This window comes from Chiloscyllium plagiosum, unplaced genomic scaffold (genome assembly GCF_037043375.1).
Source record: "Chiloscyllium plagiosum isolate Xiang-an unplaced genomic scaffold, Cpla_swu_hap1 HiC_scaffold_17, whole genome shotgun sequence".
NCBI classification, from domain to species: Eukaryota; Metazoa; Chordata; class Chondrichthyes; order Orectolobiformes; family Hemiscylliidae; genus Chiloscyllium; species Chiloscyllium plagiosum.
Window position 1 is genome coordinate 23323265 of NW_028270155.1, and position 72089 is coordinate 23395353.

Here is a 72089-nt window from a genome sequence, read left to right on the forward strand (position 1 = left end):
ATTGAGGATGAGGACCAGTTCACTCAAACAAATGAAAGTGTCAGTGGAATGGTGCTGGTGGGGATGTTGGGAGAGGAAGAAACAGAGGGCTTGGAGGCCTTCGACATGGCGAATAGAGGTGTATAGAGATTGGATGTCCATGGTGAAGATGAGGCATTGGGGGCCAGGGCAACAAAAGTCTTAGAGGAGGTGGAGGGCTTGGGTGGTGTCCTGAACATATGTGGAGCTCCTGGATGAGGAGGGATAGGACAGTATCAAAGTAAGTGGTGATGAGTTCGGTGGGGCAGGAGCAGGCTGAGACGATGGGTCAGCTGGGGCAGTCAGACTTGTGGATCTTGGTAGGAGGTAGAACCAGGCGGTGCAGGGTTCCCGACCATTGGTTCTAACCAGTCCATGCCAACCATGATCCCAAACTTGTCTCACCTTCCTATGCTTGGTCCATATCAATCCAAACCTTTCTTGTTCATGAACATCTCCAAATGTCTTTCAAATGTTGTAACTGTACCTGCATCCACCCATTTCTCTGTCAGCTCATTCCACACACAAATTACTCTCAACTTAAAACTAAGCCACCTAGTTTAGAACTCCTCCATCCTGGGGAAAGACCCTTGTCATTCACTTTATCCAAACCACTCATGATTTTATAAATATCAATAAAATAAACCCTCAACCTCTTACGTTCCAGTGAAAATGTCCCAGGCTATCCAATCAATGGAATCCTCCATTCCCAGCAACAGCCTGGTAAATCTTTTCTGAACCCTCTCCAGTTTAACAATAGCCTTCCTACAACAGGATGACCAGAACTGCACACAGTACTCTACAAGAGGCCTTTCCAACGTTCTGTACAACCTAAACATGATGGCCCAACTCCTAAGCTCAAAAAGTCTAGTAATGAAGGCAAGTGTGCTAAATGCCTTCTTAACTATCCTGTCTACCTGTAATGCAAATTTCAAAGAATTATGTAGCTGAGCCCTTAGGTCTCTCTGTTCAATGCAGTAGTGACCAAACCTATGATTAGTGGATCCAAATTGTAGAACAAACTGCAATAAGAATGTGTCTCACAAGTGGGTAATTGATTCAAATCTGTTTATAAAGCAAGTTAATTCAGCAAAAAGGGGTCGTTTCACTAAGATCTTTATGCGAGAAAGTTGATGTAAAGCCAGAGAGACAATGGGAACTTGCTGCTGGGGTAGGACACCGAATATCAAAGTCTGTGGAGAGAAGGGTAGGGCAGGTCAGAAGGGTAGGGAGCAGTAGTGAATCCTCCACAGATGAAAGGTATCAGAGGTGAAAAGGTAACTGGAATGTTAGAAGGTAAAATTGCCTGAGAGCATTATGTGGTGTAACGTCCTCTTCTATACTTTGTTGATACTTGAAGAGTAATATATATTGATATTAAATTTGATGCTTAAAATACTTGCTGTGTAAACTATGTATGGTATCTCTGTGATGACACCACCTATTTCAGCGTACATGGTGTTGTTAAAACCTTGTGAGTTGCAAAGTTCATGAGATACAGGTATTGGTGGGACACCTAAACTGCTACGAAATAGTGAGTTAGCTCAAATATCAATGGATTTCTTGAGCGGTACTTTGGTGAATAAATGAGCAATGTCAAAAGAGCACATGGACACACTGTTGCTGACAATATGTAGACCTTGTCATGGTTGTTATGAAAGTAAAGGAATTCTTCACAGTGGATGTGGAAAACACATTTAGAAATGGTTGCAATATTTCACACAACCATTTGGCCAAAACATATTGTATGGAAGCAGACTGATAGGATATGGTGTAAAAGGGGCATCAATTCATGTATCTTGGGTGGTCCATTCATAGAATCACAGAGTCACAGAGTCATAGAGAAGTACCACATGAAAACAGACCCTTCGGTCCAACTCGTCCATGCCGATCAGATATCCTAACCTAATCTAGTCCCATTTGCCAGCACTTGGCCCATATACCGGTAAACCCTTCCTATTCATATACCCATCCAAATGCCTTTTACATGCTGCAATTGTACTAGCCGCCACCACTTCCTCTGGCAGCTCATTCCATACACACACCACTCTCTGTGTGAAAAAAGTTGCCCCTTAGATCCCTTTTATTATCTTTCCCCTCTTACCCTAAACCTATGCCTCCTAGTTCTGGACTTCCCCCACCCCAGTGAAAAGACCTTTTATATTTATCCTATCCATGTCCTTCATGATTTAAAAAAACCTCTATAAGGTCACTCCTCAGCCTTTGATGCTCCAGGGAAAACAGCCCCAGCTTATTCAGCCTCCTTAGGACCTTACCATTAAGTGTGTAAGTCCTGCTCTGATTTGCTTTTCCAAAATGCAGCACCTCACATTTATCTAAATTAAACACCACCTGGCACTCCTCATCCCATTGGCCCATCTGATCAAGATCCCATTGTACTCTGAGGTAACTGTCTTTGCTGTCCACTACACCTCCAATTTTGGTGTCATATGCAAACATACTAACTATACCTTCTATGTTCACATCCAAATCATCTATATAAATTATAAAAAGTTTTGGACCCAGCACTGATCCTTGTGGCACTCCACTGGTCACAGGCCTCCAGTCTGAAAAACAACCCTCCAACACCACCCTCTGTCTTCTACTCTGAGCCAGTTCTGTATCCAAATGGCTAGTTCTCCTTGTATTCTATGAAATCTAACCTTGTTAACCAGTCTCCCATGGGGAGTATTGTCGAACGCCTTACTGAAGTCCATATAGATCATGTCCACCGCTCTGCCCTCATCAATCCTCTTTGTTACTTCTTCAAAAAACACAATCAAGTTTGTGAGGCATGATTTCCTGCATGGAGGACAGCCTTGAAGACCAGGCATGTTATTACCTTATATAAATGCCTCTGTATTTTTCCCTTGCATGTGGCAGTGTGGTTGTATGTAGTGGAACACCTTTTTAATATAATCTTGGAATTGTCATTGAGCATATTGTTGAAGCAGCCTTATTTGTTAAGTGTGAGCAGTCCCTTTGTTGGTTTACATATATCCATAATGGCTTGTCTTGAGATTACATAATGCTACCAGAAGTTTGTATTACAGATGAAAATCCACAATGTGCATTTATCAGATCTGCTTCACAACCATAAACATGGTGTTGCGCTGGGATCAGTTCGAGGCCTAGCCCTTGCAAACTTTATTATTGTTCTCAGTGAAAAACCCATCTTTGCAGTAGTGACCACCAATCTCCTACATAAAGTCATAGAGATGTACAGCATGGAAACAGTTCAACTCATCCATGCCAACCAGTTATCCTCAATTAATCTAGTCCCATTTGCCAACATTTGGCCTATATCTATCTCTCTAAACCCTTCCTATTCATGTACCTATCCAGATGCCTTTCAAATGTTGTAATTGTACCCACCTATATAACTTCCTCTGCTAGCTCATTCCATACAAACATCACTCTCTGCATGAAAAAGTTGCCTCTTATCCTTGACATTTATTGGTTTTACCATCACTGAACTCCCACTATCAACATTGCCGAGGGTTGTCATTGACGAGAAACTTAACTGGACTTGCCGCAAAAACACAGTGCCAGTTCAGAGACGAGGAATACTGTGGTGAATAACTCACCTCCTGAATCCCCAAACCCTGTTCACATCATCTACAAGGCACAAGTCAGGAGTATGATGGAATACTCCCCACTTTCCTGGATGGATGTAGCTTCATCAAGATCCAAGAAGCTTGACACCATCCAGGAACAAAGCAGCCTGTTTGATTGGCACCACATCCACAAGCATCCACTCCTTCCATCGCCAACACTCAGTAGCAGCAGTGTGTATTACCTAAAAGATGCACTGCAGAAGATCCTTAGACAGCACCTTCCAAACCCATGATCATGTTAATCTAGAAGGACAAAGGCAGTAGATACATGGTAACACCACCACTTGTAAGTTTCCCTTTAAGCTGCTCATTATCCTGCCTTGGAGATATATCGCTGTTCCTTCACTATTGTTGTGTCAAAATCCTGGTTTTCCATCCCTAAGAGCATTATAAGTCTGGACTGCAGTGGTTCAAAGGACAGCTCACCACTACCTTCTCAAGGGCAACTAGGGATGTGCAATAAAAGCTGCCCAGCCAGTAACACTCATGTCCCACAAGTGAATTTAAACAAAAACCTTGTTACTTATTTCAGTACTATTTGTGGATTCTCATTGCATACAAATAAATGACTATATTTTCTGCATTTACAAGAATGTCTACACTTTAAATGCTTTATTGGCTGTAAAACATGAAACCATAGGCACTATATATACTGCACTGTTTGTCCCTTTCATTTTATTCTTTCTTAGTTGAGGTTTTGATTAATTCGTTTTATGGCAACAACGCATATTAAAATCACATTATTGAAATTTCATGATTTGGCTAACAGTTTCTGTAAATAGTGCTATACTTTCCATGAAGGACAAATTTTTTTTTTGCAATTTAATTCTAATTTCCACCACTGTAAAGTAGTCAAACCCGAATATAACCAATAACAAAATAAAAGAAACACAGAATTGAAGGCAAACTGATATGTTTATGGTTCCCATATAGATAAGAGAACTACATTGTTGATGAAACTGCACCCAAGATATCAAACAAACGACTGACACTTCCATCAGCAAAAAGAGCTCACTTTGCTATTTGATAATATTTTCAGTGTTATGGATTAATTTATTTCGGTCAACTTGTAAATATATATGGGAAGTCGTGTTGAGGTTGTACAGGACATTGGCGAGGCCTTTTCTGCAATACTGTGTCCAATTCTGGTCGCGCAGTTATAGGAAGGATATTATTGAGGTGGAGAGGGTTCAAAAGAGATTTACCAGGATGTTTTTGGATATGGATGGTTTGAGTTATAAAGAAAAGCTGAATAGGCTGGATCAACTGTTTTCACTGAGCTGAGGATGCTTATCGAAATTCATAAAATAATGAGTCGTAAAAATAGAGTTAATGGTAGTTGCCTTTTCCCTAAGTTGGGGGATTTCAAGACTGGGGGCACATTTATAAGGTGAGAGGAGAGAGATTTAAAAAAGACATGAGGGGCAAATCTTTTTACACGGAAGGTGTGGAATGAACTTTCTGAGGAAGTGGTGGGTGTTGGTACAAATACAACATATCAAAAAAACATTTGGATAAGTACATGAATAGGAAAGGTTTGAAGGGATATGACCCAGGAGTAGGCAGGTGGGACTACTTTATTTTGGGATTGTGTTTGAAAGTTGGACTGAAGGGTCTGTTTCTATGCTGTATGACTCTGACTCTATGACGCTATGAAGGAACTGATATCAATGCAGTATATTGTACCAGAGATATGAATTATTAGCCTGCTACCATGTGTAGCCAGTATATGGTCTCAATTCATACATAAGTAGGGACGAGCTTTAGTGATAGAACTAATACATGTCTCAACCTGTTAAACAAAAAAAAATGAAGTGATCAAAGTGATTTAAAGGATGGAAACCAGAAATGAGTAAATAAATAGGGATAGAAGATTGAATGTAAACTACAAGATCAGAGAAGGATAACAAAAGTTGAGTTAATGAATATGATTAAGAGCAAAATATGACTTGAAGGAAAGATTGAAAAATTAACACATTTAGATTGTATCTGTTGTCTGCTCCATGAATTCATCATCCATTATACCATTCAAAATAACACAATGATTACACATGCTTCCCATTGATATATGAATGGTTGGCTACATACACTTTGTATTCAAAATCCCTGGGTGTGCAAAGCTACAGCACATGAACATTGTATATATTTATTTCCCATGGGACAAATGGAAATTTATATTTTGTGTATCACCAGTCTGAAAGAAATGAATAAATGTTCAACATTGTTTCCTAGACATGATAATGTTATCAACAAATCTCACAATGTATTCAGACAAACATTTGGAATATAAGCAGTGAAAGATTTATTGTAGTCATATATGTGAGTGTGATTTGGACATTCAATCTCTGTTCTTTTGACTAATAGTTAGCATGTATTGTGCACCATCTGCTGCAAAAGCTAGTCAATGCATTCAGCTTGTATGAAATATTTTGGTACAATATCAGGTATAGTGCTTATAGTGCAATAAGAAGGGAGAATTGTATTAATCCAGATTAGTTCAAGATTATACCACATTCTTTATCAACTAAATTCTGCCTCATGTTGTAATAATTGTCCTTTAGATAATGGAAAAACAAATCATTCGTTGTTTAATTTTATTTATAGTTTCTCCGAGTTTAATTCTTCTTTTTAAGAAATAGTTAATTACATGTCATTATTAGATGCCATTAGAAGTGCCAATGAACTTCATTTGATATGACTAAACTGTTATTAAATGTAACAAATGATTTATTCAACTGTGTCGGTTTGTTTCAGATCAATTGTCAAAATGTAGGGAAATTGAGTATTTTTTCTGTTTCCAATATGCATTGTTCAAGATTCAAAAGCTGAATAAAGCCTCGGCCATACCTACAAAGCTTCTATACATGCTAGAATGCCAAACTCAGCAGTACACCAATTATTATATTGTGTTATTTCAATTTCCTACAGCAGCTATGCTGCAATATCTGAGTGAAATCCAAATAGTTTTAAAGTTGTATTTGCCTATTTTGCTTAGACTCTGTTAGCCATGAGCTGCCAAAGAGATGAGGCTTTGGAAGCTCTCAGAGGGAGCAAACAGCATTGTAGAAAACCTCTTGAAATATAATGATAAAAACCTGGACTGATATCAATGTAGCTATAAGAACACAACCTTGTGCATACCACAACAGATTTCAATTGCACATAAACGTACCGCTTACATTTTTCTCTTCGATCACAATGTGATTGCAGTATATGTTGACTCATCACTACTTCAGTATAAGGTCATTTTCTTTATTCATAGTTAATAAAGTATTAAGAGAATCCCAACATATGCAGCATAAGGTAATTTTCTTTATTCATAGTTTATCAAATATTAAGAGAATCCCAACATATGCATTATATGGCTTTTTCCATATCTCAGTAACTAGCTGAGCCTTAAGCATCAAGAAAATCCTGGATTCAATCTCTCCAGTATGTGCCAAGGTCAAATTATAGTAGGATACCAACTTAGACTCCTTAGTAAGGGGAGAGAAAATTGACCAACAATTCCAGCCATCCTTGGCTTCTTGTCCGTGCTTATGATATTGGGTAACAGCCAGGATATGTTCTGTTGTGGAGAACTTCACTATTAAGTAGCCAACAATGATCATTTATCAATAATTATAACTTATGCACTGAATCGAAGGGTGACCAGTTCTTATGCACCTCCATTTTTAAATTGTCAGCCAGGGAGCCAGCAATTATTCTAGGAGAAAGTGAGGACTGCAGATGCTGGAGATCAGGGCTGAAAAAGTGTTGCTGGAAAAGAAGGAAAAACCCTTCTTTAGGAAGGGCTCATGCCCGAAACGTTGATTCACCTGCTCCTTGGATGCTGCCTGACCTGCCACGCTTTTCCAGCAACACATTTTCAGCCAACAATTATTGGCCAGTGAACAGATATGTCATTCATTTAAAAATTCCTGATGAAGGGCTCCTGCCTGAAACATCGAATTTCCTGCTCCTTGGATTCTGCCTGACCTGCTGTGCATTTTCAGCACCACTCTAATCTTGACTCTAATCTCCAGCATCTGCAGTCCTCACTTTTGCCTATTCATTTAAAAATGACAGGTGGACAGGATCCCAAGGCTGAAGGGCTCCTCAACATGATGGTGCCTTTTGAAAGCAAGATTGGACTTTTCATTATACTCAAAATGGATACTGCTGTCTTAGCTGGGTGGTGGCAGACAGTCACCATGAGGCAGGTAACAGCCTCAGGTGTGCCCTTCCAGCCATGACAGGTGTGGGTGGGGGCATGCCCTATCGGATTAATCACAGTCACTCTACTTTCCTGTCACATGATTGCATTGATATCCTGGCCTTGTTTGAGCCAGTGTTTAAAGCCCACATATGCTGACAGGAAATCACAGTCAATATTGCTACCCACCATTTGCAGGTTGTTGTTGTTCTAATCCTGACCTGGCCTCTTTAATATGAGCTTAGGTTTGAAATGATGGCACTGAACCAGCATAATGACTGGCAGCCTGTGATTGTTGGCCTGACTGCCTTTAATCTTTAATTCCATGCTCAACTAAAAATTCCACCCAATAGGTTCATCCTCTCTCTCCACAGATGCTGACTTGCTGCAGTACTTTCAGTATTTTATTATGTTTGGGTTAGGTTTTGCACTTGATTTATTACTTCCCTTTGCAATCATGAAGAATTCACTTCAGTGTATTGAACAGATCCTGTTTTCACAGGTTGCATTTATATTACTAGTCCCAGAATCATTTTACTTATACAGAAGCTGTTCCCACTCATAAAAAGAACAAGTACACAACATTATTGAAAACAAAAAGTTCTGGCGATCACAGTCAGTCAGGTAGCATCCATGGAGAGAAAGCAACTGAACGTTTTGAGTCTAGGTGATTTTTCATCAGAGCTCATCAGGTTTAGCTCTGATAAAGAGTCATCTAGACTTGAAAGGTTATCTTGCTTTCTCTCCATGGATCCATTGTGATCGCCAGCAGTTTTTGTTTTTGTTTTTGTTTTTAGTTCAGCTGCTCGTACATGACATTATTGATTTGAAATGCTGTGCAAAATAGGAGAGAGTTGTGTGAGAAGAAACCTTTTCACTCAGTGAGAGTTAGGGTATGGAATGCACTGCATGAAAGTGTGTGGACACTGGTTCAATTGAAAGATTCAAGAGAGCATTGCATGATTATTTGGTTAGACATAGTGTGCAAGGGTATGGGGGATAAGCAAGGGGTTGGCACTGATTAATGGTGGTCATTTGAACTCTTGGTGTAGGACTCCTTCTGTGCCATAATAATTCTGTGATTGACTGATCCTTTGATGTCTGCACCTCTGGATAATGTCTTCAATGAAGTGTAACCTGTGCCATACAATCCTCAGGATATCTTGGATCAATAACTTACATAACATTAGTCCTCTTATTGGAAGATGGGGCAAAGTAAAATCAATTTAAAGATGCCCTATGCCAGTGGTTTACAAAACATTGCAATGATCTTCTAACATTGTAAATAGCCAGCTTAAAACAAAGCCCCAGAAATTATTATCCTGTAGAATCATCTGGTATCCATAGAATTCTTGCAAAAAATTAATTTTATCTTGCTACAAATTTAACTTTAAATTTGCAAATGTTGCTTTTTTTAATCTTCCAGTGTGAACGAAACCAACATCTGTCTGATGAGTCTACAAAGTTTTCATCGAGTTGGGACTATGTCCTTTCAGATATTCAATCTGTCTTAATGCTGGGATGTGCTGATTATCTTTCCTCTTTGAACATATTGGAATCAATCAATTCAGAAGTGGAAAGGTTTATTTACAAACTGTGGGTCCATGACATTTAGATAGTTGACAGTGAGAAAGAACCCTGTATTGAACAATAGCGAAAGCAAGGACAAAATCTCAGGAGATTTGGTAAATTTAAATTCTTTAAGAGATACCAAACAAAAGATCTTTCCAGCGGTTTTAAAGTGGATGGCAAATACGCATTGGAAGTTATGCTGCGTGAATGTTAAATGATTTTAGTTCCTTTGAACTTTCAACAAATATGCCATGCATGTCTCACTCATAGATACAGAACCAGAATATTAACTTTTGTTAGTGTATTAGTTTTCAGTAAGAATGTATATTACATAAAGCAGAGAACAAACGTGTCAATCTGAACTAAAGATTCTTTAAACTATTTTCTCATTTCAAATACAATGGAGTCTGACATCAATCAGCATTAATCCTCAAAATCAAAAGAATGGATGGCCTTACTATATAAAAAGAAATACAAGCTGCATGTCAAAGGGCTACATCTCTAATCCTGGGATTTAGCTGTTGAAATTCACTCTCATCATTTCTGATGTAATCTGATTCTCCTCCCCCTTAACCCCTTGATAAACTCATCCTCTTGTAGTCTAATACAAGCTATACTTCAACAGGATTGCTTGGAATGTTGGACTGAAGATTAGCAGATGCATCACCAGGATGTGCATTGGGAACTGATGATGAAGAGAAAATTCATGCCAAATTGATGAGCAGCTGCAAAATCCACACAAGCATCACATGCCTGAGTAAAGGAGGTTTATAACATGCTATGATCCAGATATCAACATATTTAAATCTGTACTTTGTTATAAATATGACTTTTGTAGGATAATTATGTTTCGGAGCTTTGATAATTATAAAAGGAGGAATGAAAGGACCTGTCCTGCATCTTGCCTGATCAGGGTGGTTTGATAATTTAACAAGAGCTCAGCTTATTTTAGTTTTATTTCTTTTCTATTTAACCTATTATTCTAATCAACCTGTTCAAAGATGATAATACACACCTCTGGAGCAGGTTGGACTCAAACCCAGCCCTAGGCGAAAGTGAGGACTGCAGATGCTGGAGATCAGAATCAAGATTAGAGTCATGCTGGAAAGGCACAGCAGGTCAGGCAGCATCCGAGGAGCAGGAAAATCGACGTTTTGGGCAAAAGCCTTTCATCATGAGGCCTCATTCCTGATGAAGGGCTTTTGCCTCGGATTCTGCCTGACCTGCTGTGTTTTCCAGCACCATTCTAATCTTGACTTAAACCCAGACGTCCAAGTGCAGGGTAGGGACAACACTACCACTGTGCCACAAGAGGGTCCAACCCAGCTTATTTTACTCAAAGGAAGGTACAAGGCATCCACACCCACAGAAAATATCAGAATTATCTGTGCTGATATGGTGAGACTATGTTAACCTCCAAGTTGCAAAGGAAAGGTTTGAAGAAGGGGCAGTGAACCTGAAATGTTAACCCTGCTTTCCCTTCCCAGATGCTGCCAGATCTGCTGAGTTTCTCCAGCAATTTATTTTTGTTTCATAAAGGAGAGTGTTAGGAACATCATAGAGTCATAGAGATGTACAGCATGGAAACAGACCCTTCGGTCCAACTCGTCCATGCCGACCAGATATCCCAACCCAATCCAGTCCAACCTGCCAGCACCTGGTCCATATCCCTCCAAACCCTTCCTATTCATTTACACATCCAAATGCCTCTTAAATGTTGCAATTGTACCAGCCTCCTCCACTTCCTCTGGCAGCTCATTCCATACCCGTACCACACTGTGTGCAAAAATTGCCCCTTAGGTCTCTTTTATATCTTTCCCCTCTCTAAACCTATGCTCTCTAGTTCTGGACTCCCCACCCTGGGGAAAAGATTTTGCCTATTTATCTTATCCAGGCCCCTCATAATTTTGTAAACCTCTATAAGGTCACCCCTCAGCCTCCGACGCTCCAGAGAAAAAAGCCCCAGCCTGTTCAGCCTCTCCCTATAGCTCAAATCCTCCAACCCTCGCAACATCCTTGTAAATCTTTTCTGAACTCTTTCAAGTTTCACAACATCTTTCCGATAGGAAGGAGACCAGATTGCACGCAGTATTCCAACAGTGGCCTAACTAATGTCCTGTACAGCTGCAACATGACTTCCCAACTCCTGTACTCAATACTCTGACCAATAAAGGAAAGCATACCAAATGCCTTCTTCACTATCCTATCTACCTGCGACTGCACTTTCAAGGAGCTATGAACCTGCACTCCAAGGTCTCTTTGTTCAGCAACACTCCCTAGGACCTTCCCATTAAGTGTATAAGTCCTGCTAAGATTTGCTTTCCCAAAATGCAGCACCTTGCATTTATTTGAATTAAACTCCATCTGCCACTTCTCAGCCCATTGACCCATCTGGTCAAGATCCTGTTGTAATCTGAGGTAACCCTCTTAGCTCCAGAAAAAGTTATACTTTAAACCGTCTATTTAATTTCATGATAGAATGGAGCTGGGGGATCTAAAGGATGACTAATGAGCATTTCTACCTGCCTAAAAGACTATCTGATTAAAGTTGCCATGGAGATAGATTGTGAATGAAAAATAATTTGCATGAAGTCTTTACAGTATTGGGTTGTGGGTTTTTAACTAAAGTGTCTTCGAACCTCACAGGCACAGTCAGTCTGCAAACGGTGGAGGGATGGTGAGCAAAGAGATAGCAGCAGTCAGGCTGGATTGCTCACCAAGCAGAATGTGAATTGGAGCTCACATTTGGATTGAAGATACAAGGAATTTAAGGTAAGATGGATGGTTTACTTAATTTGGAATAGAGAAGGAATGTCTCTAGGGTAACTCAAACTGTATAAGTCAGTCTGGGGATTAGAAGTTAACCAGTTATATAAGAAAAACATGAAGCAAACCACGGGGGTTAAGAATAGCTTTAAACTAATTTTTAGGGAATAAAATGTTCTTTTTATTTTTAGTATTCATTTATAGCATGTGGGCCTCATTGCCTGGACCAGCATTTATTGCCCGTCCCAAGTTCATAGAATCATAGAGTACAGAGAAAACCCATTGGTCCAATGAGTCAAAAACTCTACTAGTCCTACTTTCCAATGTTTTGCTCATAGCCTTGAATGTTATGGCATTCCAAATGCTCATCCAAGTATTTCAAAGTTTGTGAAGGCTCCTGCCTCAATTACCCACCCAGGCAAAGCATTCCAGATTCCAACCATCCTCTGGGTGAAAAAGATTTGCTTAAAATCGTTTCTTGCCTTTCCCTTTAAAATTATATTCCTCCTAGTTATTGACCCTTTAACTAATGGGAAGAGCTGCTTCTTATCCAGCCTACCCATGCGTCTTTGTAATCTTAAAACACCTCAAACAGATCCTCTCTCAGCCTTCTCTGCTCCACAGAAAACAATCCAAGCTTATCCAGCCTCTCTTCATTGCAAAAGTGCTACATCCCGGATAATCTTCTCTGCACTCTTTACAGTGCAATGGCATCCTTCCCATGGTATAGATACCAGAACTGGAAACAAAGCAATAAATAAATCTACCAACATATTGGAAATCCAAAATAACACCACAACACCACACTGAAGATCAGGCAACATTTCTAGAGCAAATTGTCAGCTTGCCTTCTTTGCTGAGACCTTTGAGTATAGGTGCTGGAATGTTATACTGAAGATGTACAGGATGGCAGTGAGGCCCCTTCTGGAGTACGTTGTCCAGCTCTGGTCACCCTGTTATAGGAAGGATGTTATTAAGCTGGACAGGGTTCAGAAGAGATTCACCAGGATGTTGCTAGGAATGGAGTGTTCGAGGTAAAAAGAGAGGATCGGATTTCTTTCACTGGAGTGTAGGAGGTTGAGAGGGGACCTTATAGAGGTTGATAAAATAATGGTGGGTATAGATAAAGTGAATGGCAGGAGTCTTTTTCCTAGTGTGAGGGATTTCAAGACTTGGGGCCATATTTTAAGATGAGAGGAGAAAGTTTTAAAAAGCATGAGAGGCAATTTTTTGATACAGAATGTGCGTCATGTGTAGAATGAACTTCCAGAGGAAGTGGCAGGTGTAGGTACAGTTACAATGTTTAAAAGCATTTAGATAAGTACATCAATAAGAAATGTTTGGAGGGATATGGGCCAAGCGCAGGCAGGTGGGACTAGTTTAGTTTATGGTCAGCATGGACTGGTTGGACTGGTGGATCTATTTCTGTGCAGTAGGACTCTGTGACTCTATGATCCTGTGGCAAGTCCACATTTCAACTCTGAGACGTCATGGTCCTCAGCATTTTAAGTCTGCTGATAGACTTGTGTGTTTCTAGAATTTTATTTCTTCAACTCAGTTTAGACCATTATGTTAATTAAATTTTAAAACAAAATGTGGAAGTAGCTAGAAGCCAACAAAATTTAAGTTTCTTTGTGCTGAGTGAAGCTACTCTATTGTGCTGTAAATTAAGAAATTTATCCCATTGTACAGATATTCAGAGTTATACTGTATTGGAGCATGGGTAGGGCCATGCTTGTATGTTAAAAATTACAATGATTATATTGTATTAGCCACATTCCTATTTACAAAATTCAATAGGTGTCCAGCTCTATACTTAACTTGCTTTGATATACTATCTAATGTTCACTATCTATTATTAATTTCATTAATGTGCATCCACCCACTTCATTTATTTTCTCTCTTTCCATAATGAAAGAGTAACAGGACTAGATGTCCTCAGTACAACTCAGCCCTACTTATAATAATTAGAAATTTCAGTGTTCTGGAGGAACTGCTTCCAATAATAGATCTTTGTGCTATGAGACTGGCAAACAATGTATGAAAATTAATGTGCCGGCTGTGAAAGAAGCTACTATATATTCAACAACATGAAGACCAATTCGTTAATTGTGAAATGCTTATTCCATGCCTGCATCTACCCTCTCCAATAGTCTGAAAGAGAAGCAGGAATTAACTCCACAAGCAGGGTGGGATTAGTATTTTGTTTTGATGTAATGAAACCTTAACAAAAAATTATGGCTTGTTTGCAGTTGTGACACTTACAATAACATGATCAAAGGACTGCAAGGTTTTATAAGCTTAAGAGAAACCCAAATTTTGAAACAGTAAGCTACATTTCTCAGAAGAGCTTTCGTGTGTAAGTATAAAGAAACATAGCATGAGTGTTGGTGCATTCAGATGAAGGAACTCTACAGAAGATTAATAACATGCCCGAGAAGACACAAACCAAGGGCAGGGTTAGTCAGAAAAAAGGGACAAAGGAGAGAAATTAACCTATGCTATACCTAACATTTAAGTTACTCTTGGTGGATGAAATTTAAATTGTGCCTGTGCTTTAGCAGCTGCTTGAATCAAGCATAATATGCTCATGCACTTGGCTTTATGTAAATAGGACTTCGATTACAGGAAGATACAGATGGGCTGGTCAGATGGACTGATCAGTGGAAAATGGAATTCAAGCCAGATAAATGTGGGTGATGCACATGGGCAGGACAAAAAAGGAAGAGGAAATACAGGATTAAAAGCAGGATCTTGAGAAGCGCTGTGCAAGTTCACCAACCCCTTAGGGTAGTAGATAGGCAGAAGGCATATGGAATATTTGTCTTTATTAGATGAGGGATACAGTTTAAGAGTGTGAGGTTATGCTGGAAGTGAATAAAATGTTGTTTAGGTCACAGCTAGAGTATTGTATGCATTTCTGGAATCCAGAGGAGGGGTATGGTTACACTGGAGAGGGTGCAGAGAAGATTGACAAGGATGTTGCCCAGGCTGGAGAATTTTAGTTGTGAAGTGAAATTGGATGGACCAGTGTTGTTTTCCTTGGGGCAAAGGACACTGAGAGGGGACATGATTGAGATGGACACAATGAGGAGGGACATAAACAGGTAGATAGGAATAACAAACAAAAACCAAAATTGATGGAAAAGCTCAGCAGGACTGGTGGCATCTTTGGAGAGAAAAGCAGAGTTAATATTTTGTGTCCAGTGACCCTCCTTCAGAACTGTTTGGGAAAGGTTGGAATTTATGCAGAAGGGGGGTGGTGGGAGGGGGGTGAAGTAAATGATAGGTGGGGACAGAGCCCAAAAAGAGTGGAAAACATTTAGACAGACAAAGAAGTGGGCAAACATCAGCCTGGAAGAATGAATAGCTGCGAATGGGGACTATTAGTAGTTGACAATGAGTTGTTTATTGTAGCAGTCAATATGGTGACAAGGCCTGGTGTATGGGAGTGGGGGAAAGACATGGGAGAAGGTACTCAAGCCCTAAACGTTTTGAACTCAATATTGAGCCCAGAAGGCTGCAGAGTTCCTAAGTGGAAAATGAGATGCTGCTCTTCCAGCTTGCACTGAGCTTCACTGGAGCACTGCAGCAGAGCTGAGTGAGAAATGTTGACGAGGCAATATAGTGGGATGTTGAAGTGGCAGGCAACAGGAAGCTCAGGGTCATTTTTGTGACAAAACGTAGGTATTCTGCAATGCAGTCACTCAGTCTGTGGTTTGTTTTCCCAAAGTAGTTGAGACCATATTGTGAGCAGCGAATATAGTAGACTAGATTGACTGAGACATAGAGTCAGAGAGATGTACAGCATGGAAACAGACCCTTCGGTTCAACTCATCCATGCTGACCAGATATCCCAACCTAATCTAATCCCACCTGCCAGCACCCGGTCCATATCCTTCCAAACCCTTCCTATTCATATACCCATCCAGATGCCTTTTAAATGTTGCAATTGTACCAGCCTCCACCACTTCCTCTGGCAGCTCATTCCATACGTATACCATCCTCTGCGTGAAAAGGTTGCTCCTTAGATTTCTTTTATATCTTTCCCCTCTCACGCTGGACTCTAGTTCTAGACTCCCCTAACCCAGGGAAAAGACTTTATCTTATCCATGCCCCTCATGATTTATAAACCTCTATAAGGTCACCTCTCAGCCTCCAATGCTCCAGCAAAAACAGCCTATTCAACCTCTCCCTATAGCACAAATCCTCTAACCCTGGCAACATCCTTGAAGTGCAGATAAATCACTTCTTCACTTGCAAGCTGAGTTTGGGGCCTTGGATGGTGAGGACAGAGGATGTAAATAGGCAAGTATTACACCTCATGTGATTGCAGGAGAAACACTGTGGGGGTGTTGGAATATGTTGGAAGTGAAGGAGGAGTGGACCAGAGTGTCCCAGAGGGAATGGTTCCTGTAGAAGGCTGACTGGGGAGAGAAGAAAGGAGATGAGGGCTGAAGTGCGGGCCATGGGTCAGACCCAGCTGAGGGCCCTGTTCAACATGATGCTGAAAAATCCTCGATTCTGGACGAAGGTGGACATTTTGGAGCTTCCCTGGTCGAAGTTGGCATCATCAGAATCGATGTGACCGAGACAGAGGAACTGGAAGAATGGTGTACAGTCTTTACAGGAAGCAAGGTGTGAGGATGTATAGTCAAGGTAACAGTGGGAGTTGTTAGGTTTGTAGTGGGCCTTGGCAGCTAGCCTATCCCCAGAAATGGAAACACATGTCAAGGAAGGGAAGGGAGTTGTCGGATATGGATCAGTCAGGGTGAGATGGGGTGGAAATTGGAAAGGAAATCAATAAACTTTTCCAATTCCAGATGAGAGAGAAGCAGCACTGATGATGTCATTGATACTGGAGAAGGAATTGTGGGTCAAGGCTGGAGTAGGAGTGGAATAAGGGAATGTTCGATGTTCGAGGCCAATATAACTGTGGCCCATGCCGGTACCCTGGCCACCCGTCTGACCTGAAGCAAGTGAGAGGAGTTAAAAGAGAAATAGTTCAGAGTGAGGATTAGCTCAGCCACAGGGAGGAGGGCGGTGGTGAATAGAAATTGTTCAGACCTTTTTTCAGCAATTTCTGTTTTTGTTCCTGATTTCCAACATCTGCAGTTCTTTTGGTTTTTTGAGACAATCACTTTGATGGAGGGATCAATGAGCAGGGGGCATAGATTTAACGTAAGAGGCAGGAGGTATGGAGTGGTTGTGAGGAACTTCTTTTTCATCCAAAGTGTGTGGGAATGAAAACCTCACTGCCTGGAAGAGTGGTAGAGGCAGACCCCTCATAAGAAGCATTTAAGAAGCATTTCGATGCCAAAGCATACAAAGCTATGGAGCAAGTGGGATTAGAATAGATTTGTTTCAAATTTTCAACATCTGCATTTCTTTGTTTTGTATTGGAATAGTTAGATGGTTCTTTTTGACTTGTACAGACTCTATGGGCCAAATGGTCTTTTTCTGAGCCGTTGGCCTCTCAAGATTGAAAGACCTAAGGCTCAATACAGTAAACAAGCAATAGGCCAACATCATTGGGCAGGGTAGTTTTGATCTGCAATTTGAACTGTCTAAGTTTCCAACATCACACCAATTTCTCAGGCAAAAGAATCTCTGACATAGCTGCAAGAGAAAACATAGCTGGTATATTGTCCAGAAAGGGAGATACCCCACTTAAGAAACCAATGCATCCAGTAATCTAAGGGAATCAAAAGTGCTGAATTAAGGTCAAAGAGTGTTCTAATAATATTACAACTTATTAATTCAGTAACACTTGAGAGAAGAAAACCCAACAATCCAGAAATAAAAATTAATTATAGAGACTTCAGCATTGGCATAGCTTAAATGGCATTCATAAATATGACAACATATATTAAACTCTAGACATGCACTGGTGAATTCCAATAAATTTTCTGTCAGTGAAGGGCACCATCAAATCAGGAATCTCCAGTGAATTATTCCTCCCTGGATATAAACTCAAGTCAAAATTTAGATTTCTCCCTTTGATCAGAGATACACATAACGTATTCCAACAGCGTGAAGCTCAGCAGGCTAGATGAGAAGGGTTGACTTGCTATTAGAATTCACCCCCGCCCCCCACCCCATCAATAGTGCAATGAAGTATGCTATCAGCACTCTGCAAGATCATGACTTGGCAGCACTACAGGAGTTGCTGCTACAGATGCCAATAACTCAAGAACTGCTGCAGCTGTCCCTTTATATCTTAACGCAGCCCAAATATTCAAAATCAGCATTCAAACATTATGCAGCAGCTTCATCTGGCTGTGAAACTATTTTTCAATAGTATTATTGGCTAGAACGATGTGTTTTCAAAGTTCAATGCACTGATCATAATTTTGTGAAGTGGGTTTATTGAAGTTTATATCAGGTTTCATGAAGGTTCTGTTTTTGTCCATTGGTTCCATATCAAAAATATCTTTGGTCTCTCAAAAACCCGATGTCTAATTGTCAACCCTGTAAATTTGTCCTTTCTTTCAAACAACTCATTATTTTTCATCTAGCATAAGTTTGTTGTAAGAGTACAGGGCAATCATAGTTTTCTGTAATAATAGATGCAGTCTCTTAAAACTCACTATAGAATATAAACTATTGTTATGAAGATGAATTAGAATTCACAAGTGTTTTGTGGGTGTTTTTACCTTTCAAATCCAAAGCTGAAGATGACTACCAAACAGACAAAATAACTGCAGGTGTAGATTTAGTAGCTGGTTGGCAACAGAACACCAATATGATGTAATATGTAACATTGTCAAAGAAACTTCATGTAGTCAGGGCCATGATTGCTTGTGACTATAAAGATAACAAGTAGCTGGCAGTCCCCTGTTCATCTGTAGAGCACACCTAATGGATTGCATCTCAATCAGCAGATAAATTTTGTATTTTTCTGTTTGATGAATGCATAAGACCAAGGGTTAAACAGTCATCTTCAGCTCTACTGACGTCTGGTAGTGGAACTGAACATTCCTCTGTATACCAGCTTGGGTTCGGGGGTCAACGTACTGTGAAGTTCATTGTCAAAGAATGACCCTCTATTCACTCTTGCATTCTAGGTGAAGATTATCCCTCACTCTGACTGCAAGATGCCAACTATTTAGTGACTAAACAAAAGGGAAACAGTACAACGTAAGGACTTTGTTTCATCCTGAATGCTGTAATTCAATCACATACGAAAGGAATGAGAAATATAGAATCTTAAGCAATCTGCAAAAGTAAGACTCATGAAACATGCTCTACTGCATCAGCTGCTCTGTCTGTGAGCATATCTGTTTCCTAATCTTTCTTCAGCTGGAGTCAACTCTTATTTATAATCTGTTTATATGTGTTCTTTTAGCATTTAGTAATAAATAATAGTAATATCACACTTGTTAACTCAAAAAAGCCTATCTAAACTGGCCGCTTTTAAACATAAGTTTATTGATGTTTGGGAGAAAGGTAGCCACAAGGGAAGGGATTTTCTTTTAAATTAACCATTTTGCAATCAAGAAAGGAGGCAGGTGATACAAAAAGGGGAGCCAGTTCCTCTCTCCTCACTTGAGAAGAATTCAGCATGTCCTGTAACAATTAGGGAATCTCACCTGCAGTTGGGCATAACACTTTACACATTTCTCCAACAGGCTATTTATTAGAATTTATCTTAACTGTTCAGGATTCAGCAAAGGATTTCATAGAGAACAGCAGGTTCTTTTGCCTTCAGAAAATCTCAAAGCTGATGCATTCATACAGATCATAAAAATGTTCAGGTTCTCTCAATGATCAAAGTTGGAGAGAATGAACTAGATATCAAAAACTCCAGGATAGTTGTGTTGCCAGGGTAGCTGAAGCTAAGACCTTTTCCTATTTTATGGTGCCAATCAGTTTAAAAAGAGCTCCTCTTAATGGAAGTAAAACGTAATGTTTTTTGATTCAAATCAGTACCTTGCAACAGTATCTCCTTTGGGAATATGTTAATGGATTCTGAGCATATTGTACATCTTGCGTGAACACTCTTCACAATGGTAAAGGCCTATTGACATTCTGGGAGAAAATTGAAATGATACAGATGTTTAGTTGTGTAATTTAATTTTGGAGTCTCACAAGGTTGAACTCTCTTGCACTATACTAGGCAAGGTTTAACTATGAAGCCAGTTAGTCCAATCCCGCACCAAGACGGTTACAAAATCTGATGGTTTCTTGTCAGCTCAATCATTATAGCTCACACATTTCAATGGGAGATGAATCAGAGGATTTAAGTGGCTTCTTTGATAGATTCTAATTCAGAATTTTAACATCAAATCTGATGTGCAAACCCCAACCCTTTTTCTGGGAGCACACCTTAATGATTTATGATTGGTTTTTGCTGTTTGTTTGGGAAGGGGAAATGGGTAAAAGTCAATGTTCTGCAAATGACCACTAGATGGAACTGAACTGTCAGTATTTAGCTTTATTGTTTTTTCCTCATGTTGCCAGGAAAGAAATATTTACATTAATATAGTGCCATTCATGTCCACCAGGCATCCCAAAATGCTTTACAATGAATTAAGTACTTTGAGTGCAGTATGTAAAGTAATTAGGATTAACCCTTATCTAAGGCACAGTTTCCAGGAGCATACATACATGAAAGACATTACTGCTGTCCTTGGTAGATATTTATTGCAGTTGCTGAGTACAATGGTTCCTACACTGAAGACTGTAAAATGGATTAACTTCACAGCCAATGTATTTTCACTACAGTCAGGCACTGTTTGAATCACATAGTTTTATTTTATTATGGTGAAGTATTATCTTGTTGAACATTTTGGTTTTGTACACCCAGTAAAGGACTTGATTGAAGACAGTGCAGTATTTTGTAGCAGAACAGTTTGTAGCTTGATTTCCTCAGTGTAACAGAGTGAAATAGAATTACCTGGTATGTTACTGATCTGATGGTGTCAAATGCAACACATGAACTATGCACCTTTCACATTATATTGGTTCATGTGGAAAGTGCTGCCATGATTTAAGATTTGAGTCCCATTCTAGAGACTTAAGCCCAGCAATCTAGGTTTACATTACATGACAGAATTGAGGGAGTATTGCATTACCAGGGGCACTGTCTTTGAGATAAGACATTAAACAAAGGGCCCTTTTGCTTTCTTAGGCAGGACATAAATGATCCCGTGTCACTATTTCAAAGAAGAGTTGGAAAATACTGCATAGTATCCCGGTCAAGGCCTAACCCTTAATTAGCTTCTATTTTTCATTCTGTCCTCACATTGCACTTTTTAAGAATCAAATTGTCTGGTCACCATCACAAAGCTTTCCTTTGTACCATGTCCATATTTTACTACAACATAGTGACTACAAAATTATTATTTTTTGTTTGCAAAGGGTTTTGGTTTGTCCAGAGATGGAGGAAGGCATTACACAAATGAATGTCTTTTTAATTATAGCTTCTGTATTCCTGTTTACTCATTTTTCTATCTTACCTGTTGACAATGATCATTCCCCACCCCACCATTGCTGGATGTATTTTATTCCTTCCTTCTCTCTCTGAGCTGTGCACTGTTCATTGACTTTAATTATGTCCCACATTTTTTCTGCCTATACTGAGAGAATTTGCACTTCCATGGAGGCTATAGTGATTGGTATCTGATTATATCTTCAAAGGGACAGACACATTCTCTTCTACAACTGCTAGATATCACAATCATGACCAGTGTCATGGACCAGATCAAACCCTCTCAAAATTTGATAAGAAGATTGCCTAAACCTAAACATTTTATTTAAAATAATGCGTAGATGCAAATTAATTAGCAAAACTACATGACTTTAAATAAAACATGCATTATTTTTGCACTACAGTTAAAATATAGACAAATTAAAAATAAAAGAATTGGCTTAACTGTAACTCTATTGAAATGCTTAACAAAATAGTATATTATGTATGTCATATATACTACAAATTAACTGTTCCAATATTGTAACTTCCCATAAACACACCGTAGGCAAAGGCAAATTCAATAAAATAGATTTTCATATACAATTCTAGCAGTAGGAGTAGAACTCCAGCTTTAAGCTGTAACAGAGAGAAGGATAAAAACGTCTACATCTAGCTTCAAGCCCTCAACAATTGCAGAATGCTAAAACTTAAAAATCCTGGTTCAGTGGGAGCTTGATCCCACCCATTCAGGCTGCTTCTATTGTTACAACATTTAAAAAAACAAAAACCAAGGCCTCACAAGCTGTTTACTTTATTGGCTTTAAGTAGACTGCTCATACTTCTGTCTCAACTTTTGTGGCTCAGTGGTTAGCACTGCTGCCTCACAGTGCCAGGGACCCAGTTTGATTCCAGCCTCGGGTGATTGTCAGTGTGGAGTTTAAGCATTCTTCCTGTGTCTGCGTGGGTTTCCTCCCACAATCCAAAAATATGCAGGTTAGGGGAATTGGCCATGCTAAATTGCCCATAATGTTTAGGGATGTATAGATTAGGTGCTTTAGTCAGGGATAAATGTAGAGTAATGGGGAATGGGTTTGGGTGGGATAATCTGCAAAGGGTCGGTGTGGATTTGTTGGGCCAAAAAGCCTGTTTCCACAGTGTAGGGATTCTATGGATTCTAGGACAAAATACACCTTTTACAGCCATAGTATTGTCACATCAGAAACCTGCTGCATTGAAGTATTTTAGTTGCCAGATTAGATTTTACCACTCCATACACAATACGTCTAGGAACAACATTTCACCCCTCCTGCACTTCTTGTTACAAATAAAGTTTCCACTTTGGCTTTGAAACTAAACAGCATCTTAAAATATTTCTTAGGGAGAGGGTGGAGTCACGCAAAAGTAAGATTAGGTTAAAGAGAAATGGTTGCAGCAAGATTTGCCTGATAATAGGAGCCCGATGGGGTTAAGCCTTTTGTGGCAGAATTCACAATTTAATATGTAGGCCAGATTGGCTCGCACCCTCTAGGGTGTTGTTGATGACTCACCAATCAACCTGCCTCATTGATCACATCTGAAAAGGGAACCTGTCACAAGAGGCTGGCATACTTCCCACTCAACTTCTGAGCCTTCTTAACAGCTGGGAGGCTCCACCTGGTTATTCTACCTACTCTCATCAGTAGGCCCTCTATATCTTGGCTTATGTTACCTATCTTAGCTCAGTGAAGTGTCCTGTTTTCTGTAGTGCAGAGTTCCTCAGCCTGTACAGATACCTTCCTTGTACGGATTCCTTTGCAGATTATGCTTGGCAAAGATGGTTTTAACATGTTAGGCACCTGACTGATGAAAAAGAATACCTTTACTTCAAAATAAATAGAACAGAAATTTTCTCTTATTGTGAGGATAATTGCTGTCAAGAAGGACATCAGCCTTAGTTTGCATATGGAAGTCTTCCAGAAATTTCACAAACGTCTGTGCAACATCTGTTCACATGTCTGTGCCAAAACAATTTAAGAAAAAAAAACTGCTCTGTGGTGCTACAATGCATGAAAAACAAAATAGACTATTTTATCATTGAAACATTGCCAACCATTTCCAATCAAAAGCAGGACAGCTTCAAGCTAATGACAAGAGGGTAATGCCAACTCCACTGATCCTGAGAACCTGAACTGAGATAAAGACGAAGCATTAAATTTCTTCTGGTGAGTCAATGGGGTTATCAAGTAACGAACTGTTATTTCCCCTGGTAATTGAGCAGACTGGAAGTGTTCATTGCTAACATTCTTTGGCATAGTCCTGGAGATTACCTGACACCCCCAGATTAAGTCCAGGTAGGAGCAGGAGTAAGTAGAGAAAAATATTCAGATTTTTAAAAAAAATCCAGATATTACAGCAGCAGATTTCTTCTGAACATCCACATCAATTACTTCCTAGTTTGCTCAGTGTAATAAAGTCGACTTATCAATAGGCTGATAACAAGCAAATATATTTATTTTGATGGATTATCTGCTATTCCAGACAAGCATCTTTTGGATTGTGACAAAAATGCAGCTCCATTAAGGTTTCTCAAGCATTAACTTTCCAGTGTACCTACAAAATTACAATACTATAATGTGATGCCACACAGTGGAGGTGGGTGGGCTTGAATGGTGGGCTAAAATGGTTGGGAAATTGGACAAAGTGATGGGAATGGGAGCTTTGAAAGGTTTGCAGGTTCATCATAGTTGGGTCTTGGGTGGTGTGGGGTGGAACTTGATCAGTTTCAAAGAAGTTACAAGTTTGGGAAGGAGGTGAGGAGGCTGAGTACAAGAAAAGTTTACCAATTCCTTGAGGAGCCTTTTGTCCCAATAATCGATCAGCTTCTGGCAGGCAGATTACAAAATCTTTCTCCGCTTTGACCAAAGTTAAATCGATAGTCTGGTCTGAATGAAATCCTTTGAATTCAGTCTGCATGTTGATGAGAGGCACCCTGCTGTCTTTGATAGTGTCCGTTTGGCAAGACATAAAGTATAGAGGCCAGTAGGCAATTCACCTGATCCACTTTAACAAATTCCTCTCCTGCATTTTTGTCAGTAAAGAGGAGCTTTAATGCCCTATTCTCCCACCCTAGTCTGTACATTTGTCTGCGATTGGTGTCAATCACAGTCTGAGAATTGAACTTGTACTTTGCCTCTGATTTTGAAAATAGTTGCTTGGATGTGGAAATATAAGGCACTTCCCATTGATAAGGGGAAGAATAGCCGAGGTTTAACATCATACCACTACAAGTCATAAGCAAGGGGTTTTTGTTCATCTTCCAGTGAAGCTGAGGTAGTTTCAAGAAATTTCCCCAGTCCTTTGTTTTTAAGATTGAGTTTTAAATATCTTATCCACATTGGTCTTTTCCTTTTCCTCACTGATTTTTATTGAGGCCCAATCTTCAAACACAGTAGGTGAGACCAAACGATTCAGTTTGAAAACATAGTGGCTTGCTTAGCTTTGGACAAGTAGCTTAGGGCATGATATTCAACGCAATGCCATTAAGTCATCGTTCTGTGTTCTTTCTCATTTACCAAAGTGTTTTGCATCTACCAAATGCTGACAAATAATTGGAATATACAACTGAATTGGCACATTATTTATTAATGATATTTCAGAATATAATGAATTTCATAGTGACAGAGCAGAAAGCTCTAGATCAAGGTTACACTTCAGCTTTTTGGCAGGTAAGCTTTTGTCTTCATTACCCTCTTAATGGGTTCACGTCAGAAATGATAATCCACATCTGTCTTTGTGATCACCCATGCAAACTTAGTAGATTGCTTTTTGTTGTCCTCTCCCAAGCTGCACATCATATCTTTTATATTTTAAATGAGCAAAAAATATATACTTTTGAAATAGTTTAAAGCTGATAAACAGATGCATCTTTTTTTTTCTGAATGCCACCAATTTACATTTTAAGGTCTCTTTTATATATAGATAGAAAATTATTTTGAAGTACAGTTAAGGGGCATAAATGTTTTCATTTGATGCACAAAAAAATAGTGAGGCCAGATTTTCTACTCTAAACCCATTATCAACACGCTATCTGAAAGCCAATCCGCAGCTGGCAAAGTTCATCCCATTTAGAAGCTATTCTCACAATCTCAGCAGAAATTGAGCCTCTCACCACCTTTTGAAGTGAGCACTTATATTCACAGAGCAGGTAAATATTAAAGTACACATCCAGGACAATTCTATGTGCTCTCTTAGGCATACAGGGTTTGGATAAACAGAATAAAACATGGTTAATCCTCTCACCAGAAAGAACCTGTACTAAAGGTTGATCAAAGCATTTCAGAAATGGCAGGAAGCAGAATAGAATATTGCTTTGCTTAGCTGTCTGCTTACAGTTGTATGATCTATGGCATTCCTGACATCTGATGAATAATGTGCAAATGAATAGGATGCAATTCATTGAAAATTCCTCACCAGTTTAGAAAAAAAATGTCAGCTTGTGACACATTTATCAAATGTAATTTTTCAGGAATGATTTCTAAGCATCATGAGATTTTGCACCTATGCTTGTTGGCAGAGTGATCATAGAGCAGACAATTAATCTTCAACACTCAGAGATAAATGCAATCAATTATATAGACAACAAGTCAGGCCACAACTATAGGCTACAACTTACTGCGTTCATCAAGACACACAATAGTTAGTACAATGAAGGAAAATGTAAAGGCTGCATGTAGGTTTTCAACATTTTCATAATTATTTTAATTCAATTTATCCTTTCCCGTTTGAAGGCATTTTTCGTGATTTTTTTTTCCTAAATGCATTTTTTTATGAAGACAGGATAAGCAACTTTCAGCCAGGCATTAGAAGTAGAATAATAACAAAAATTAAAAATGCTAGAAATACTTAGCAGGATCTGTGGAGAGAGAAACAACTTAATGGTCACAAGATTTGGCTTTGTTGGGTCAGTAGTTTTGTGATATTGTTGCCAGGAGAAAGTGAGGACTGCAAATGCTGGAGATCAGAGTCTCGAGTGTGGTGCTGGAAAAGCACAGCAGGTCAGGCAGCATCCGAGCAGCAGGAGGATCGACGGCATAAGCTCAATGAAGGGCTGATGAAGGGCTTATGCCCGAAACCTTGATTCGCCTGCTCCTCGGATGCTGCCTGATATTGTTGCCAGTTTACAAGAAAATGATGCCTCAGCCACTTCTGCCCATTGGTTGATCATCAACTTAATGGTGGGGATTAGTGCAGGCATTACAAGCGTAGCTGGACGTTATGCAGAGTTGGCAGATCGTGACATCAGTCAGCAATTAGATTAACCTGATACCATTTTTGGCCTCACTATCCATCATAGAGAGGGTTTGAACACCATTTCCATTCAAATGGATGAGCTGCAAACGTTATGCAAAGCCCTGTGCTGGATGTCCATGCTGTTTAGCAGTTACAACAGGACTACCGATGCGCTATGCACTTCTGTAGGCCTATGGCCCTTTTCTCTGTGCCACCTCATCAAAGACCTCATTTGAGTTCTCTTGTGAGAACCCGTGTGTGATATGTCTCTCTGAGGACCTCTGAGAGCTATGAGATGCTTCCTTCGCTTTAACTGGCTGTAGGCCATTCATGGGAATTCAACACTTGCAGGCAGCCTTCCTTCCATGACTCTGTCTATACTTTCCACTGTCTTGGGAAAGCAGCCAACATCATCAAAAAGCCCTCCTGTTCTGTTAAATTCGCTTCCACCCTCTTCCTTCAGGCAGAAGATACAAAAGTCTGAAACCATCAGCTTCTTCCCTGCTGCTATCAGACTTATGAATGGACCCCTCATGTATTAGAGTTGATCTTTCTCTGCATCTTCTCTGTAGCTGTAACACTATGTTCTGCATTCTATCCTGTTACCCTGATATATTTATGTAAGGTATGATTTGTCTGGATAGCATGCAAAGCAATACTTTTCACTGTATCTTGGTTTATGTGACAATAATAAATCAGATCAAAATGTCATCCTACACAATGCGGTACCAATATGTGCACTACTGGTATCCTGTCAGACCAACTACTTCTTTCTTTCTGCTCTCTCTCTCTCTCTCTCGTGTATCTAAGACTGACCAGATGGCAGTTCTTGGGCATCTGAAAAGATAAAGACACAATGGCAGGGTTAGGTTGAGAAAAGTAGGGAAAAAAAGCAGCCCATGCAGCTTGGGTAGTAAAACAAATGACTCAATAAGAATGAATTGGAATTTGAAAAGGTGCATTAGGCAGCAAGATGTTGAAAACCTACATGCAGCTCCTTTACATTTTCCTTCATTGTACTAACTATAGTTTGTCTATATCTTGATGGTTTCAGCCCTAATGGTATCCGTAGCCTTACTGATAGATATCGTAAAGTTCCATCATTTGTGCATTTGCAAAATATTAGGTACAACACTTCACCCACTGCTGGATCAGTGTTTCCTTTTCTGTGATTTTTAGAATCAAAGAAAGAAACATTGGAGAAAAAGCCAAGCGTGAAAAAGTATCAAAATTCATTTAAAAAATACTAAGTGGCAAGTATCCATGATATACTGTATTGTAATTCCTGAACGGGAAAGTGTGCACTGTGTGGGTGTCATCTGTTATGATGGCTGTTAGAATACTCACACAAGTGTTCATTATTATTATCATCACACTCTGTTGGACATCCTTATAATAGGAGAAAGTGTGACACATGAGAAATGCTTCTTGTTATGCTATTTTACTAGTTGGGTCAGGGGGTCAGTTAGTTCAGATTCAAAAAATGTGGTGCTGAGAAAGCACAGTTGGTCAGGCAACATCCGAGGAGCAGGAGAGTTGACGTTTTGAGCCTAAGCTCTTCCTGATGAAGAGCTCAAACTCAAACGTCAACTCTCCTGCTCCTCAGATGCTGCCTGACCGACTGTGCTTTTCCAGCACCACACTTTTTGACTCTGATCTCCAGCAACTACACTCTTCACTTTTTCCTGGTCAGTTAATTCAGTTAGCTGGGTGGCTGGTTTGCATTACAGGTTGATACCAACTATGTGGGTTTAATTCCTGCACTGGCTAAGGTTACCATAAAGGACGCTTTTTCTCAATCTCTCCCTCATGTGAGGTGTGGTGACATTCAGGTTAAACCATCACCAGTCATGTCTCTCACTCTAACAGAAGATCAGCTCTATGCTCATTTGGCATGCTGGCATCTTTTGTTTATATATGCATTAAAATATTGTTTTTTTATTGTATTTCATTTTCTTTGGTTTCCTGTTTGTATCAAATCTTTTTAATAGTTGGAACTTATGCATTTCATCCAATTATAAAATCAGTTGTGAATTCAGCAATGTTTAAAAGAAAGTGACCCTTCCTGTGAATAATAGAACTTAACCATACTTCAATTATGGAAATGTGTTGCTGGAAAAGCGCAGCAGGTCAGGCAGCATCTAGGGAACAGGAGAATCGACGTTTCGGGCATTAGCCCTTCTTCAGGAATGAGGAAAGTTGGTCCAGCAGGCTAAGATAAAAGATAGGGAGGAGGGACTTGGGGGAGGGGCGTCGGAAATGTGATAGGCGTGATAGATACTTCAATTATTCCCAGTACCCTCTCTCCCATGGGAGTCAGTGAATGCAGCAATGCCTGAACGTACTGTTGAACTGCTCCCCATGACCTCCCCCCCTCCACTGTTAACTGTTGCTGACTATTGGGGCTCACTTTAACATGCAAAAGAAAGGGAAGTGACAGTGGGCTGTCATGCAATATGTTTGTGTGGTGACACAGTTGGCAGTTCTGTGCAAGCTGTAGTCTGTGAATGTGAGGCTAACAGCAACACTGTGTATATGAGGGTGAAGCAAGGGCATGTATTTGAAATTTGAAGCCCGGTTGACAGAATTATTGTTGGGCAAGTGAAATGAGTGTGGCAATTAGAGCAATGTGTGAGACAAGTGATGTTATCAGTAGGATCATTGACCTGACCACTATCCATCTGGAGATGAAATAAAAGAAGTCAGCCACTGGGAGCAGAGAATGGCTTCGGACCGGTTCCTGGAAATTGAAATGTTCACCTACGGGACAGATAAAGTATAAACATAGGGGAGGACTTTTGAATATTATAAAAGATAAATGATAGATTTTTTTCTGTAGTTCAGAGTATAATTTCTCTACTAAAGGATGTTTTTGGTACATTCCTTACATTAAAAGTCTGACAACTGGAAATCTTATCTAATCTCTTCAGTCGTTTGCTAAAAACTTAATTACTTCTTAAAAAGATTATTGGCCTCTTTGGGGATCATAACACAACATCCAGATCAAAGGGGTCGAACTGCTGATCCCACCTGCTCATGACTTCTTGTATCAGTGAAGAAAGAGAACCATGTCCCCCCCCTGTCCATGTTTGAAACTAAATCTTCCAGAATAACATCTGAAACGACTGGGGAATGCTTTGTGTTGCATCATTCCTCTCATCTTTAATGTATCAACAATTCTTGCAGCTGGAGCACATCTTTCCTGTTATGAGTTTAAGCAGTGGCTTTAAGCAGTGCAGGATAGTTTTAAGTGCTGTCTTACTTATTTGGCTCCTTGTTGAGGTGTAAAGCCTCTCATTGTATGCTGAAAAGCACACTGCAATCATTACAATTCACAAGCAGCATGATGCTTGAATACTGCTTGCACCACTTTGAAAGGTGCAGGGAAATTATGAACCACAGTCTGCATTATCAATCCCAGTTACGATCCAAATAACCCTCTGAGGTTTCAGATTAATGACCTTTCATTGGAAGGATCAGTAAAACTGTAAAAGGTTAGATGTCTAAGTTTTTATAGAGTACAGAGACTGAGAAACAGAAAAGGATAGGAGAGAACAAAAGGGGAGGTCTTTAATGGAACAGAAGACGATTGTGACTGTATTACAAAAAAAAGAGATGATGGCACAAGGCATTGGGTCTGTACAACCGTTAACCGTAAGAGTAAAATTAGGCCATTCAGCCCATTGTGCCTACTCATCGTTTATTGAGATCATGAAAGATCTGATAATCCACTTTTCTGCCCTTTCCTCATAATCCTTGATTCCCTTACAGATTAAAAATCTGTTTATCTCGGCTTCGGATATACTTACTAACCTAACCTCGACAGCTGTCTGTGGTAAAGAATTCAATAGACAATAGACAATGGACAACAGGTGCAGGAGTAGGCCATTCAGCCCTTTGAACCAGCACCACCATTCATTATGATCATGACTGATCATCCACAATCAGTATCCTGTTCCTGCCTTATCCCCACATCCCTTGGTTCCACTATCTTTAAGAGCTCTATCCATCGCTTTCTTGAAAGTATCCAGAGACTTGACCTCCACTTCCTTCTGGGGGCAGAGCATTCCATACACCCACCACTCTCTGGGTGAAGAAGTTTTTCCTCAACTCTGTTCTAAGTGGCTTACCCCTTATTTTTAAACTGTGTCCTCTGGTTCGGGACTCACCCATCAGCAGAAACATGCTTCCTGCCTCCAGAGTGTCCAATCCTTTAATAGTCTTATACGTCTCAATCAGATCCCCTCTCAGCCTTCTAAACTCCAGCGTATACAAGCCCAGTCACTCCAATCTTTCAACATAAGATAGTCCTACCTTTCTGGGAACTGACCTTGTGAACCTATGCTGCACTCCCTCAATAGCCAGAATGTCCTTCCTCAAATTTGGAGACCAAATCTGCACACAATACTCCAGGTACGGTCTCACCAGGGCCCTGCATAGCTGCAGAAGGACCTCTTTGCTCCTATACTCAATTCCTCTTGTTATGAAAAGCAGCATGCCATTAGCTTTCTTCACTGCCTGCTATACTTGCATGCTTGCTTTCATTGACTGATGTACAAGAACACCTAGATCATGTTGTACTTCCCCTTTACCTAACTTGACTCCATTTAGATAGTAAACTGCCTTCCTGTTCTTGCCACCAAAGTGGATAACCACACACTTATCCACATTAAACTGCATCTGCCATGCATCCGTCCACTCACCCAGACTGTCCAAGTCACCCTGTATTCTCATAACATCCTCCTCACATTTCACCCTGCCACCCAGCTTTGTGTCATCAGCAAATTTGCTAATATTACTGTTAATGTCTTCATCTATATCATTGATGTGTATTGTAAACAGCTGCAGTCCCAGCATCAAACCTTGTGGTACCCCACTGGTCACCGCCTGCCATTCTGAAAGGGACCCGTTTATCACTACTCTTTGCTTCCTGTGAATCAGCCAATTTTCAATCCAAGTCAGTACTTTGCCCCAATACCATGTGCCCTACTTTTGTTCACTAATCTCCTTGTGGGACTTTATCAAAGGCTTTCTGAAAGTCCAGGTATACTACATCCACTGGCTCTCCCTTATCAATTTTCATAGCTACATCCTCAAAAAATTTCAGAAGATTAGTCAAGCACGATTTCCCCTTCGTAAATCCATGCTGACTCTGACCTATCCTATTACTGCTATCCAAATGAGTCGTAATTTCATCTTTTATAATTGACTCCAGCATCTTTCCCACCACTGACATCAGGCTAACCGGTCTATAATTCCCTGTTTTCTCTCTCCTTCCCTTCTTGAAAAGTGGGACAACATTATTCACCCTCCAGTCCGCAGGAACTGATCCTGAATCGATAGAACATTGGAAAATGATCACCAATGCGTCCATGATTTCTAGAGCCACCTCCTTCAGTACCCTGGGATGCAGACCATCAGGTACCTGGGACTTATCAGCCTTCAGACCTAACAGTCTCTCCAACACCATTTCCTGCCTAATATAAATTCCCTTTAGTTCATCCATTACCCTAGGTCCTTCAGCCGCTATCTAGGAGATTACTTGTGTCTTCCCTAGTGAAGACAGATCCAAAGTACCTATTCAAATCTTCTACCATTTCCTTGTTCCCCATAATAAATTCCCCTGTTTCTGTCTTCAAGGGCCCAATTTTAGTCTTAACCATTTTTTTTCTTTTCACATACCTAAAAAAAGCTTTTACTATCCTCCTTTATATTTTTGGCCAGTTTGCCTTCGTACCTCATTTTTTTCTACACATATTGCCTTTTTAGTTATCCTCTGTTGCTCTTTAAAAGTTTCCCAGTCCTCCGGCTTCCTACTCATCTTTGCTATGTTATACTTCTTTTTTATACAGTCCTTAACTTTCTTCGTCAGCCACGGCTGCCCCTGCCTCCCCTTAGGATCTTTCTTCCTCTTTGAAATGAGCTGATCCTGCACCTTCTGCATTTTATCCAGAAATACCTGCCATTGTTGTTCCACTGCCATCTCTGCTAGGGTATTGAACCATTGAACTTTGGCCAGTTTCTCCCTCATAGCTCCATAGTCCCCTTTGTTCAACTGCAATACTGACACTTCCGATTCTCCCTTCTCCCTCTCATATTGCAGATTAAAACTTATCATATTATTGTCATCACTTCCAAATGGCTCCTTTACTTCGAGGTCCCTAATCAAATCCGGTTTGTTGCACAACACCAGATCCAGAATTGCCTTCTCCCTGGTAGGCTCCAGCACAAGTTGTTCTTAGAATCCATCTCCGAGGCACTCCACAAACTCCCTTTCTTGGGGTCCAGTACCATTCTGATTCTCCCAGTCTACCTCCATGTTGAAATCTCCCATAACAACTGTAGTAATACATTTGCAACAGGCCAATTTTAACTCCTTATTCAACTTACACCCTACATTCAGACTATTGTTTGGGTGCCTGTAGATAACTCCCAAAAGGGTCTTTCTCCCCTTAGAATTTCTCAGCTCTATCCATACTGACTCTACGTCTCCTGATTCTATGTCCCCCCTTGCAAGGGACTGAATATTATTTCTCACCAACAGGGCCCCCTTTGCCCGTCAGTTTGTCCTTACGATAGCACGTATAGCCTTGAATATTCATTTCCCAGGCCCTGTCCACTTGAAGCCACGTCTCAGTTATTGCCACAACATCGTACCTGCCAATTTCCAACTGAGCCTCAAGTTCATCCACCTTATTTCTTTTGCTTCATGTATTCACATATAATATTCTTAATTTGTTACTCCCCGCACCCTTCCTATCAATCCCGATATCACTTGACCATACTGTATGATCCCTACTTGAGATTTCTGCTCCATTGATTCTGTTGTCTTTCTTAACTTCTCTTATTCTCACTCTCCCTTTAACTTCCTTTTTGAATTTCCAGTTTGCCCCCTCCCCCCCACTACTTAGTTTAAACATACCTGTGTTGCAGTGGCAAACCTGCCTGCCAGAATGCTGGTCCCCCACCAGTTAAGGTGCAACCAGTCCCTCATGTATAATTTATCCTTATCGCAAAACATACCCCAGTGATCCTCGAATTAAAATCCTTGCTTCCTGCACCAGTTCCTCAGCCACACATTAAAGTCCATTATCTCCCTATTCCTGCCCTCTCCAGCCCAAGGAACTGGAAGCAAACTGGAGATAACCACCCTGGAAGTCCTGCTTTTCAGCCTTTCTCCGAGTTCTCTGAAGTCCCGCTGTAGAATGTCCCTCCTCTTCTTCCCAATGTCATTTATGCCGATATGCACCACCACCTCTGGCTTTTCACCTTCGACCTTGAGGATTCCCTCCACTCTGTTGGTGACGTCCTGGATCCGGGCACCAGGAAGGCAGCACACCATCCTCAAATCCCACCTGTTGTCACAGAAGTCCCTTTCAATCCCTTGGGGGCGGCACAGTAGCTCAGTGGTTAGCACTGCTGCCTCGCAGCACCAGGGTCCCAGATTCGATTCCAGCCTTGGGCAACTGTCTGTGTGGAGTTTGCACGTTCTCCATGTGTCTGCGTGGGTTTCCTCCGGGTGCTCTGGTTTCCTTCCACAGTCCAAAGATGAGCAGGTTAGGTGAATTGGCCATGCTAAATTGCCCATAGTCAGAGAGATTGTATTAGTTCGAGGGAAATGGGTCTGGGTGGGTTACTCTTTGGAGGGTCGGTGTGGACTAGTTGGGCCGAAGGGCCTGTTTCCACACTGTAGGGAATCTTATCTGATCTAATTTAATCCCTCTCACTATGGAGTCCCCTATTACCACGACTCTGCATGATATCTGACTCCTCGACTGTGCCTCTACGCCAATTTTCAATTGGCAGATCTGTCTGCCTCTTGGACTGGCAGTGTCGTCGGTCTCGACAGTTTCCAAGAGATTCAACTTGTTCACGAGAGGCACTTCTCCTGGGGTCTCTTGTACTTGAATCATCGTCATCTCCCTTCTCTCTTCTGGTATGCTTGGCGTAATGACCTCGCAGAAGGTCCTGTCCAGAAAATTCTCATTCTCTCGGATGAGCCTGAGATCACCTAGTTCTTTCTTCAGTGCTGCAACACGCTTCTTCAGAAGCTGAATGTGTACACATTTTCCACAGCTATGGGAGCCAGAGACATCATCAGTGTCCCTGACCTCCCACAACATGCACGCAGCATATTAAATCAGCTTGGCAGTCTTGTCTGCACCCTCTTCAACTGTGGCATAATCTCCTCACTCAGCCTCTTTGCCGAAGACTCTTGAGCCAACGATTTGCACATTTCTCACCAGACACTTCTCTCAACCCCCTTTTTTTTGCTGCGAGTCTGTGGACTCTTAATTAGGTTAGAGGAGGCCCTACTGTGTAGGACCTAGAACACACCTAATTACATAGAACTCACTAACCTTCCCAACAGCCTCTGTGCTCCGACCTTACTTCCGCCCAGCTCCCGCCGCTCTCTGCTACAAATTCCACCTCTAAAGAGTGAGGTGAAGAATTAAAATAGGAAGTGATGGGAATCTCACATCATACCTGTAGACTGAATGGAGGTGTTTGTGGAATAAAGGGTTAACTAAACCTTTCTGATTTAAGAATGGCATGTAAGCATGTGAATAGGAGCATGTATATATTATCATGTCAGATCACGTAGAACTTGAGTTTGAGTTTGTAGGGTTCCAGAAGAAGTCCTCTCCTGCCTTTTCTTTCTGTAAGGTTACTTTTAACAAAGTCTGTTAATGTTCACTCACCTGAATGTAGAACTAATCTTATAACAGACTGGCTCTAGTGCCCAGATCCACAGCACTGGAGGCTAAGCTGCAGGGAGTGTCTGATGTGAAGCCCAGCAACAGAACACTTTGGTCAGTTAATGATGATGCCAGCCTAGAAATCTCCCCCTAATGGGAGAAAAGGTAAAAGAGAAACTCAGCAGAAATAGGGTCAAATCTGCAATAGTGTGGAGTAAATGTGAGTCGATCAGAAATCTTTACAGGAAAGGATAATGGTACTTACATTACCACAGCTGTTATGAAGATGTGGGTGTACTGTACTTTTAAGAGAGTTAAAAGCTAGCGATGGAGGCACCAAGTGTTCTCAATAAGACGCAATGTAACATGTGCTCCATCTACTGGGGTAGCTGGTTGCCTGGAAACGATTCAAATTCAGCCAATCAGCTGTTTGTTACATTATGACTTATTGAGAGTACTTAGGGCTGTCACTGCTAGCTTTTAACTCTCTTAAAAGGTATAGTTTACCCACATCTTCATAACACAGCTATGGTCCAAAATCTAGAGAATTAAATTAGTATAGTCAGATCTTTGTTGACTGGCATAAACACGATAGGCCTAATGGCCTCTTTCTGTGCTGTAAATGCCTATAAGTCTGAGACTGATGTACAAGAGAAGAAACTCTCACAATTCTAGGAAAAGGGTAGGGAGCAAAGCATGATGTTCATCATAGCCCTCAAGACAAATACACTCATGACGGGAAAAGTCTGACATTTACCAGGACCTATGGACCATATGGTGTGCGCTGACTAGTCTGAGTGTCTGGTACATCAGCACTGATTATTTGGCAAATACTATACTGCTGCAGGCCGTGATAGAAAGTTGGACCAAGATTAGGGTCAAAGTATTGTTGCATGCAATCAGCATTGATGCCATTCTCGCTAGAAAAGGTATGACAGGAGAAACCAAAACTAAAGGTAATGCAATTAAAACTTTCAATTCCTATTTCAGTTTAAGACAGAACCTAATTATAGAAAATGTTTAATGAGCACAACTAGGAACTAAAAATAAACATTGGTTCCTTTACAGAGAATTGCCAAATGGATTCTTGAAAGATGCTCTCATACGGGATTCATTTTAGTGGGCTCCAGGATGAAACTCTATAAGAATTCTGGCTGTCTAAAGAAGACTTTACATTGTCACAAACAGTGCAGTCCACCAGATAGGCTGAACTTCACAAGCAGATCCAGGATTTTTCCAAAGAGGACTGAGAATTTTGCTGATACCAGCCCATTGACTGTGACTCAGTCTACTTTGTTAATAGTTAAAAATCACACAACACCAGGTTATAGTCCAACAGGTTTAATTGGAAGCACACTAGCTTTCGGAGCAACGCTCCTTCATCAGGTGATTGTGGAGGGTTCAATTGTAACACAGAATTTATAGCAAAAATTTGCAGTGTGATGTAACTGAAATTATACATTGAAAAATTGTTTGTCTGTTAAGCCTATCATCTGTTAGAATACAGTGATAGTTTCACTTCTTTCATGTGTAAATCACAAAACCCTTTTTTTTAAAGTTGCATTCTCGGGTTAGCTGTTAACAATGGTGATAGCTAGACAATATGTTGAAGGTTCTGGATTAGTGGTGCTGGAAGAGCACAGCAGTTCAGGCAGCATCCAAGGAGCTTCGAAATCGACGTTTCGGGCAAAAGCCCTTCAGGATGCTGCCTGAACTGCTGTGCTCTTCCAGCACCACTAATCCAGAATCTGGTTTCCAGCATCTGCAGTCATTGTTTTTACCTATGTTGAAGGTGTTAGCCCCCTGGGTTCTCTGTCTCCTGATGTTTAGATTGATTCTAATCTAGTCTAAAAAGTGAGATAACAGAGTTTTACATAAATTCATGCAGTTTTTGAGCTCAGAGTTCTACATAAATGTATGCAGTTTTTGAGCAAAGTGTAATGTAACTCTGCAAGTACAAATTCACCACACAAAATATATGTGTGCATGTGGGTCTTTGTCTGTGTGTGTCTGTCTGGGGTGGGGGTTGTGAGTGTGAGAAAATGTGTGTTTCTGTGTGTGTGTGTGTAGTGAGTGCAGAGTGTCTTAAGTCTGTGAGGGGGTGCATGTGTGGGAGTGTGTGTGTCTATAAGGGTGTGTGTGGGTGTCTGTGTGCGCGTCTGTGTGTACCTGTGTCCGTGTGTATGTGAGAGTGTGTGTGTAGGAATATCTGTGTGGGTGTGTAGTGCAATGGTGATCACCTGTAATGTGACATGAACCCAAGGTCCCAGTTGAGGCCCTCCCTATGGGTACCGAACTTAGCTATCAGCCTCTGCTCGGCCACTTTCCTCTGCTGCCTGTCCCGAAGTCCACCTTGGAGGATGGTCACCCGAAGGTCCGAGGCTGAATATTCCAGTTTAATAACATCCTTCCTATAGCAAGGTGACCAAAACTGAATACAGTACTTTAAATGTAGCCCACCAACGTCCTGTAAAACTACAACACAACTTCCCATTCTCTATACTCAACGCCCTGACTGATGAAGGCCAGTGTGCCAAAAACCTTCTTCATTGCCCTGTCTACCTGTGACTCCACTTTCAGAGAATCGTGCACCTGAACTCCAAGGTCCTTCTGTTCTTGTACACTCATACCATTCGCCATGAAACTCCAACCTTGCTTGGACTTTCCAAAATGCAAGACTTTACACTTATTTATATTAAACTCCATTTGCCATTTCTCGGCCCACTCCCCCAGCTGATCAAGGTCCTGCTGCAATTTCTGATAACTTTCTTCACTGGCACAATACCACCTATTTTACTGTCATCTGCAAACTTACTAATCACACCTTATACATTCTCATCTAAACCATAACAAACAGCAATGTGCCAGCACCAACCCCTGAGGCACTCCACTTGCCACAGGACTCCAGTCCAACAAGCATCCTTCCACTATTACCCTCTGCTTCCTACCATCAAGCCAATTGTGTATTCAATTTGCCAGCTCTCCTGGAATCCATGCGATCTAATCTTCCAGAGCAGCCTACCATGTGGAACCTTATCAAAGACCTGAGTAAAATCTATATAGACCACGTCTACTGCCCTGCCCTCATCAATCATCCTGGTGACTTTATCAAAGAACTCTAACAAATTTGTGAGGCATGATCCTCCATGCACAAAACTATGCTGACTACTCCTCAAATCTTGACTTGTTCAATCTCTGTAATTATCCAGCACATTGATACTACTGAGCACCAGGAGATATTCTTCTTAGGAGAAGTGATAGATTCTCAAGATGGTTACAGAGGTCATGCTTAATGATCTAATTTTAATGGTTTAATTGGGTACAGGAGAAACGGCATCACGTTTTTCATGCTCTGGTTAAAGTTTCAATTTCTCCAACCATCATCCATTAAACTTTTAGGTGCAGAAGGAAACACAGTAAGGGCACAAGGCCAGGTACAAGCTAATCTTCACTTCAATGGTAGAGAATTTATGTATGCCTTGCAAGCCATTTCCAACCAGCGTGATTCTTTATTAAGTAGAGATGCCTACGTCCCTTTGGGCCAGCTGTAGCAAATTGACTCGTTACCCAGTGAGTCAGACCTCATTGAAGATGCCCAGTTGGAAGGAGAACAGGGATGGGAATGGTGAAGGTGAGGGAGGTGAAGTATTACAGATTTTTCACTTCCCTTTGAAGAAAGGCTAAAGGAAATGAGCACCAAAATGCACCAGGGGTGATAGTGACCAGCTCCTGGAAATGGTTCTAGTCTTTAACTTGCTCCTTTAGGAGGAGAAAGAGAATGATATGGCCACAGAAGCAGATGATTTACTGGATGATGAGATCCTGGACCTTGGTACACCTTTCCTCTATCACACCAATGATAATAAAGTTTCTGCTGTCTCTTTTGATGAATCACACTCTTTTAATGGAAACAATGCGGAAGAATTCGATTTATCTTTTCATTCCACTGCACCTATTAGTGACATAAACCAACAATTGGTAGCTACCAGTAGAAAAACTACTCTCAAAGGGAAAAGCCCAAACTTTCGAACTTCTATAACTGAGAAATACTTTAGAGTCCAGCATCAAATAGATCAGAACATATCAGAATCAAGCAAGAATAGGAGAATTAATTAGATTACTAACAACGGAACATTTAGTTCAACAATCACACAATAGAATTAAACTATACAGACAACATTTGAGGACATTCTCACACAACACATTCTTTCTCTCACATGTATGGTCTAAAAAAAGGCTGATGTTACAGTTCATCATTCTAGCAAGTTAAAATGTGAGAACTTCCTATTGCTCCTGATCCAGAATTTTATTTGATTTTATTGATGATGGTTCGGTGCTATGTTCTGATAAAGTTTTCGATTTGCTGGGAATTCTACTCCACAAATGCCTCTGACTGAAGCAACTGAAAATGTACTACCGCCATTACTGGAAGAGCAATTTTCTTGAAATCATATGAAATCATCATTTCCTCACCTCCCAGAACAGGTTATGATCATTCAAGCTCTGGGCTGTCCTTTCTTGAGTTGGGCCTTCTCTGCTATATCCCCAGGAGCTAGCTGTTGTGAGAAACTACCATCCCATTCTCCCCAGAGTGATAAGGTTATGTTCTACATATCCTCCAAGATTTCTGGGAATGTTGTTAGACATTTAACACCCTTAGTAAAAAGGGACATGGGAGCTGGGAATAAAATGTTCAATGCTAAGGAGGGATTTAGAGATATTGAATCTAGATTTATTTTTACCTGTACTCTTTAAGAATAGCTACTGAGCATGTGTATTAGGACTAATGTTATAGCAACTGGGATTGGACCATAAGTCTGTAGGGTTCCAGAAGGAGTCTCTTTTCAACATCCCTTTTGTATAGTTATGGTCAATAAATTATATTAATGTAGATTTGATCATAGAAATGTATAACCATTCAACCCAAAGAGGCCACACTGGCTGAATTCATGTTCAAAATTAATTAATTATTTCTTTGTTGAAGTCCACTCCCCTGGTCTTACTGCAGTATTCAGTAAATCAATTAGTAATCTGGGAAAGTGCACCATTTTCTCTCTGGAAAGACAACAATCATACTATCTCTGATATTTTACCCATTCCGCAACATGGCTCATGGTCTCTCACAACTGCATTCAAAACGTTCCTTCACTCACTCCCAATCATCCAATCCATCCACATTACTAACCCTGTATGCTATCTGTGCTGTCAACGTACTAACTCAGAAAACCTCATTCCCTTTCCCCCTCAAATGCACCAACACTAACAGTAGTGTCAGCCACGTTCATCTCATTCAATACCTCCCTCTGTCTCATTCCAGGGGAAAAGAGTCTACAATAGGCAGAAAGAACCAAAGTGAGTTATGGGGCTCCCAACATTTAGCTCCTCACCCCCAATGAAAGAGGATCCAAGTCTGGCTGGTGAGGCCCATGACTGTTCATTGGCTAATGCTGAAACATCTAAGTCCCATCAATCAGGTAAGAAACATTGTCCATTGCTGTGTTACTGTCTCATGACTGGCGTTAAGAATGGTCTTCACCCCTTGTGCACAATGCATTCTCTCTCCTGACTCTCAAGGTACCATTGGAATCTGCACATTTCCAGTGACCAAAAAGGCCAGCCCCACAGCACATCTCTTCCTCCACCACTAAGGAAGAAGCCACAGATCCCTCAGAGGATGCATTACCAAAGCTGCCTGCTGCACCCTTACCAGCTCAAATACTGCCACCATGGTGGATAGTTTTGCTAAATTAGATTTGGCCGCATCTACTGTTGGTCACATCTCTGTAGCTGGTCAAAGAAGAGACACTGCAGGTTGCTGACTCTCTGAGGACTATTGGGAACTAGGCACCAACTCAGCCCTAGGCAAGAGAAGACCTCCATGGTGTCGGCAATTAGCAAATATATTCAACTGCTTAAGCAGATGCAGGAGTAGTGGGACGTTTATTGGAGACTTTGGGCAAGTGATACAAAAGTTGCCCCAATACCATTGGCACTAGGTTGCCTGTGGCATGCGAGTATCTGTCAGCCTCCATGAATAGGTTATTGACTGTAATGGAGAGCTAGGTTCAATGGCCTCCGTGTATGCTGGATAAACACATGGATTGAGCATTACATCCCCTTAGCTTGTCCTTGTGCAGCAATTGTCCTTGTAGCAGCATTCCAATGAAAGATATCTGTGAACTCCAAACTGCAGCATAAAAGTGCACAACCGTTTTCTTAGTAGAACAGTGATGAACTGTGCGGGTGCGGTGAGGTTGATATGATAGATGGCACCATTCAAAGACGCGGGTAGAGGAGGGTGGGGATATTTGTAATTGCTGCCCATGGGGAGTCCCCTGAGATGTTGGTGTCTAGTGTCCAAGTTGAAGGCAAACTGGAGTTGCTAAATAACCACTCTGACTTTAATGTGGGAATTGTTGCCATTTGGTTTCTATCTAGTAGGTGGGAGATGGGCAACTTCATGCAAATAAGAAAGGAATTAATGTTGTGTGTTTGTATAAATATGGTAACTTTAAGAGGCCAGTCATGTGATGGAATGAAGATATTTTTGCTCATTTTGGGCTGGAAATAGTTTAGCCTAACCTTGATGCCTGTAGAATAAACATCTCCATAATAAAGCTCCTGCTGTCAAACACTTCAGCCTCCTGGTCCTTCTTGGAATATGACAATTAACTAATAATGAGGTGTTAATGCATACAAATTAGCCTCTCACTGCTCACTAGTAAAAATCTCATTTTAGTGATCAACACTTGGGTGGAAAATGGAGCTTCTTTTGCTCTCCACATTGTGAATCTCCTCACTGCTGATCTCTTTCGATTTCCCCAACTCTCTCACCAATGCCCATGTCATTCAATGCCTGGAAGATTCTGCCCTATGCTTTCACAGGGTAATGATGAAGAACCAACACTCAAGACCTGCTTAAGACTATTTTGTAAACGTTATCTTCAAAGAAATCATAATACTCCTGTCTTTTCTGGACTTCACATATTAATCAACAGAAATGTACATTGAAAGCTGGTTTGGCGTGCTTGATTTTTTATTTGAATGTTTTCCATTCTGTTCACTAAAACAGGAAGATTATTATTCTGCATAAGGTGATTTTAAATATTTCATCTTCACTATTCCTACTGATGCTTGTACATTCCTAGTATTAGAGATGAATTTGAATGCAGCCTGCAATAAACATTAGAATTTAATAGGACATCTGAAGTGTGAAATTTCATTTTTGGTTTTTGTATTCAGGACCATGTGAATGAAGAAAACTGTAACAAAAATAAATGCCACAAAAAATAGAGCTTAACATTGCTGGTAGCACAGTGCATTGAAACTTGTGCAATATGAACAATGAACACCTTAAACTCCTATGTGTGAGATTACTTTCTCTACTCTTGTAACAAAATCATAATTTTTTTGAAAAGGTGGAATTATACACACAAACGTGAATACCATAATCAGTTCAATATTCCAAAGGTAACACCTTATCACAGGACAGAAAACAACAGCCATTGCATTCACAAGAATACTTTTGTTAAACTCCAACGTTGTTAACTATGCACATTGACTATGGTTTGGAGGAGCTGGTGTTGCATTGGAGTGGATAAAGTTAAAAATCACACATCACCAGGTTATAGTCCAACATTTTGGAAGCACTAGCTTTCAGAGCTTCGATCCTTCATCAGGTGATAATGGAGGTTAAGATCATGATCACGATCACAAATTGTGTGATCACGATCTTATACTCCACAACTACTGGATGAAGTTGCGGCGGTCCAAAAGCTAGTGCTTTCAAATAAACCTGCTGGACTATAACTTGCTGTTGTGTGATTTTTCACATTGACTGTGTTATTTAATGGATTCACTGGGCAAATCTGTTAAAATGCCAGTTGCTTGGGGGACTAAAGTAATCTCAACTGTTTATAATCTCAGATTCTGACCAATGCTGTATTGAACACTTAGTATCCATTAGGACTGATTTACAATATATTACCTCTGTAACCTTTGCTAGTCATTCTTTTAAGTAATTTGATCATTAATCATTTGCTGGATTGCTGTTATTATATTTATGTGTATCTATGAAGTGTTTATGCACCTCAAAACTATGATTTATGACCAATAAATAATGCTTAGTGCTTGACCTCTGGTCTGGTTTCTTCCTTGATGACTTGTCAATAAAGAGTGGTTCACTTAATTGACAACTTTTGAGTAATATTATCAAGAGTTCTCTGCTCCTCTTTCATTTTTTCCCATTTTACATGGATTTGCTACAATGCTAGCTGTTTATGCTTCTCCCCTTGTTAAGTCCTCCATTCCCCTTTCTGTTGGGCTTAAGTTTCACAACATCACATCTTTCCATTCAATCTTCAGCCTTTCTCCCCTCTTCATTTTTCTGCTGTCCCATCTCTGTCACCACATTTCCTCTTTCTCTCTATGACAGATGACAATGCAATTTCATCTCTTTTCAGCTACTTTCTTTCATCTTCCCACAATCAACACTGGCCTCCTCATGTGCTGGCTTCTGACTTTGTCCTTTCTTGTTAATCTAAAATCTCAGCATCCACATCTCAAAAGCATCCATAAGACTACAAAGTCATAAAACGTAGGAGCAAAAGTAGGTCATTCGACCCATCAAGTCTGCTTCACCATTCAATGAGATCACAGCTGATCTGATGGTTCCCCAACTCCACCTTCCTGCCTTTCCCTGTAATCCTTGATTCCCTTCCTATTTAAAACTCTGTCTATCTCAGTCTTGAATATACTTAATGACCCAGTCTCAACAGCCTCCTGCGGTAAAGAATGGAGGCTGTTGGGTTGTTGATCCTCTTCTATTGATATTGCTCAAATTTCTGTATTCGGTAATAAGGGTGGTTTCATAACTATTTTACTCCAACCAGAGGATATCTGTTGCTTAATTTCTATTTCCATACTTCTGTCTGCTGCTATCACTGACACTAAATATTTGAAGCCATTCACTTTTTCTCAAACTAACTTAATCAAGAGTTAATAAATTAAATATATTTCTGATCATCCTGTTCAGGGATAGTATGACACACTTCTGGAGTGGGACTTCAGTCCAGGCCTCCTGGCTCAGAGATAGGGACATTGCCACTGCACAACAAAAGCCCTCAGCTTATTTATTAAATTAAATTAGTTTAAAAGTAAGACCATATGTGTCATGATAATTGTCTAATCATCTATTGTTCATTGGGGATCAATTAACTCATTGGATTTGTTTATTTAAAACAGTAAAACAAGTTGCAAGTTCTGAGGCAGGCATGAGGCATTTGCACAGCAAGTTCATTGAATTCTGTGTGTGTTTAGTTTCCAGGCCCACAGTGGGCTTGCTGTTCGGCAGAATTGTAACATTGAATACAGATATCACACAGAGTCCTTAAGGGTGAATCACATTAAATGCAATGTATATACACAACTGTCTGAAATGTATTGGGTATCAGCCTCTCCTAGATCTAGTCTGAGAGGTAAATCCCAATTGAATTGTGAAGATTTAAAGGAAGGTATTGGGCATTTGTGAGTTTCATTCATGTACAGTTGTGAAACTATCAATCAAAAGCCCACTTGCCAGAGCAGACACAACAGCTGGGAGTACAGCACTAATGTGCACAATCCACCACCACGTGGATATACCAGATGCAGGAAAAGTCATGAGCTTCTGTCAGGAGTTGGTTGAGTGCAACCTGCGCATGACTCAAAAGGGCCACTGGGTGAGAGGATAGATTGATGAAAGGGATTCGCCAAAAATGTCATTTCCACAGTTTTGATGTCTCTGTTATTCAGCAATTTCAAAGCAGGAATAGATTTGGAGTATATGCCATTAGAGTCACAGAACTGGGATCCACTGGGGATATAGGTCTGGACTGTGACTCAGACTGCATTCCCAGTAATACCATCTTTCCCCACTGATTGAACAGTTTATCTAATTGTCAGCCTTCATAAAGAATTGGAAGCAGGAATGAACTTGAGTTTTGCAACCTGTTTCCTGAAAGCCAAGTCTACCTTTGAAATGTCCAATTGTTTTCTTCAGCATCAATCCAGGGATGAAGTCAACTTTTTTTGTATTCAGCCTGATTTTAAAGGTTTGCTCGGAAACGGAAATCTAGTTTTTTTTTTCTTCAGTAACTTTACAAGTAAAGCATTATTTTAAGTGTAAATGATAAGATATAACTGATTAAAAAATCCTGATGGAACTGCCATAGTTATAATAAATCATCAAGCAGCTCTAGGTCATAAAACTGGTCTCGGTTAGAGGATTTGCTTTGGCTTTAATTTTGCGAGTTGCCAATATCAATTCAAGTCATACAGCATAGAAACAGACCCTTCAGCCCACTCTGTCTATGCCAATCCACAAATACCACACTACACAAGTCCCATTTACTTGCACTTGGTCCATAGCCTATAACACCCTAGCATTTTAAGTACTCATCCATTCTGAGGTAGATTAAGGTAAATAAAAAGCTTAATAGAAATTTGTAGTTTTGAAAGAATGGATTGCATCTGGATTTTGATTTCACCTAATACTCTGACTCCTGTTTTTATGGGGTGTTTGTACACAACCACTTTAAGATAATGGGTGCATGAAGGGAAGAGAACACGGTTCATTGCCTGTCTTCTGTTGAAGAGATAACTTGCACTATGAGGCTATGTACCTCGGAGCAAGGAAGATTTCAAAACAATTAACTCAATTATGGCCTGATTTCCACAGGTTTCAGGAAACCCAGCAGAATAAAAGAGCCAATCTGACATGACCCTAAGGTCAGTTACAACACTGTTTATGGGTCAGGAGGAGCAGTCATGATTCCACCACACTTGAATAGGCTTACTTGAGTCCAGCTCTATTGTTGCTGACTGTAGTCAATCTCCAGCCTTTAGTCTTCCCCAACCTGACTATTATGTCTCCCAATCCCCATGATCTCTAAACTTTCCACCATGATCTACCTCCCCATGATCTTCACCCCTTCCTTCATCTCCCATCTTTGTCTCTCACCATCTCTTTCCCTCCCCCCCCCTCACACATGACTATTATCTTACCTCACCCCCTCACGTGATCAATACTACCCTGCCCCAATCTACTGTCTACCCCTTGGCTGCAGTTAGGTATCACAACACTCCCACCTTTCTGGCAGGCAGACTGCCAGTTAGATGGAGTTTAATCCAAACAAATGTAATTGGGAAAATCTAATCCAGGAGGGAAATATACAGTAAATGGTAGAACCCTTGGTTGCATCAACATACAGAGGGATCTAAGTGTACAGGCGAACACCCTGAAAGTGGCAATGCAAATGGATAAGGTGATCAAGAAGGCATATAGCATGCTTGCCTTCATTGGTCGGGGCAGAGAGTATAAAATTGACAAGTTATGTTGCAGCCATGCAGAGGCCTCACCTTCATTCCCCTACGCTCCCGGATTAATGAATTCAACACGCGGCGTGACATCGAACAATTCTTCCGCCGCCTTCGCCTCCGTGCCTTCTTCTTCAATCAAGACTCTCGCCCACCCTCTGACGACCCCTTCTCCCACCTCCAACACACCCCGTCCACCTGGACACCCCGTGCTGGCCTCCTACCTGCCCTCGACCTCTTCATAGCAAACTGCCGCCGCGATATTAACCGCTACCTGAACTCCCCCACCCCTCCCACCCACTCCAACCTCTCACCCTCGGAACGCGCAGCCCTCCACTCCCTCCGTTCCAACCCCAACCTCACCATCAAACCAGCTGACAAGGGAGGCGCAGTAGTAGTTTGGCGCACTGACCTTTACACCGCTGAGGCCAAACGCCAGCTCACAGATATCTCCTCCTACCGTCCCCTTGACCATGACCCCACCCCCCACCACCAAACCATCATCTCCCAGACCGTCCATAACCTCATCACCTCAGGGGACCTCCCATCCACCGCCTCCAACCTCATAGTCCCACAACCCCGAACCGCCCGTTTCTACCTCCTGCCCAAAATCCACAAACCTGACTGCCCCGGACGACCCATCGTCTCAGCCTGCTCCTGCCCAACCGAACTCATCTCGGCATACCTCGACACGGTCCTGTCCCCATTAGTCCAAGAACTCCCCACCTACGTTCGTGACACCACCCACGCCCTCCACCTCCTCCAGGATTTCCGCTTCCCCGGTCCCCAACGCCTCATCTTCACCATGGACATCCAGTCCCTGTACACCTCCATCCCCCATCACGAAGGACTCAAAGCACTCCGCTTCTTCCTTTCCCGCCGTACCACCCAGTACCCTTCCACCGACACCCTCCTTCGACTAACCGAACTGGTCCTCACCCTGAACAACTTTTCTTTCCAATCCTCCCACTTTCTCCAAACAAAAGGAGTAGCCATGGGCACCCGCATGGGCCCCAGCTATGCCTGCCTCTTCGTAGGGTATGTGGAACAATCCATCTTCCGCAACTACACTGGCCCCACCCCCCATCTTTTTCTTCGCTACATTGATGACTGTATCGGCGCTACCTCGTGCTCCCACGAGGAGGTTGAACAGTTCATCCACTACACCAACACCTTCCACCCCGACCTCAAATTCACCTGGACAGTCTCGGACTCCTCCCTCCCCTTCCTAGACCTTTCTGTTTCTATCTCAGGCGACCGAATCAACACGGACATCTACTACAAACCTACCGACTCCCACAGCTACCTGGACTACACCTCCTCCCATCCTGCCCCCTGTAAAAACGCTATCCCATTCTCCCAATTCCTTCGTCTCCGCCGCATCTGCTCCCAGGAGGACCAGTTCAAAATACGTACGACACAGATGGCCTCCTTCTTCAAGGACCGCAATTTCCCCCCCGACGTGGTCGACGGTGCCCTCCACCGCATCTCCTCCACTTCCCGCTCCTCCGCCCTTGAGCCCCGCCCCTCCAACCGCCACCAGGACAGAACCCCACTGGTCCTCACCTACCACCCCACCAATCTCCATGTACAGCGCATCATCCGCCGTCACTTCCGCCACCTCCAAACAGACCCCAGCACCAAGGATATATTTCCCTCCCCTCCCCTATCAGCTTTCCGTAGAGACCACTCCCTCCGCGACTCCCTTGTCAGATCCACACCCCCCACCGACCCAACCACCACTCCCGGCACCTTCCCTTGCAACCGCAGGAGGTGCAACACTTGCGCCCACACCTCCCCCCTCACTTCTCTCCAAGGCCCCAAGGGAAACTTCCATATCCGCCACAGATTCACCTGCACCTCCACCCACATCATCTACTGCATCCGCTGCAGCCGGTGTGGCCTCCTCTATATTGGGGAGACAGGCCGCCTACTTGCGGAGCGATTCAGGGAGCACCTCTGGGCCACCCGGACGAACCAACCCAACCAACCTGTGGCACAGCATTTCAACTCCCCCTCCCACTCCACCGAGGATATGCAGGTCATTGGACTCATCCACCGCCAAACCACAACAACCCGACGGTCGGAGGAGGAGCGTCTTATCTTCCGACTGGGAACCCTCCAACCGCAGGGGATGAACTTGGACTTCACCAGCTTCTTCATCCCCCCTCCCCCCACCTTGTCTCAGCCGGATCCTTCCAGCCCGGCACCGCCTTCCTGACCTGCAGTCTTCTTCTTGACCTCTCCGCCTCCACCCTACTCCGACCTATCACCCTCACCTTGACCTCTTTCCACCTATCACATTTCCAACTCCCCTCCTCCAAGTCCCTCCTCCCTACCTTTTATCTTCTCCTGCTGAACACTCTCTGCTCATTCCTGAAGAAGGGCCTGTGCCCGAAACGTCGAATCTCCTGTTCCCTGGATGCTGCCTGACCTGCTGTGCTGTTCCAGCAATAAAGTTTCAACTTTGATCTCCAGCATCTGCAGACCTCACTTTCTCCCCTAATCAACACTTCAGCCTTGAATCAATTTACTGACCCAATCTCTACCACATTCTGGAGAGAACAATTCCACAAATTCTCCTGATCTCTGTCTCAAAATGGAAACCTCTCCTTTTCTTGAGTCACAGAATTTTGCAACATGGAAAGAGACCCTTCGATCCATCATGTCTGTGCCGGCCATCAAACATCCATTAGTTCTAATCCTTTCAATCCATCAAAATCCTGTCTTGAACTATGATTCTTAGGTTAAGCCTCATCCACAAGAAAAAAATGTTCTGAGTATTCACCTTTTCAGGTCTCCTCAAGATTTTTATATGTTTCAACAATATCATTTCTCAATCTTTGTGTATACAATCAATGTGTATACAGAGGAACCTTGATTATCCAAACGACACGGGTGAGGATTTTTTTTTTCTGATAATTGAATGCCAGGTAAGACAGTTTAGCCAATCTTGTTCGGATAATCCAAAATTTGTATAATCGATGTTTGGATAATTGAGGTTCCTCTGTACACCCAATCTGTTCAGCATTTCTGCATGAGATAATTCTCTCATCCATCAAAGAGTTCAGTGCACCTTTTCTAAATGGCTTAAAAGTAACCACAATGAGTCTTCACTTCCAGTTGTAGTTGTGTTTCTAACTTTATGTGAAACAGCATTGTGAATCATAAGTTCCCTTGGGAATCAATGCTAAAGTCAGAGTTAGGTACCTTCTGATATTTCTCACCTGGAAAAACAATGCACTGGTTGAAATATTGCACCAAACATATGCAGTACCTTGTATTCTTAGCTGAAGTAACTTGAAAAATAAAATAAGTCACTAAATATTAAAGAAATAAAGTATTGATTGAAAGGGAAACATTGTAAAGCCAAAGGAACAGAGCAAGGAATTGGGACTACATATAATTGGATCATTATTTCAAAGTGACAGCAAAATTGTGAAGAGCCAAATAGCTCCCTTCTGTGCTGTAAATAGTAATTTGATTACAACTCTATAATTAACAGCTGAGGAAAGGCCATTAGTCTGACCATCTGACCCTTTCTCAAATCTCCAAAGGGAATCTTTGCCGTCTTCTTCTTTGCAAGGTTCAGAAAACTTTATTCATTAAGTGGTTTCATCTGCAGCTCTTCTAGTCTTACCCTCAATGCACTTTTTAAATAAAAGTCTTTGTTAGCCTTTCAATCAAGAAATGCTGTATGTATTTTCAATTCTGTTTTTCTCTCTGCACATTAGCAATTAGTTGGCCCAAAGATTTTCTTTTAGAATATTCTTTACATTTTGATGAAAACATTTAATCCTGCACCACTAATGGTCATCAATTTACACTCATACACACACACACACATCAGTGAGTCCAAAAAGGTAAAAGTTGGAAAAAACAGATATCCCGATCAGTCTTGGATTTGTGAATTAGGATTGTTGCAGTGGAGATTGGTTGTAGGATTGATGTTGCTAGTTGAATAGTTGAAGGTACTCCTTTTTTGTAGGCTGATTGAAGTTTATTTGTCCTGATCCTTTTTAAAACTCGTTTGTGGCAGAGAAGGTCTTTATCTGCAACACAGGGGTAACTCGGGATAGTCATTTGTCTGTGACCGTCACAGATACTAATGCTCAAAATCAAACAGATACACGAAATCAAGCAGCTAGTCCCACTAATCCACTTCAGTAGAGTTGAAACTGGTTTTTGATCCCATCCTTGTGTATATCTGGAGGATAAAATGGACCTTTGTTGGAGGTTAGTTTTATTGAGAAGGGAGAGATAGTTTCCACATTGTCTCTTCTTGTTAAATCTCTCCCTTTTTAAGGTTTTTCCGATGTGTGTGAAACTCAGTAGTTTACCAGACAAACACTAATTAAAATCCACAGTTTTTCTGTCATAGTCCTCCCTTTAAAAACAACATACTTTGAAATTTAAAGTTAAAAAGTCTAAAATACTTTAGGGTTCTAATCCATCAGGATATATTGAATTTACTGATGAAGACTGCCATTATTGTCTCTCAACTTGACGAGAGATTTAAAGAAACAATTTAATTCCACAGCTGTATCTCCAGGAGAACAACAAAGCCAATCATTTATCTCTTTAAATGGGAAGCATTAAGACCGCTGGATTTAGCCAGAAGCCAGTGGAGTTACAAACTACAAACCATATACTCTACTACTTTTTTTTCAGTACTCTCATTTGGATAACCCATCTTATTCCTTTCTATAATCCATGTGTTAGTGTGTGTGAGTGCATTGATGCATAGCTTACTATTTTACTTAGATCAGTTTAAATATAATGACACTAACCGTTTTCTTTGATAAATGCAAGAAAACTTGTTTGATTAGCTCTTGTATGACCACAGCATTCAACAGTCAGGTAGTTGAACTAGCAAAACTCTGCTTCAAACATAATCCTGTTGGGGTCGATCAGGGAGAGGAAAAAGAATGGAGCCATTCAACCACTTTTCACCTGGTGATAACAGTATAACAAACTATCAAATTGCCGAGAGTAAATGTGTAATAATTTGCCTTTGTGTGATTTCTTAACTAATATTTAAAGTGTTGATATATTCAAAGTTTGTGACACACAATAGGTTTCAAAATATTGCAACTAGTATACTGACTTTCATATAGGCAAGATGGTAGAAACGGTTCCTAGGCTGTATTTCATAAACATAACCTGCTAAACTTTGAGAAGAAAGTAAAGGATTTAAAGTTGGATCTGTCAACTTATTTAGCTAATTATAGTGTTGGGAAACGCTTTCCTTGTTCTGTTAATTGCCTCAGTGCTTAACATCAAGCCAAGCAGCATGTGCTTATTGTACTTGATGCAGTCAGGCTTCAGTCTCAGGGGCTGTATGGTTTACACCTGCTTCTATTCCTTTTCTGTTTGTATATTTCTCTATCTACCTCCTATGATGTTCATTGCAACACATTGTCGTTAATCACTTACTGCCAATTCTTGGATTCACACTGAGCATCATGACACATACATTCTAATGCCATGACCCTTAAACCTACCTTTCCTTGTCTCCAAATACTTTTAAGTTTTTCACCTGCAGCAGGCGCAACACCAAAGCACAGTGCAGCACAATCAAATCAATTCTGCCTTCTTTCTTGAAGAACAAGAGGAGGGAGAAAAGTAGAACTGGTAAGGGGCAGGTTTTAATTTTACTAATTCGTGAGGTGTGGGCATCATTAACAAGTCCAGCGTGATTTGTCTTTGATAAGGCGTTGGTGAACTTGAACTGTTAAAAATATAGGAATTGTGCGTGTCCTTGGCCCCTCTTAATATCCATCTACATGCTATCTCTTAGAAATAATATCTGAAACCATTTATGCTAACGAATGTAGCTCTACCTCATCACCATCTCTCAGGTCTACTCCACCGTTATTAACTCATTGGACTACTTGTCCAACATCCATTACTGGATGAGAGAAAATCACACAACTAAAACTTGGGAATACCATTGTCTTTGGAATCCAAACTCTGTCCCCTAGATATTAACTCTATCCCTCTAATTAACAATTGTCTAAGACATAGCCAGACAGTGCAAAACTTTAACATTATATTTAACCCAAGGATCAATTTCCAAACAAGAATCTAGGCCATTTCTAATACTAATTATTTCCATCCCCAAAACGTTGCTTGATTCTGTGCCTGCCTTAGATCATTTATGCTGAAATGCTCATTCAGCATTTTGATACCTCTACATTTGACAATTTCAACACTCTTCTGGTAAACTCACATTCTTCATGTTGTATAAACTTCAGGTCATCCAAAACTTTGTTGTCCATCTCCACATTTACACCAAATTGCATTTTCCTAGCAACCCTGAACTCACTAACCTGTTTTGGCTCCCAAATGAACAGCACCTTGGTTTTAAAATGCTAATTCTCAATTTCAAATCCATCAACTTCTCACCCTTTGATTATCTCTGCAATTTCTTGCTTTACCACAACCATCATTAAAGCTGAAGAATTGTTCTCCATGCCTTCAGCTAAGCTGTTCCAATACTATTACATTACTGGCATCTCCCTGAAATGTGCAAACTTGTCTGGGAAAGTTGTGTCCACAAAGATCAGGACAAATCCTCAGTCTCCTCTCTATCATCAATATAGTGATGGAAAGTGATGCCAACTGTTCTATCAAGAAACACTTTCTTCACAATGTTAAAAATCACACAACACCAAGTCATAGTGTCCACAACCACTTGATGAAGGAGCAATGCTCCGAAAGCTAGTGCTTCCAAATAAACCTGTTGGTCTTTAACCTGATGTTGTGTGTTTTTTTTTTAACTTTGTATATTCCAGTCCAACACTGGCACCTCCAAATAATTTCTTCACAATAGCTTGCTCACTTGTTCAGTTTGAGTCCTTCTAGGTCCACTCAGCTTCTTATTATATGGACAAAAGAGCTGAACTCAAGAAGTGAGATTAGAATGACTGCCTATGACATCAATATTGCATTTCACTAAGTGTGGCATCAAGGAGCCTTAGCAAAACTAGAATCAATGATACCTAGGGGGAAATTGTGCTGTCTGGAGTCATATGTAGCACAAAGGAAGATGACTGTTAGCGAGTTTTGTAAGTATCCTTACATACAGATGAGGAAGGACACTACTTCAACTGGGACAACACATCCATCCTCAGATAAGCAAAACAGAGACACGCTTGAGAATTCCTGGAAGCATGGCATTCAAACTGGCATTCTATCAACAAACACATTGACTTGGATCCCATTTACCACTCCCTGAGAGAAATAACCAGAAATGACATCACCACAGGAAATGATATCACCAACCCAAGGAAACCCAAACACATAAATAGAAAGCAGGCTACATCATCATTGCTTCATCTGGAGGTTCACTGAAGATGTTACCTAGTATAGTGACGAAATGTCTGAAAACAAGCCTTCCAGCTCAGTGAGCAAACCTACATCCAGAAGATGATTGTGGTTATTAAATGGTCACCTTAGTGTCAAAGAATCACAGTAGGAGTTCCTCAGGGTAGTCTCCTATGCCCGACCATCTTCAGTTGCTTCATCAATGACCTTCCTTCTATTATATGTTCAAGAATGTTTGCTGATGATTACATAGTGTTCAGTTCAATTCACAGGTTTTCAAACAATGAACAAACCCATACACGCAGTTAATGTTGACTGACAAGTGGCAAGTGACATTCACACTATACAAGTACCAGGCACTCACCATCTCCAACAAAAACTAAGTTAACCACTTTCTTTTGTCATTCAAAGACACTTATGAACCCCCCATTATCAATATCATGGAGGTTCTATCGAACACAAACTGACCAATGAGCTCAAAGGGCCTGAGCCAAAAGCTGAAACAGGGGACTAAGTAGGATGATCAGCCACAATCATATGGAATCATGACAGACTCAAAGGGCTGAATGGCCTACTCTTGTTCATATTTTCTATGTTTCTATGACCTGGAACAACCATATAACCAATGTGCCTGAAACAGTAAGTCAGATGTTATGAATCCTGGAGTGAGCAACTCACCTCCTGACTTCCCAGAATCTGTCCTCCATCTACAAGGGACAAACCAGATTATGATGGTGTCCTCTTCTTTTGCTAGATAGGTGGAATTTCACCAATGCTGATGAAATTTCACTCTATCTTGGATAGACCAGTCAACTTTATTGACACCTATTCACCACATTATGCATTCAACACCCCCTCCCCCTCCCCCACCACCACTGATGCATTCTGGCTGCAGTCACAAGATGAACTCCAGCAACTCCCCAAGACTCCTTTGACAGCCTCCACAACTAGAAAGGCATAGGCAGCAGATGCATAGGAATGTCACCCACCTGCAAGTTTCCATGCACACCTTATATCATTATGACTTGGAAAAAAGTCACTGTTCTTTTAATGCCACGCAGTCAAAAGCCTGGAATTCCCTTCTTAATAGCAATGTAACAGTACCTAGCTTCACCACATAAACTCCAGCTGTCCAAAAAGACAGTTCATAAACTTTTCAAGGGCAGTTAAGGTTGGGTCATAAATGCTGGCCTTGCCAGTGGTGCCATCGTTCCGTGAATGAATAATAATACAAAATTCTCCTTGCCATGTTTTGTTCTCTCCTCCAGATGCTCCATGGTCATGCATCACTGAATAGAAAAGTTGTGCAGCACGCAATTAATTATAATGATTCTGGTGTCTTTGCCAGGTTTTATTATGGCAGGTCTCCCAGTCTGTTAAGGAATCCGAAGAGCTGTTTGAACATGCTTATTATTTGTTTTACTGTAATTCTAGTAGCTACAGGCACCTCATTGCATTTGCAATGAACAGCACACATATGTCACGGAGGTGGCATGTGGCAAGGGTCAAGAGGATAACATTGCTTTCCTAGCAGTCAATTTTACATCTATAATCCTGGGTCACAAATGGGGGCACAGTGGATTACCTTATAATGCATGTTACTGCCAGTGAATTGTGTTTTAACCAGCATCATCCTGATGATGCTGATAATACCTTAATATGATAACAGACTATCACTGTCTGAGTGGACTGGCTATCCTTGCAGTTTAATGGTATGAAATGATTGTGGACGGCAGTCTTTAGAACCCATAACCTAGAGTATTGCATAGAATTTTGGTCTTCCCACTTGAGGGGGGGAAGGTAACTGTATTGGGAGCAGTTCAGCTGGAGAGGGATCAGAAGAGATTTAACAGGATGTGGCCGGGTTTGGAAGGTTTGAGTTATAAAGAAAAGCTGAATCATCTGGGACTTTTTTCACTGGAGTGTAGGAGGTTGAGAGGTGATCTCACAGTACAAAAGAATAAAGAACAAACATAAAGAAAATTACAGCACAGGAGCAGACCCTTCATCCTTCCAAGCCTGCACCGATCTGGGATCCTCTATCTAAACCTGTTGCCTATTTTCCAAGGATCTGTATCCCTCTGCTCCCTGCCCCATTCATTTATCACTCTAGATACATCTTAAATGATGCTATCGTGCCCACCTCTACCACCTCTGCTGGTAACACATTCCAGGTACCCACACCCTCTGCGTAAAGAACGTTCCATGCATATTTCCCTTAAACATGTTCCCTCTCACTTTGAACTTGTGACCCCTTGTAATTGAATCCCCCACTCTGGAAAAAAGCTTATTGCAATCCATCCTGTCTATACCTCTCATGATTTTGTTGGCCTCAATCAGGTCCCCCCTCAACCTCGTCTTTCTAATGAAAATAATTCTAATCTACTCAACCTCTCTTCATAGCTAGTGCCCTCCGTACCAGGTAACATCCTGGTGAACCTCCTCTGCAGCCTCTCCAAAGCATCCACATCCTTTTGCTAATGTTGTGACCAGAACTGTACACAGTATTCCAAATGTGGCTGAACCAAAGTCCTATATAACTGTAACATGACATGGCCAACTCTTGTACTCAATACTCCGTCCAATGAAGGAAAGCATGCCATATGCATTCTTGACCACTCTTTTGACTTACATTGCAGGGAACAATGGATTTAAGCACCCAGAGCTCGCTGTACATCAATTTTCCCCAAGGCTTTTGTATTTACCATATAGTTTACTCTGGAATTGGATTTTCCAAAATGCATCATCTCACATTTGCCTGGAATGAACTCCATCTGCCATTTCTCTGCCCAACTCTCCAATCTATCTCTATTCTGTTGCATTCTCTGACAGGCCCCTTCACTATCTGCTACTCCACTAATCTTAGCATCATCTGTAAACTTCTAATCAGGCCACCTATATCTTCTTCCAGATCATTTATGTATATCACAAACAAGAGTGGCCCTAGCATGGATCCCTGTGGAACACCACTGGTCACAGGTCTCCATGCTGAGAAACTCCCTCCCACTACTACTCTCTGTCTCCTTTTGCCCAACCAGTTCTCTATCCATCAAGCTAGCACACCCTGGACCCAATGCGACTTCAACTTCTCCATCAGCCAACCATGAGAAACCTTATCAAACACCTTACTGAAGTCCATATAAGACTTCTACAGTCCATCCCTCTTCAATCAACTTTATCACTTCCTCAAAGAATTCTAAAGTTGGTAAGACCTGACCTTTCCTGCACAAAACCATGTTGCCTATCACTGATAAGCCCATTTTCTTCCAAATGTAAATAGATCCTTTCCTTCAGTATCTTCTCCAGCGGCATCCCTACTACTGACATCAGGCTCACCGGTCTAGAAGTTGCTGGATTATCCGTGCTACCCTTCTTAAAAAAGGGACAACATTAGCAATTCTCCAGTCCTCCGGGACTTCACCCATGTTCAAGGACGCTGCAAAGATATCTGTTATAGCCCCAGCTATTTCCTCTCTTGCTTCCCTCAATAACCTGGGATAGATCTCATCTGGACCTGGAGACTTGTTGACCTTAATGTGTTTTAGAAGACCAAACACTTCCTCACTCCTTATGCGAACTTGACCTAGAGTGCTCAAAAATCTATCCCTAACCTCAACACGCGTCATTTCCCTTTCCTCAGTGAATACCACAAAAAATATTCATTGCATTGGGATTTTCCTTAACCCTGTTTGCTAAGTTTATAAAATAATGAGGGGTACAGATAGAGTTAATGGTAGTTGTCTCTTCCCTAGGATGTGGAGGTTTCAAGACACATTTGGGTCGGCACATTTTTAAGGTGAGAGGAGAGAGATTTAAAAACAAAATGAGAGACAAATTTTTTACACAGAGGGTGGCTTACATATGAAACGAACTTTGTGAGGAAGTGGTGGATGTGGGTACAATTGGAACATTTAAAATACAATTGGGTAAGGACACCAACAGGAAAGGTTTGGAGGGATATGAGCCAGGAGCATGGAGTTTGTGATAATGATCGTAATGGACTAGTTGAACCAACGGGTCTGTTTCCATGCAGTATGACTCTATGACACTATGATTATGAGATGTTTATCTTATGACGAGAGATTGAGCGGTTTAGGTCTATACTCGCTCGAGTTTTGAAGAATGAGAACACATCTAACTGAGGCATATAAGATGCTAAAGGGAATTGATATAGTCAATGTAGAAAAGACACTTTCTCATGTAGGGCAATCTAAAATGACAGGGCACAGTTTAGGATAAGGGGTAACATTTAAAACAGAGATGAGAAGAAATTACCTCTCTCAAAGGGTCATGCATCTGTGGAGTTCAATACCCCAAAGTATGATGAATGCTGGGACATTGAGTAAATTTAAGGAGGAGATAGATTTTTAATTAGTGATCGATTGAAGGGAGAGCAGGCAAGAAAATGGAACTGAGACTGAGATGAGGTTAGCCATATCAAATGGTGGAGCAGATTCAAGGGGCTGAACTGTCTACTCCTGCTCCTTGTTCTCATGACCAACTTGGGTGGTCATGAAATGCTTGAAAGGCTGGTCATGGCATTAGTCAAATCCAGCCTCCCCATGACTCTTGACCCACTCCAAGTTGCCTATCAAACAAACGGATCCACATCAGATGCCATATCACTTGCTCTTTACTCCTCCCTATAACACCTTGACACCGAGAACAACTAAGTAAGAATCCTACTTGTTTACTTTCATTCAGCCTTCAACACTACTATTATCCCCTCGAGACTGATTACTAAACTTAGTGATCTTGGATTAAGCCTCACTCTCTGTAACCAAATCCTTAGTTTTCTGACCCGCAGGCCACAATCAGTGAAGATTGGGGACAATATTTCATCCTCACTAACACTCAACACTGGAGCCCCCTTGTGTGTACTCAGGCCCCTACTGTACTCACTGTATACCCATGACTACATCTCCAAATACCAGACTAAAGCCATATACAAGTTCGCTGATGACACCATCATAGTTGGTCGAATCTCAGATGGCAATAAAACAGACTACAGATGGGAGGTAGAAGACCTCGAAAAATGATGCACTGAGAACAACCGAGCTCTCAATGCCAGCAATATCAAGGAACTCATTATTGACTTTCGGTGGGATGTTACTCATGCACCCTTACACATTAACAGCACAGAGGTGGAACGAGTGAAGGATGTCAAGCTCCTGGGAGTGGTCATCCACAACAAGCTGTCTTGGACTCATCATGTGACACAGTAGTTACAAAGGCCCAACAACATCTCTTCTTCCTCAGGCAGCTGAGGAAATTTGGCATGACAGTGAATACCCTTGCCAACTTTTATAGGTGTGCCAGCGAGAGTATTCTGTCTGGATGGCAACCGTACCATTCTAGATCAGAGACAGTTACAGAGAGTGGTGAACTCATCCCGGACAATCACAAAGGCCAACCTCCGATCTATAGAATCCATCTACCAGGCCTGCTGCCTAGGAAAGGCCGCCTGCATTCTCAAAGATCCACCCCACCCTGGCAATGTTTGTCTACAACCTCTACCATCGGGGAGAAGGTACAGAAACCTGAACACACACACCAGCCGGTTTTGTAACAGTTTCTACTCTACTGTTGTTAGAATACTGAACGGACTCACAAACTTTTAACATTCGTTTATACCTGCGTTTTTGTTTTTGTCGCTGTTTACCTATTATTTACTTATCAATGCTACTTAACTCTGTGATCTGCCTGTATTGATCGCAAGACAAAAGCTTTTCACTGTGCCCCGGTACACTTGACAATAAATTTAATTCAGTTCAATTCAGTTCAGTTCAGTTCAATCACTGAGGTAGTTGGGGTATCTGCACCAGAATGATCTTGAAACAGAAAGGTTGAATGTCATCTTCATAGCAACAAATCCGCAACTGTGCATTTTATGATCATCACGCTGAAGAAACTGGAGAAAGCTGAACCAGTGACAGCTTCAAGAGTACTTGTGAAATACAAATGCTATTCACAGACAAACCATGAAAAGAATTGCTTTATTCAGTCTCTATGCACACTTCTTGAGCTCATAGGTATTTGGAAGTAAGTTCATGATCAAGCTGTCAAAAGGCAAAATAGAATGAGCAATCAAATAGAAACACTTGAATAAAACCCCTGACTCACACATCTCAGTATCTAGCATGTCATGCACATCAGTATACACCTCTCATCCTTATTAACTCAGGATGAAAGAGAAAATAAAATAAACATAATCATGGTGTAAGTGTATCTGTTTGATGCATAAGCCTGGGATTGGAATCTATTTCACAATTCTGCAAAGAAATAACAAATATTCACTGGTTTAGCATCCGAGTTGGTAAAGTGAGTTTACTTTTTAAGAGAACGTGGCATGTTTTAACTGAACAGCATGTGGTAGGACTCCCTGTAATCCCTGTTCTGACACTAGGAGCAGCCTAGCAAATGTGAACGAGAGTCATAGAGTCATAGAGATGTACAGCATGGAAACAGACCCTTCGGTCCAACCTGTCCATGCTGACCAGATATCCCAACCCAATCTAGTCCCACCTGCCAGCACCCGGCCCATATCCCTCCAAACCCTTCCTATTCATATACCTATCCAAATGCCTCTTAAATGTTGCAATTGTACCAGTCTCCACCATATCCTCTGGCAGCTCATTCCATACATGTACCACCCTCTGTGTGAAAAAGTTGCCCCTTAGGTCCCTTTTATATCTTTCCACTCTCACCCTAAACCCACACCCTCTAGTTCTGGATTCCCCGACCCCAGGGAAAAGACTTTGTCTATTTATCCTATCCATGCCCCTCATAATTTTGTAAACCTCTATAAGGTCACCCCTCAGCCTCCGACGCTCCAGGGAAAAAAGCCCCAGCTTGTTCAGCCTCTCCCTGTAGCTCAGATCCTACAATACTGGCAACATCCTTGTGAATCTTTTCTGAACCCTTTCAAGTTTCACAACATCTTTCCGATAGGAAGGAGACCAGACTTGCACGCAATATTCCAACAGTGGCCTAATCAATGTCCTGTACAGCCGCAACATGACCTCTCAACTCTTGTACTCAGTACTCTGACCAGTAAAGGAAAGCATACCAAACACCTTCTTCACTATCCTATCTACCTGCGACTCCACTTTCAAGGAGCTATGAACCTGCACTCCAAGGTTTCTTTGTTCAGCAACACTCCCTAGGAGCTTACCATTAAGTGTATAAGTCCTGCTAAGATTTGCTTTCCGAAAATGCAGCACCTCACATTTATCTGAATTAAACTCCATCTTCCACTTCTCAGCCCATTGGCCCATCTGGTCCAGATCCTGTTGTAATCTGAGGTAATCCTCTTCGCTGTCCACTACACCTCCAATTTTGGTGTCATTTGCAAACTTACTAACTATATCTCTTATGCTCGCATCCAAATCATTTATGTAAATGACAAAAAGTAGAGGGCCCAGCACCAATTCTTGTGGTACTCCACTGGCCACAGGCCTCCAGTCTGAAAAACAACCCTCCACCACCACCCTCTGTCTTCTACCTTTGAGCCAGTTCTGTATCCAAATGGCTAGTTCTCCCTGTATTCCATGAGATCTAACCTTGCTAACCAGTCTCCCATGAGGAACCTTGTCGAACGCCTTACTGAAGTCCAGATAGATCACATCTACTGCTCTGCCCTCATCAATCTTCTTTGTTACTTCTTCAAAAAACTCAATCAAGTTTGTGAGACATGATTTCCCACGCGCAAATCCATGTTGACTATCCCGAATCAGTCCTTGCCTTTCCAAATACATGTACATCCTGTCCCTCAGGATTCCCTCCAACAACTTGCCCACCACTGAGGTCAGGCTCACTGGTCTATAGTTCCCTGGTTTGTCTTTACCGCCCTTCTTAAACAGTGGCACCACTTTTGCCAACCTCCAGTTTTCTGGCACCTCACCTGTGACTATCGATGATACAAATATCTCAGCAAGAGGCCCAGCAATCACTTCTCTAGCTTCCCACAGAGTTCTCGGGTACATCTGATCAGGTTCTGGGGATTTATCCACTTTTAACTGTTTCAGCACTTCCTCCTCTGTAATCTGGGCATTTTGCAAGATGTCACCATCTATTTCCCTACAGTCTATATCTTCCATATCCTTTTCCACAGTAAATACTGATGCAAAATATTCATTTAGCATCTCCCCCATTTTCTGTGGCTCCACCCAAAGGCCGCCTTGCTAATCTTTGAGGGGCCCTATTCTCTCTTTAGTTACCCTTTTGTCCTTAATTTATTTGTAAAACCCCTTTGGATTCTCCTTAATTCTATTTGCCAAAGCTATCTCATGTCCCCGTTTTGCCCTCCTGATTTCCCTCTTAAGTATACTCCTTCTTTCTTTATACTCTTCTAAGGATTCACTCAATCTATCCTGTCTATTCCTGATATATGCTTCCTTCTTTTTCTTCACCAAACCCTCAATTTCTTTAGTTATCCAGCATTCCCTATACTTACCAACCTTCCCTTTCACCCTGACAGGAATATACTTTCTCTGGATTCTTGTTATCTCGTTTCTAAAGGCTTCCCATTTTCCAGCCGTCCCTTTACCTGCGAACATCTGCGTCCAATCAGCTTTCAAAAGCTCTTGCCTGATACCGTCAAAATTGACCTTTCTCCAATTTAGAACTTCAACTTTTAGATCTGGTCTATCCTTTTCCATCACTATTTTAAAAGGAATAGAATTATGGTCACTGGCCCCAAAGTGCTTCCCCACTGACACCTCAATCACCTGCCCTGCCTTATTTCCCAAGAGTAAGTCAAGTTTTGCACCTTCTCTAGTAGGTACACCCACGTACTGAATCAGAAAATTGTCTTGTACACACATAAGAAATTCCTCTCCATCTAAATCTTTAACACTATGGCAGTCCCAGTCTATGTTTGGAAAGTTAAAATCCCTTACCATAACTACCCTATTATTCTTACAGATAGCTGAGATCTCCTTGCAAGTTTATTTCTCAATTTCCCTCTGACAATTGGGGGGTCTATAATATAATCCCAGTAAGGTGATCATCCCTTTCTTATTTCTTAGTTCCACCCAAATAACTTCCTTGGATGTATTTCCGGGAATGTCCTCCCTTAGCACAGCTGTAATGCTATCTCTTATCAAAAATGCCACTCCCCCTCCTCTCTTGCCTCCCTTTCTATCCTTCCTGCAGCATTTGTATCCTGGAACATTAAGCTGCCAGTCCTGCCCATCTGGAACATTAAGCTGCCAGTCCTGCCCATCCCTGAGCCATGTTTCCGTAATTGCTATGATATCCCAGTCCCATGTTCCTAACCATGCCCTGAGTTCATTTGCCTTTCCTGTTAGGCCCCTTGCATTGAAATAAACGCAGTTTAATTTATTAGTCCTACCTTGTCGCTGCCTGCCCTGACTGTTTGACTCACTTCTATTCTCAGCTGTACCCGTCTCAGATTGATCTCTTTCCTCACTATCTCCCTGGGTCCCACCAACTCCCGCACCCTCCCCCCGCCACCCCCCAATTTACTCGTTTAAATCCTCCCAAGCAGTTCTAGCAAATCTCCCTGCCAGTATATTAGTCCCCTTCCAATTTAAGTACTCTGAGCCAAGGCTAGAATTTTTGCATTTTCTGTTTCATGATATTAATATGGTCTGAGGTTTTTAAACTCACCCTATCTTGGGCACAACACTGCTGGACTGAACTGCATCAGTAGATCCATTAGAGGTTGAATATTAGGTTTTGAGGTCAAGACATTCTAGCAATTTTTAATTCCTTCATGGGCTGTGTGTGTTCCTGGCTGGCCTGCATTTGAGAATGTGGTGGTGAATTGCCTTCTTGAACTGCTGCAGTCCACCGATGTGGATTGGCCCACAATGCCATTAGAGAGAAAATTCCGGATTTTGACCCAGCAACAGTGAAGAAATGGTAATATATTTACAAGTCAGGGTGGTGAGTGGCTGGGAGGAGAACTTGGAGTTGGTGGTGTTCCCATGTATCTGCTGCCCTTGCCTTTCCAAAACGTTAATAGTCGTAGGTTGGAAAGATGCTGTCCAAGGATCTTTGATGAAATTCTGTAATGCATCTTGTAGGTTGTACACACAGCTAATACTGAGCATTGGTGATGGAGGTGGTGTCAATCAAGTGGGCTGTTTTATTCTGAATGTCAGAGCTGCACCCATAGAGGCAAGTGGCGAATATCCAATCGCATCCTGACTTGTGTCTTGATGACGTTGGCAGCTACACTTTAATTTCCTGTTGCATTTTGAAATGTTAATAAAGACTAGCCTTCAAGTCTTTGTTGTGACATCAGACTCCGCACGACTGTTGAGATTTGTGGAGGCAGGCCGTAAAACCACATTTATTGGTAACCCTTCACTTTGGTGGCCTCACTAGCAACACTGTAGGTCTACTTACAGCCCATGGACTGCAGCAGTTCAAGAAGGGAGATCACAGTGATATTCTCAATTTCGACAAGGGATGGGCAACAAATGCTAGTCCAGCAATTGACCCCTCCATCCCATGAACTAAGTTTTAAAAAAATGCTCCATAATCGCCATCCTAGAAATAGAACTGTGAATGCCCTAATTGGTATATGCAGATTTGAGCCAATAGCTATTGATTTGCGAAAGACCTTTTCTTGGTCAATGGTAAAAGTTAAAATTGGGGGGATCCAAGATGGCGGCGACCCAGTAAGACTGAGTCTATAGTGCTTCTCCCAAGACTTGGGCACAGTGGGTCACCTACCCCCTACCAAGCTCACCAAATCATTTATAAATCATTTTTAACAGTTTAGTAACTCAATTAGTTGTGCAATATTATATTTAAGCAACTTAATCCTAAGTTAAAATGACTAAAGGGAAGGGAGCCCGCAGCTCTCAGCAAGCAGGAACCCCTCCCCCACACTCTCCAGCTGCAGCAGAGGCGTCCACAGCCGCCCCGGGGGACTTACCTACAGTAGCAAGTCTTGCAGAAATGCTTTCCAAGCTTGACTCGAAGATCGATGCCTTTATCGTCGAATCCAGGAACCGTTGGGAGTCGCTCTCGGCCGCGCTGAAGAAGCACGACCGTGAAATTGAAGAAATTCAACGCCGAGTCGGAGGGGCGGAGCTAAAGGCCGCGACCTCGGAGACAACCGCTCAATCGGCCGTGGATCAGGTCCGGACTCTCGAGCAGCGAGTCCGGACCTTGGAAAATCATATTGACGACCTCGATAATCGAGGTCGTCGAAAAAATATTCGTTTGCTGGGCCTTCCCGAACGGGAAGAGGAAGGCCAGCTTACAGCATTCCTGGAGCAGTGGCTGCCACAACTTTTAAATCTGCAAGCTGGATCAGGCCAGGTAAGGGTGGAATGGGCCTACCGGGTAGCAATACGCGGGCCCGGCTCGAACCAGCGCCCGCGCCCGGTCCTGTTCCGGCTGCAGAGCTACAGGGAGAGGCAGATACTCCTAGAAGCCTCTAGAAATCTCGGAAAAGACCCCCAAGCTATGATCTACAAAGGATCCAAGATCATGCTATTTCAGGACTTTTCCCCGGCTCTGGTTCGAAAGAGGAAGGCATTCGACGAGGCGAAGAAGCGTTTAAGGGACTTAAATGTACAGTACTCCTTACGCTACCCAGCGATGTTACGCTTTAACCATGAAGGATCTGTATATAACTTTGGATCACCAGAAAAGGCTAAGGAATTCTTGGACTCTCTTAAACTGTAGGACATAATGGATGTTGGTCTGCCTCCCCCCCCCCCCCCCCCCCCCGTTTTGGTTTATATCCCCTCCCTTTTTTTTTCTTACCTTATTGCTTAATATTATTATGGGGGGTGGGGAGAGGGATTTGATTTTCTCCCCCCCCCCCCCCCCCCGCCTTGGAGTTGTTTTCTGTTATTATTTTATGTATATATGAGAGGTGCATGTATATGTGTGTGTGTGTATATATATATATATATATATATGTATGTGTATGTATATATATGTATATATAAGCTGGGGGATTTGGTTAATGTTGGTGGGGGGAGGTGGTTACCTTATTCGATTTTACCTCTGTCTTTTGGAGCGGGGTTGTTTTTCCCTTCGTTATTTTGTATTATCATATTTAATTATTATTTGTTGAACTGGTAATTTTATAGTTATATGTTTATATATGGTATTAACATTACCAAATATACCCAGGTGTTGGTAGGGGTGGGGGTGGGGTGCTCACTGTTAACTCTAGCTTTGTATTATATTTGAATTTTCCTCATTTGATTGAGGAGTGCCTGGGTCAAGGGTGGGGCATCGGTTGGGAGAGGATATGAGGGATTTTTGGAGAGGAAGTGATGCCCCCTGGGAACAAGGGGGAAAGTCTCCACTTAGATACGTTTTATATTTTTTTTATTTAGAAATAGTTTTTTACTGTATTGTTGTGGGTGTATTAAAGAGGGTTTATTTTTGTAAATTTTACATGTTCCATGCTCGGGATGTTCTGGATAGGGTTCCCCCTCCCGAGGGGTCTCGGATTGGCCCAGAGGATTATGGTTGATCAATCGGTTAAGTGGTGCACCTGGAATGTCAAGGGGAGTAATTCGCCACTTAAAAGGAAGAAAATATTATCAAATCTTAAGAAGGAAAGAGTTGATATAGCTCTCCTACAGGAGACACACCTGTCAGATAAAGAACACTTGAAATTACGACAGGGCGGATTTGATCAGGCCTTTTTTTCTTCTTTTAGCTCAAAAAGCAGGGGAGTTGTTATTCTTGTTCGGAAGAATTTCCCTTTCAAAATCCTAAAGCAGATAAAAGACGAATCTGGACGATATATCTTGATTAAAGCTCTCATAAATGGAGAGGAATATGGGATTTTAAATTTGTACTGCCCCCCGGCACACCCCTTTAAATTTATAACGGAAGCCTTTTCAAAATTGATGGCTTTTGATGCCCGTCATATAATTATAGGGGGAGACTTTAACTGTATTATGGATCCGGAAATAGACAGGATTCCCAAGAGTACTGCAGGAGTATCTCCCAGATCTAGACAATTGATGGATCTGAACAAAGAATTAGGATTAGTAGATGTATGGAGATGTCTTCATCCACAGGGTAGAGATTTTTCTTTCTACTCTAATCCACATAAATGTCACACCAGAATTGATATGTTTTTTGCCCCCTCAATTTTTTTAAATTCCATATCATCTTGTAAAATAGGTAATATAGCAATTTCTGACCACGCTGCTGTATATATGGAAACTAAGGCGAGGAACAGTGGGACATCCCCTCGGCATTGGCGTATGGACCCCTTCTTAATGAAAGAGAGTAAATTTGTAAAGTACTTCTCGCAAGAATTTAAAACTTTTTTAGAAATTAATTCAGGTACAGCTAGCAACCCGTCAATGATGTGGGAGACCATCAAAGCTTACACGCGAGGCTTGATCATCTCCTACTCTGCGACCCAGAAGAAATTAAAGGGAGAACAACAGCGTTTGCTTGAAGCCCGCTTAAAAGCGGCTGAAACAGCATACACTGATAGACCCTCTATTATTAAATTGCAAAGGATTACAGCTCTTAGGACAGCTCTAAATACTACACTTACTCAAACGGCTAAGAGGGAAATATTATTTGCAAAGCAAAGGTTATATGAATATGGCGACAAACCGGGTAGATACTTAGCATTTCTTGCAAAGAAAAAAAAGGCTCCTCAGACTATTATGTCTATCAAGGAAAGTACGGGTATTTTGACTCATGATCATAAAAAGATTAATGCGACCTTTAGAAAATTCTATTCTGAGTTATATAAATCACAGGATTGTGAAGATAGGACGAAGAGGATGCAGTCATTTTTTAAAAATTTGACTTTTCCAGACCTAACTCCGGAACAAGTATCGGTCCTAAATGCTCCTCTTACACCCCAAGAAATAGTTGATGCAATTAGGCACCTTCAAAATGGTAAGACGCCGGGCCCAGATGGCTTTCAAGCTGAATTCTATAAAGAATTTACAGAAATACTGGTTGGTCCACTTATGGATATGTATAACTATGCATATAGTCAGGGCTGTCTCCCGCCTTCGTTGAAAGAGGCAAATATCTCTCTTATCCTTAAAAAAGGAAAAGACCCAGAAGATTGTACATCATACAGACCAATATCCTTGCTAAATGTAGATTTTAAAATCCTCTCTAAAACGTTAGCACTGAGATTAGAAAGGATACTGCCACATATTATAAAGGAGGATCAGACGGGGTTTATTAAGGGCCGTAGATCATCCAATAATGTTAGAAGGGCTCTGAATATGATTCAAGCTTGTCATCAGGGAAAGATACCAGGAGTAGTGGTTTCATTAGACGCGGAAAAGGCATTTGATAGGGTCGAATGGTCATATTTGTTTTACACATTGGAGAGGTTTGGTGTTGGACAGGTGTTTACCAAATGGATCTCAACATTGTATAGTGATCCCAAAGCAGTTGTGGTTACCAATGGATTAGGCTCGGATAGCTTCAGTGTGGGTAGGGGCTGCCGTCAGGGATGTCCCCTCTCGCCATTGTTATTCACGCTAATAATTGAACCACTAGCAGAAGCTATACGAGCTGATCCTAATATAGTGGCCCCAAGGATTGGTACAGGTAAACATAAAATTACCCTTTATGCAGATGATGTTCTTCTATTCGTCAGTAACCCTTTGACGTCCATACCTCGCTTAATCCAAGTTATTAATACATTTAGTGCATTCTCAGGTTATAAAATTAACTTTTCAAAATCGGAGGCTATGCCAATGGGTGGCCTTGCTGTGATACCCCGCTTAGCGGACGGTTCCCTTTTTCCCTTTCGCTGGTCCCTGGAGGGTTTCTTATATTTAGGCATTTTTATTACCCCAGTATTTGGTCAGTTGTATAAGGCTAATTTTGTGTATTTATTGGAAAGGATAAGGCAGGACCTCCAGCGATGGGGAGACCTGCCAATTTCCTGGTTGGGTAGAATAGCATTAATCAAAATGAATATCCTGCCCCGTCTCCTATATCCTATGAGAATGCTTCCGGTGATGCTGCCGAGGACAGCTTTATGTAAATTATACGGCTGGCTGAGTTCCTTTATCTGGAACCATAGGCGGCCCCTTATTAAGCTGAAGAAGCTACAGCTTCCACAGGCAAGGGGTGGATTGGACTTCCCAGATTTTAGGAAATATCAATTAAGTTCCCTATTAAGTTATATAGCTGATTGGGTCTTGTCTGATCCACAATCAATCTGGTTGGACATCGAGGCTTCTCAAGTAAAATACCCACTTATTAACCTTTTATTCTCAGACAAGAGGAAAATCATTACAGATCACTGTAAAAACCCTATAATACTGAATACAATCAAGGCTTGGAATATAATGCGGCAAAATGAGGGTAATTCACATAAAACATCCCCCTATGCACCGATAGTGGGAGCATGGGGATTCCAACCGGGGTTAACAGATGCCACTTTTAAACTCTGGAGATCCAGAGGTATCTCATGTCTCGGGGATTTATTTAAGGATGGGGTCCTGATGTCTTTCGGACAGCTGCGTCAGAAATTCGGATTACCCAATGGAGACCTCTTTCGATACTTCCAAATTCGAGATTTTATACAGAAGAAGACTACGTTATTAGATAGTCTTTATAAATCCGATAGAGAATGTAGTGTCCTACGACCAGTGGGGGTATCTTCCGTCAGTAATATTTATCATTTGCTACATGATGAAGTATCGGGAGATATGGATAATCTGCTTAAAACATGGGATCAGGATCTGGGACTAGAAATCTCCACAGAAACGTGGAATGATATCTGGGAAAATGCTAGAAGAATTACTATTTGCAACAGAACCCAGGCTATCCAGCTGAAGATACTTCATAGGGCCCATATAGCACCGGTTCGATTGGCAAAATTTAAGGCAGGAGCATCTCCAATGTGTCCTAAATGCAAAATAGAGGTGGGCACTCTTGTACATTGCTTATGGACCTGTCATAAGATCCGTAGATATTGGACTAAAGTAGCAAGCACCCTGACAGAAATTTTAGGAACGGAAATAAAAGTGGACCCCGTATCTCTCCTCTTGGGCTTTTCGAACTTTCCCTCCCTGGACACGTACGGGAAGAGACTATTTTCTATTCTTTCTTTCTGTGCAAGGAAAAATATTTTGATGAACTGGGTGGCGGAGGGCCCCCCTGGACTTTCAAATTGGCACAGACTAATTATGGAATGTATTCCCCTTGACTTCCTTACAAATATGGTGCACCGAAAGACCGAATTATTTTATAAAATATGGCAGCCCTTTTTGAATTACATAAATACAGATATTTCGGCTATCCTAACAAGGGCTTTTATTTAATTGAGACTACAGACCTGGCTGGTCCGCGGCCCCTCGGGGGAGGAATCCCGCACGAATACGGGTTTTATCATATCTGATGTTAACACATCCCGAGCATGTAAGAGACTTAAATATACACCCTGGTTAGTTGTAGGTTAGATTAGTAGATAGTTGAGTTTTGTTTGTTTGTGTTTTTTTTTCTTTTCGTTTTTTTTTGTTTTGTTTTTTTTTGTCAAATTATGGTTATTGTATATTTGAGCTAATTGTATATCAATGTTTATATCTGAGAGTTTTGTTTATTTTTGTAAACTTGTAAAAATGTTAAATTTCTAATAAAAATATCTATATAAAAAAAAAGTTAAAATTACCCTAGTTGGAATCTGCATTATTTAAATATTGCCTGAAATGTAGCCTGCGTTGCCATCTAACCTCTCTGCAGTCAGCTATGCCTCAACTGAGGGCCTTACTCTCTCAGAACTGCAAAGGACCACAACTGCATTATGTCCTCTCAATTTTCCTGTGCGTTCGTTGCAAAGTGAAAGATATGTAAGTATATCCTGACTAACCTTGACCAGTTTGCAGTCTTTAACTCAGATGCATTACACGATGAAGTAGATAAAGGAGACAAGAGCAGGGGTAAGGTCCAACACAGCTCTATTGACCACTTTATCAAGGAAAAACAATATTTATTTGACTTTACTACAGCACTTCAATTAAATTCTATAAAACTCTTCACTGGACTCTTCAGTAAACAGTCTTAAATCTCAAGTGACCAGTTTCAAATCTTTCCTACTTATCAATTCTGATATCTGCTTCCGAGGATTCACCACACCGTATCCGCAGGTCCCCACTTCTGTATTTGAACTACTTGTCTGAAAGAATAATGCCCATTCAATAAGATTGGGATACACTGTTCCTCAGTTTTTCACGGTTGACTGAAGTTTCAGAATCTTACAGTCATCGCTAAGGTTTACCCCTCTCATCTAGGGCTGGGTGTGGTCTTCAGGTTCTCTCACTTCAGGTCCCTCTGGCTCTGGTCAGTCCGATGATGCTCTGAGGTACAAGAAGCTGGAGCTGCTGTGCATTTTCGCTGCCAGTTTGAAGGTGCTCTCTGGAGGTGCCATTGAAGAAGATGCAAAGGCTGAGTGAGGTGGGGCTCCAGGTGCTCTTTTTATCTTCATTCTCTTCTCAAAGGTTCTGTGGCTTGTGACTAATACTACCAACAGGCGGGGGCAGCAAGATCCAGTGAGTTGACTACTTTCTGTATTTGGATGTCGCAGAACATGGTTTTGAACTTTGGCCTCTCCTGAGCTGGGTCCCACTAAGTCTGTGTAACATTCTTCTAACAAAGCAGGTTCACTGGAGGTGTAAATAACAGTCTGTTCGGAAACAATGTGACAGTAAGCACTTGGCCAGGCAGTTGCAGGCCAGTACAGTTTGGATCTGAACAGGACAACCAGTACAGACTACAAATTCAAAACTTCCAGTAATGGTTCCCCTTACGGATCCTCAGCTCCACACTCCCAGCCATGTGCTGCCACCTAACCTCTCTACAGTCAGCTATGCCTCAACTGAGGGCCACAATCTCTCAGAACTACAAAG

The 72089-nt window shown here is 41.4% G+C and overlaps 1 pseudogene; it reads right to left on the reverse strand.

Annotated features, from left to right (window-relative positions):
- Positions 1-5422: 5422 nt before the first annotated feature.
- On the reverse strand, positions 5423-53210 carry LOC148147290 (uncharacterized; annotated as a pseudogene).
- Between the last annotated feature and the right edge of the window lie 18879 nt (positions 53211-72089).